At 44.9% G+C, this 72,089-nt stretch overlaps 3 pseudogenes; 1 reads left to right on the top strand and 2 right to left on the bottom strand.

Annotated features, from left to right (window-relative positions):
* Window positions 1-26,969: 26,969 nt before the first annotated feature.
* On the bottom strand, window positions 26,970-27,176 carry LOC142288342 (U2 spliceosomal RNA; annotated as a pseudogene).
* Window positions 27,177-47,188: 20,012 nt separating this feature from the next.
* Window positions 47,189-47,395, bottom strand: LOC142288344 (U2 spliceosomal RNA; annotated as a pseudogene).
* A 15,532-nt stretch (window positions 47,396-62,927) lies between these two features.
* LOC142288348 (U2 spliceosomal RNA) lies at window positions 62,928-63,134 on the top strand (annotated as a pseudogene).
* The last annotated feature ends 8,955 nt before the right edge of the window (window positions 63,135-72,089 follow it).

A 72,089-nucleotide genomic window follows, 5' to 3' on the forward strand; every position in this document is an offset into this window, starting at 1 on the left:
TAAGCAATTTTACTAGCAAACACTCAGTGTACCTAGTGGCATCCTATACGTGGCTATTGGACTTTGCTATAGTCCCACTAGTGCCAAGACATTTGCAGAGCGCATCTGCCTGCGTTGCACACTCCAACTAATTATAAGTAAGCCATTATACTAGCAAACACTCAGTGTACCTAGTGGCATCCTATACGTGGCTATTGGACCTTGCTATAGTCCCACTAGTGCCAAGACATTTGCAGAGCGCATCTGCCTGCGTTGCACACTCCAACTAATTATAAGTAAGCCATTATACTAGCAAACACTCAGTGTACCTAGTGGCATCCTATACGTGGCTATTGGACTTTGCTATAGTCCCACTAGTGCCAAGACATTTGCAGAGCGCATCTGCCTGCGTTGCACACTCCAACTAATTATAAGTAAGCCATTATACTAGCAAACACTCAGTGTACCTAGTGGCATCCTATACGTGGCTATTGGACCTTGCTATAGTCCCACTAGTGCCAAGACATTTGCAGAGAGCATCTGCCTGCGTTGCACACTCCAACTAATTATAAGTAAGCCATTATACTAGCAAACACTCAGTGTACCTAGTGGCATCCTATACGTGGCTATTGGACTTTGCTATAGTCCCACTAGTGCCAAGACATTTGCAGAGCGCATCTGCCTGCGTTGCACACTCCAACTAATTTTAACTTAGCCATTATACTAGCAAACACTCAGTGTACCTAGTGGCATCCTATACGTGGCTATTGGACCTTGCTATAGTCCCACTAGTGCCAAGACATTTGCAGAGCGCATCTGCCTGCGTTGCACACTCCAACTAATTATAAGTAAGCCATTATACTAGCAAACACTCAGTGTACCTAGTGGCATCCTATCTGTGGCTATTGGACTTTGCTATAGTCCCACTAGTGCAAAGACATTTGCAGAGCACGTCTGCCTGCATTGCACACTCCAACTTTTTTAAACTAAGCAATTTTACTAGCAAACACTCAGTGTACCTAGTGGCATCCTATACGTGGCTATTGGACTTTGCTATAGTCCCACTAGTGCCAAGACATTTGCAGAGCGCATCTGCCTGCGTTGCACACTCCAACTAATTATAAGTAAGCCATTATACTAGCAAACACTCAGTGTACCTAGTGGCATCCTATCTGTGGCTATTGGACTTTGCTATAGTCCCACTAGTGCAAAGACATTTGCAGAGCACGTCTGCCTGCATTGCACACTCCAACTTTTTTAAACTAAGCAATTTTACTAGCAAACACTCAGTGTACCTAGTGGCATCCTATACGTGGCTATTGGACTTTGCTATAGTCCCATTAGTGCCAAGACATTTGCAGAGCGCATCTGCCTGCGTTGCACACTCCAACTAATTATAAGTAAGCCGTTATACTAGCAAACACTCAGTGTACCTAGTGGCATCCTATCTGTGGCTATTGGACTTTGCTATAGTCCCACTAGTGCCAAGACATTTGCAGAGCGCATCTGCCTGCGTTGCACACTCCAACTAATTATAAGTAAGCCATTATACTAGCAAACACTTAGTGTACCTAGTGGCATCCTATACGTGGCTATTGGACCTTGCTATAGTCCCACTTTTGCCAAGACATTTGCAGAGCGCATCTGCCTGCGTTGCACACTCCAACTAATTATAAGTAAGCCATTATACTAGCAAACACTCAGTGTACCTAGTGGCATCCTATACGTGGCTATTGGACCTTGCTATAGTCCCACTAGTGCCAAGACATTTGCAGAGCGCATCTGCCTGCGTTGCACACTCCAACTAATTATAAGTAAGCCATTATACTAGCAAACACTCAGTGTACCTAGTGGCATCCTATACGTGGCTATTGGACCTTGCTATAGTCCCACTAGTGCCAAGACATTTGCAGAGCGCATCTGCCTGCGTTGCACACTCCAACTAATTATAAGTAAGCCATTATACTAGCAAACACTCAGTGTACCTAGTGGCATCCTATCTGTGGCTATTGGACTTTGCTATAGTCCCACTAGTGCCAAGACATTTGCAGAGCGCATCTGCCTGCGTTGCACACTCCAACTAATTATAAGTAAGCCATTATACTAGCAAACACTCAGTGTACCTAGTGGCATCCTATACGTGGCTATTGGACCTTGCTATAGTCCCACTAGTGCCAAGACATTTGCAGAGCGCATCTGCCTGCGTTGCACACTCCAACTAATTATAAGTAAGCCATTATACTAGCAAAAACTCAGTGTACCTAGTGGCATCCTATCTGTGGCTATTGGACTTTGCTATAGTCCCACTAGTGCAAAGACATTTGCAGAGCACGTCTGCCTGCATTGCACACTCCAACTTTTTTAAACTAAGCAATTTTACTAGCAAACACTCAGTGTACCTAGTGGCATCCTATACGTGGCTATTGGACTTTGCTATAGTCCCACTAGTGCCAAGACATTTGCAGAGCGCATCTGCCTGCGTTGCACACTCCAACTAATTATAAGTAAGCCATTATACTAGCAAACACTCAGTGTACCTAGTGGCATCCTATACGTGGCTATTGGACCTTGCTATAGTCCCACTAGTGCCAAGACATTTGCAGAGCGCATCTGCCTGCGTTGCACACTCCAACTAATTATAAGTAAGCCATTATACTAGCAAACACTCAGTGTACCTAGTGGCATCCTATACGTGGCTATTGGACTTTGCTATAGTCCCACTAGTGCCAAGACATTTGCAGAGCGCATCTGCCTGCGTTGCACACTCCAACTAATTATAAGTAAGCCATTATACTAGCAAACACTCAGTGTACCTAGTGGCATCCTATACGTGGCTATTGGACCTTGCTATAGTCCCACTAGTGCCAAGACATTTGCAGAGCGCATCTGCCTGCGTTGCACACTCCAACTAATTATAAGTAAGCCATTATACTAGCAAACACTCAGTGTACCTAGTGGCATCCTATACGTGGCTATTGGACTTTGCTATAGTCCCACTAGTGCCAAGACATTTGCAGAGCGCATCTGCCTGCGTTGCACGCTCCAACTAATTATAAGTAAGCCATTATACGAGCAAACACTCAGTGTACCTAGTGGCATCCTATACGTGGCTATTGGACCTTGCTATAGTCCCACTAGTGCCAAGACATTTGCAGAGCGCATCTGCCTGCGTTGCACACTCCAACTAATTTTAACTTAGCCATTATACTAGCAAACACTCAGTGTACCTAGTGGCATCCTATACGTGGCTATTGGACTTTGCTATAGTCCCACTAGTGCCAAGACATTTGCAGAGCGCATCTGCCTGCGTTGCACACTCCAACTAATTATAAGTAAGCCATTATACTAGCAAACACTCAGTGTACCTAGTGGCATCCTATACGTGGCTATTGGACTTTGCTATAGTCCCACTAGTGCCAAGACATTTGCAGAGCGCATCTGCCTGCGTTGCACACTCCAACTAATTTTAACTTAGCCATTATACTAGCAAACACTCAGTGTACCTAGTGGCATCCTATACGTGGCTATTGGACTTTGCTATAGTCCCACTAGTGCCAAGACATTTGCAGAGCGCATCTGCCTGCGTTGCACACTCCAACTCATTATAACTAAGTTGCATTGTCAGGGATATTTATTCTTTATTATTCTGCTGTTAATAAAGCTAGACCACCACTGCAATCTTCACCACCTCTCAATTTTTACTACAACATTTTCAGTCCACAATCTTGTCGCAATCAACATGAGTGGCAAAATGACAGATGCTGGTGGAAAGGGGAAGAGGCGTGGTGGAAAAGGCAAAAAAGGTTTTGTCTGTGGGGAAAGTGGCAAAGCTCCATTATCATCTGCTGAAGATAGACCATCTACCAGCAAAAGTAAGATGTCTACTGCTTACCGTGGACAATCCGATGTGCTCCCTTTTTTACGGACACGAACAACAGGAAGAAAGGTAGATGATGGGCAAAAAAGGAAAATGCTTGAATGGATCTCAAGTGGTCCAACAAGTGCCCTCTCAGCCACTTCAAGTACCGCATCCAAAAAACACCAGTCCTCTGAGTTGTCATCCCAATCACACTTGATTTCTCCCAGCTCTGAAGTCTCCATCAGCCCTGCACAGTATGGTGGAACTGAGATGGCTGAGTCTGCAGAGCTGTTCAGTCACACTATAGCCTGGGAATCAGAGGTCTGCTCCCAAGCTACAGTGAGTACAGAACAGGAAATGGTCTGCAGTGATGCCCAGAACCTTTGTAACTCTGATTCAGGCCATGAGGACCAAGTTTCTGAGCATAATGTTGACCCTTTGTCACAAACTGTAACACCTGTGGTTATAGACAATGAGGAACATACTGATAAAGATGAGACGCAGATACCCGATTGGGATGACAATTTAAATATTCGGTCAGGGCAAGAAGAGGCTCGGTCTGAGGGGGAGGGGAGTGCAAACACAACAATTGATGATGAAGTTCTAGATCCCACCTACTGTCAACCCCCAGTCAGGCACTCGAGGAGGTCAACAGAGGCGGTGGAGGAGGATGCAACCGACGACGAAGTTACCTTGCGCCTTCCTGGACAGAGTCGGAGCACTGGTAGCACGTCTACAACTGCATCCTCAGCCACCACTCTGCCTATGAGCATTATTCGGGGTGGATCAACAGGTCGCATGGCCTCTAAGCCTTGCCTAGCCTGGTCCTTTTTTGACATAGAAAAAGATCGCCCAAATCATGTGATATGTAAAATTTGTCATGATTCTCTTAGTAGAGGTCAAAACCTCAGCAGTTTGACAACTTCTTCCATGAATCGTCACATCAACAGTCCGGAACCGATGGAGCGAGAGGACGGGTCACCACAGGGATCAGAGATGGTACGGACTGACGGGATGGCAGATAGTCAGCGTTCGGGGTTCGGGAATCGGCAGGACCGGATGGCGAGGCAGGAGCGGCTCTAGAAGAGAGATAGGTAAGTATATCACAGAGACACAAGGAGACCTGACTCCTAGCTTAGGAAACACGAAGAACAGGCCCCGCCCACTTGTGCGTGATTCCTTCTGCGCAGTGAGAACGCTGGTGGCCTGACCAGGCAGCCTTGGGGCGGAGGTGGAGGACCCAGATGAGGTGGAGGATGCAGAAGCTGTGGCGGAACTTGGACAGACAGAGGATTGACACACAAGTCGTGGGGACGGCAAGACTTGTGCAGCAGACCCTTCACCATCTATCACCATAGTTACCCAGTGCCCAGTCAGCGACATGTAACGTCCCTGTCCATGCTTACTGGTCCAAGTATCGGTGGTGAAATGCACCCGTTCACACACAGAGTTTCTCAAGGAAGCGGTGATGTTGTGTGCGACATGCTGGTGTAGCGCGGGCACACCTTTCTTAGAGAAGTAGTGGCGACTAGGCATCTGGTACTGGGGCACAGCGACAGACATAAGGTCTCTAAAATCCTGTGTGTCCACTAGGCGGAAAGGCAGCATTTCGGTAGCCAACAGCTTACAGAGGGATAGAGTCAACCTCTTAGCTTTGTCATGGGTCGGAGGAAGTGGCCTTTTATTTGACCACATCTGAGGGACAGAGATCTGGCTGCTGTGTGTAGACGGTGTTGAGTAGGGTGTCCCTGGAAAAATGCAGGTTTGTGAGGAAAGTGCAGGCGGAGACATGATGTTGCCTTCATCCAACGTTGGTGCTATCGATGTCTGAGAGAGCTGTACACACTCACTTGTTTCCCCTTCCAAACCAACTGACGACCTTACAAGCAAACTGCCTGTTGCGGTTACAGTGGTGGAAGTTTGGCGTGGAAAAACAGGTGTGACAGCTGTCCCCACAGTCCTAGAAGATGAAGAGCGCGCGGATGCACTGGAAGGGGCGGGCGGTGGATGGTTCGCTCTTGCAGCATTGCAGCACAGTGAGCTTCCCACCGGGACCTATGATATTTATTCATGTGACGATTCATGGAAGAAGTTGTCAAACTGCTGAGGTTTTGACCTCTACTAAGAGAATCATGACAAATTTTACATATCACATGATTTGGGCGATCTTTTTCTATGTCAAAAAAGGACCAGGCTAGGCAAGGCTTAGAGGCCATGCGACCTGTTGATCCACCCCGAATAATGCTCATAGGCAGAGTGGTGGCTGAGGATGCAGTTGTAGACGTGCTACCAGTGCTCCGACTCTGTCCAGGAAGGCGCAAGGTAACTTCGTCGTCGGTTGCATCCTCCTCCACCGCCTCTGTTGACCTCCTCGAGTGCCTGACTGGGGGTTGACAGTAGGTGGGATCTAGAACTTCATCATCAATTGTTGTGTTTTCACTCCCCTTCCCCTCAGACCGAGCCTCTTCTTGCCCTGACCGAATATTTAAGTTGTCATCCCAATCGGGTATCTGCGTCTCATCTTCATCAGTATGTTCCTCATTGTCTATAACCACAGGTGTTACAGTTTGTGACAAAGGGTCAACATTATGCTCAGAAACTTGGTCCTCACGGCCTGAATCAGAGTCACAAAGGTTCTGGGCATCACTGCAGACCATTTCCTGTTCTGTACTCACTGTAGCTTGGGAGCAGACCTCTGATTCCCAGGCTATAGTGTGACTGAACAGCTCTGCAGACTCAGCCATCTCAGTTCCACCATACTGTGCAGGGCTGATGGAGACTTCAGAGCTGGGAGAAATCAAGTGTGATTGGGATGACAGCTCAGAGGACTGGTGTTTTTTGGATGCGGTACTTGAAGTGGCTGAGAGGGCACTTGTTGGACCACTTGAGATCCATTCAAGCATTTTCCTTTTTTGCCCATTATCTACCTTTCTTCCTGTTGTTCGTGTCCGTAAAAAAGGGAGCACATCGGATTGTCCACGGTAAGTAGTAGACATCTTACTTTTGCTGGTAGATGGTCTATCTTCAGCAGATGATAATGGAGCTTTGCCACTTTCCCCACAGACAAAACCTTTTTTGCCTTTTCCACCACGCCTCTTCCCCTTTCCACCAGCATCTGTCATTTTGCCACTCATGTTGATTGCGACAAGATTGTGGACTGAAAATGTGGTAGTAAAAATTGAGAGGTGGTGAAGATTGCAGTGGTGGTCTAGCTTTATTAACAGCAGAATAATAAAGAATAAATATCCCTGACAATGCAACTTAGTTATAATGACTTGGAGTGTGCAACGCAGGCAGATGCGCTCTGCAAATGTCTTGGCACTAGTGGGACTATAGCAAAGTCCAATAGCCACGTATAGGATGCCACTAGGTACACTGAGTGTTTGCTAGTATAATGGCTAAGTTAAAATTAGTTGGAGTGTGCAACGCAGGCAGATGCGCTCTGCAAATGTCTTGGCACTAGTAGGACTATAGCAAAGTCCAATAGCCACGTATAGGATGCCACTAGGTACACTGAGTGTTTGCTAGTATAATGGCTTACTTATAATTAGTTGGAGTGTGCAACGCAGGCAGATGCGCTCTGCAAATGTCTTGGCACTAGTGGGACTATAGCAAAGTCCAATAGCCACGTATAGGATGCCACTAGGTACACTGAGTGTTTGCTAGTATAATGGCTTACTTATAATTAGTTGGAGTGTGCAACGCAGGCAGATGCGCTCTGCAAATGTCTTGGCACTAGTGGGACTATAGCAAAGTCCAATAGCCACGTATAGGATGCCACTAGGTACACTGAGTGTTTGCTAGTATAATGGCTTACTTATAATTAGTTGGAGTGTGCAACGCAGGCAGATGCGCTCTGCAAATGTCTTGGCACTAGTGGGACTATAGCAAAGTCCAATAGCCACAGATAGGATGCCACTAGGTACACTGAGTGTTTGCTAGTATAATGGCTTACTTATAATAAGTTGGAGTGTGCAACGCAGGCAGATGCGCTCTGCAAATGTCTTGGCACTAGTGGGACTATAGCAAGGTCCAATAGCCACGTATAGGATGCCACTAGGTACACTGAGTGTTTGCTAGTATAATGGCTTACTTATAATTAGTTGGAGTGTGCAACGCAGGCAGATGCGCTCTGCAAATGTCTTGGCACTAGTGGGACTATAGCAAAGTCCAATAGCCACGTATAGGATGCCACTGGGTACACTGAGTGTTTGCTAGTATAATGGCTTACTTATAATTAGTTGGAGTGTGCAACGCAGGCAGATGCGCTCTGCAAATGTCTTGGCACTAGTGGGACTATAGCAAGGTCCAATAGCCACGTATAGGATGCCACTAGGTACACTGAGTGTTTGCCAGTATAATGGCTTACTTATAATTAGTTGGAAAGTGCAATGCAGGCAGATGCGCTCTGCAAATGTCTTGGCACTAGTGGGACTATAGCAAAGTCCAATAGCCACGTATAGGATGCCACTAGGTACACTGAGTGTTTGCTAGTATAATGGCTAAGTTAAAATTAGTTGGAGTGTGCAACGCAGGCAGATGCGCTCTGCAAATGTCTTGGCACTAGTGGGACTATAGCAAAGTCCAATAGCCACGTATAGGATGCCACTAGGTACACTGAGTGTTTGCTAGTAAAATTGCTTAGTTTAAAAAAGTTGGAGTGTGCAATGCAGGCAGACGTGCTCTGCAAATGTCTTTGCACTAGTGGGACTATAGCAAAGTCCAATAGCCACAGATAGGATGCCACTAGGTACACTGAATTTTTGCTAGTATAATGGCTTACTTATAATTAGTTGGAGTGTGCAACGCAGGCAGATGCGCTCTGCAAATGTCTTGGCACTAGTGGGACTATAGCAAGGTCCAATAGCCACGTATAGGATGCCACTAGGTACACAGTGTTTGCTAGTATAATGGCTTACTTATAATTAGTTGGAGTGTGCAACGCAGGCAGATGCGCTCTGCAAATGTCTTGGCACTAGTGGGACTATAGCAAGGTCCAATAGCCACGTATAGGATGCCACTAGGTACACTGAGTGTTTGCTAGTATAATGGCTTACTTATAATTAGTTGGAGTGTGCAACGCAGGCAGATGCGCTCTGCAAATGTCTTGGCACTAGTGGGACTATAGCAAAGTCCAATAGCCACAGATAGGATGCCACTAGGTACACTGAGTGTTTGCTAGTATAATGGCTTACTTATAATTAGTTGGAGTGTGCAACGCAGGCAGATGCGCTCTGCAAATGTCTTGGCACTAGTGGGACTATAGCAAGGTCCAATAGCCACGTATAGGATGCCACTAGGTACACTGAGTGTTTGCTAGTATAATGGCTTACTTATAATTAGTTGGAGTGTGCAACGCAGGCAGATGCGCTCTGCAAATGTCTTGGCACTAGTGGGACTATAGCAAGGTCCAATAGCCACGTATAGGATGCCACTAGGTACACTGAGTGTTTGCTAGTATAATGGCTTACTTATAATTAGTTGGAGTGTGCAACGCAGGCAGATGCGCTCTGCAAATGTCTTGGCACTAGTGGGACTATAGCAAAGTCCAATAGCCATAGATAGGATGCCACTAGGTACACTGAGTGTTTGCTAGTATAATGGCTTACTTATAATTAGTTGGAGTGTGCAACGCAGGCAGATGCGCTCTGCAAATGTCTTGGCACTAGTGGGACTATAGCAAAGTCCAATAGCCACGTATAGGATGCCACTAGGTACACTGAGTGTTTGCTAGTAAAATTGCTTAGTTTAAAAAAGTTGGAGTGTGCAATGCAGGCAGACGTGCTCTGCAAATGTCTTTGCACTAGTGGGACTATAGCAAAGTCCAATAGCCACAGATAGGATGCCACTAGGTACACTGAGTGTTTGCTAGTATAATGGCTTACTTATAATTAGTTGGAGTGTGCAACGCAGGCAGATGCGCTCTGCAAATGTCTTGGCACTAGTGGGACTATAGCAAAGTCCAATAGCCACGTATAGGATGCCACTAGGTACACTGAGTGTTTGCTAGTAAAATTGCTTAGTTTAAAAAAGTTGGAGTGTGCAATGCAGGCAGACGTGCTCTGCAAATGTCTTTGCACTAGTGGGACTATAGCAAAGTCCAATAGCCACAGATAGGATGCCACTAGGTACACTGAGTGTTTGCTAGTATAATGGCTTAGTTATAATGAGTTGGAGTGTGCAGAGGACAGGAGGGTACAGTGGCAGGATTGTGGTGCTCTGGGTAGAGGAATGGAAGCCTGCCTTTCTATTCCCTCCTAATGGTGAAATGCAGGGAGGAAATCCCTGACCTTGGCTACACAGATGCTGTTGCTGTTTGCAGGACCTGTCACCTATGGCTCTCTGACCCTGCCGGTTTGAGCCCTTAAAAGGACTGCTATAAAGTGCTCTCCCTATGCTGTCTAACGCTGTGTATGCAGCGCATACAGCTGTATCGGCTATAGGACTCAGGAGGACGGAGCTGCGACAGTGATGTCTGACACCAAAGACGCAGAAGGCAGATAATGGCGTCCGTGAAGAAAATGTCCGGTTTTATAATGCAGGGACATGTGACATGCAGATCCTATCACACATGCCGTTGCTTCTCTGGCTCAAAGTCAACTTAGCTGTGTGTGTGTCTGTGATTGGCTGACATGCTGGCCCGCCCCACAAGACGCGCGCACTTAGGGAAGGAAGACAAGAAAAAAAAAAAAAAATGGCGATCGCCATTATAGAAACAGCAGTGATCTGAAGGCGCTGTTCACGCACACTATACACTGAAATGTGATAATAGTTTGATTCACAGAGTGACTTACACTATTACAGCAGAAACCAAGCTATGATTTAGCTGTTTTTTGGCTGCTAGAACCGTTCTCGAACGTTTCTAGAACTATCGAGCTTTTGCAAAAAGCTCGAGTTCTAGTTCGATCTAGAACATGCCCCAAAATCACTCGAGCCTAGAACTGGAGAACCACGAACCACGAACCGCGCTCAACTCTACCCAGGAGCTTTGGTTCCCTGAGTTTCCAATAGCAAATGTCTAGAAAAACCTCTGTCCATTGGCACAACTCAGCAAGAAAACGAGAAGACCGAGAAGATATATTTCATTTATCTTAATGCCACCTTATTAACAGCACTAAACCCTTCTATTATGTCCCTTAGCCTTTTGAGCTTATCCTCTGGTAAGCGGAAGACCATGCCTCTGGTATCGATCTCAGTGCCTAAAAACTGTATTATAGTAGCCAATCAGAATACAAAAGGATGCATAGGAAGCGTGACTTTATTTCAATATTTTAAAACAATCCAATAAAATGAAGAAAAGTCACTCATACAAGATCCACAGAAGTTGTATAATACATACATAAATCAAAACACTATAAGGCCTGTTTCACACGTCAGTGATTCTGGTACGTTTGTGCTTTTTTTTAAACATAACAGAATCACTGCGATACGCAGATCCATTATAATGAATGGGTCTGCTCACACATCAGTGATTTTTCACTGCACGTGTCTCCGTGCGCCGTACCCGCGTGTCCGTGATTGCTGCACGGAGACATGTCCATTTTTTTCTGGCATCACTGATAGGATGTCCATAAGGTGGCAGCAGAGCATAACAGAAAAAGGTGCCTATTGTGCACTGAAAAGACCCAATGTGATGCACCAGACATATAGAGCCCTAATGGATTCACAAATATAAGATATATCATGAATGACTACTGCATAATGAACGCTAGCATGAAAAAAGAAAGGAATCCATAAAAATAAATAATAAATGGTGCACATATGTTAGAGCCCCACCGAAGGACAAAAAAAGTCTGATGGAAATAGAGAGCATATAGGAACAATAAGAATGTGCAACAGAGAGGAAGGTGAGAATGCAGGATCAATCACTGCCTGTCAGATATTAATAATCAGGGAAATAACTCTGGAGCAGACGCACAAATTAGGGTCTTACCTGGTAAGGTAACAAATAATTAATAGTAGTTGCACTCACCTATTAAGGTTGTGCCAGTCACAACCCCTAAATGCACGTTACAAATGGCGACAGCCGCAGCCCCTAGTAGAAGAGCAATAACGTATAGGAGGAAAATCGGGTGCGTGCCGCGCTGTCACCAAAGGAAACTGATGTTAATTATTTCATCTCTTTATTCTTTTTTCCGGTCAATGTGTTTCAGAGATCACTGTCTCCTTCATCAGGGCAAAAAAAGAACAGTATGCAATCAAAGGAGGAAGAACCTCTATATATACACATATGGAGCTACGTCAGAGGACTGACTGCTGTATTTCAAATACTGCCGGGATGGTCAACTGTTACAATACCGGCCATAAAAGTTCTCAAGTGATATATTGAGAAACATTTATAAAATCACTGGGGTATAGTGTTTCAAATTTCATCAGCTTTTTGAGACAAAAATCAGAAAAAGAAGAAGAAGAAGGACAAAATGAAAAAAAGAAAAAAAAGAAGAAAAAAAAAACAAAAAGGGAGCATTGAGCTCCAGACCCTGTATTGAGTCTTAGAAGTGTAGTGACAAGTGCATCTGTCCACAACCCTGTAAGGGTGAACGGGATGACGGACAAGAAAAATTATGTTCGTGGCAAAAAATGGTGGTGTTGCTATATAAAATTGCATTAAGAATAAAGAAAGGAAAAATTTCTTTATAAAAGTAGTGAAGAAAAAAGTGGAAAAAAGGGGAGTGTAAGCCATTTTACTAATAAATAGTGATGAGCGAGCATGCTTGTTACTACTCGGTACTCGCACGAGTATCACTGTACTCGGTCTACTCGACGGGGACCGAGTAATCTCGCGATACTCGTGCTGTACTCGTGGTCTTCATCCCTGCATGTTGGCGCTCTTTTGAGAGCCAGCCCTCATGCAGGGATTGGCTGGCAGACCACTGCAATGCCACAGCCCTGTTAGTTGTGGAATTGCAGTGATTGGCCAGCCTGCACAGCGTGACCGAGCCTTTATACCGGCGGGCGCGCTGTGCTCTGCTCACAGCTATCCAGACAGTCAGTGCAGGGAGAGGGTCGCTGCTTCAGGGAAAGGTTTGCGGCCCTTTATAGCTATTTCCGTAGCAGGGCTGCAAACAGTGTGACCAAAAGTCCTTCTCAGGACTATTCTAGTTGTATACAGGCAGGCAGGGTATAGCCAGGTCGGAGTACAGTAGCAGAGTCCTTCTCAGGACTATTGTTGCTGTATACAGGCAGGGTATAGCCAGGTTGGAATACAGGCTAGTGACCAAAAGAGTCCTTGTCAGGACTATTGTAGCAGTATACAGGCAGGATGGCAGGCAGGCAGGGTATATAGCCATTCCTAGCGGTGACCGTATACCAGCCTTCATCATATCTGGGGCTGGTGTACACAGTCTAAAACAGTCCTGATAGTGTCAGACTTCTCAGCAATTGTCGCTCCTAAAACCTGTTAGGTTCTTAGTGCGTCCGTGCTTGCATTTAAAAACCGCACGTGTGTGCCTGTCGGTGGCAGCGTACAGGTGCACTTGTGTGCGTTTTTACCAAACTATTATATAACGCACAAGTGTAGTGTATAATACACGTCAGTCAGCAGTGGCTGATAGTGTCAGAGTTCTCGTCATTAATTTTTGCTCCTAAAACCTGTGTTAGGTTCTTAGTGCGTCCGTGCTTGCATTTAAAAACCGCACGTGTGTGCCTGTCGGTGGCAGCGTACAGGTGCACTTGTGTGCGTTTTTACCAAACTATTATATAACGCACAAGTGTAGTGTATAATACACGTCAGTCAGCAGTGGCTGATAGTGTCAGAGTTCTCGTCATTAATTTTTGCTCCTAAAACCTGTGTTAGGTTCTTAGTGCGTCCGTGCTTGCATTTAAAAACCGCACGTGTGTGCCTGTCGGTGGCAGCGTACAGGTGCACTTGTGTGCGTTTTTACCAAACTATTATATAACGCACAAGTGTAGTGTATAATACACGTCAGTCAGCAGTGGCTGATAGTGTCAGAGTTCTCGTCATTAATTTTTGCTCCTAAAACCTGTGTTAGGTTCTTAGTGCGTCCGTGCTTGCATTTAAAAACCGCACGTGTGTGCCTGTCGGTGGCAGCGTACAGGTGCACTTGTGTGCGTTTTTACCAAACTATTATATAACGCACAAGTGTAGTGTATAATACACGTCAGTCAGCAGTGGCTGATAGTGTCAGAGTTCTCGTCATTAATTTTTGCTCCTAAAACCTGTTAGGTTCTTAGTGCGTCCATGCTTGCATTTAAAAACCGCACGTGTGTGCCTGTCGGTGGCAGCGTACAGGTGCACAATTTGCACAAACTTTGATATAACGCCCAAGTCTAGTGAATACACGTCAGCACAGCATTGCAAAATGCGCAAGGGCGTTGGCAAGGAACAAGGAAGTGGACGTGATGGTGGTGCAGGCAGAGGCCGAGGTCGTGGGCAAGCTCTAATTTTGCCACAACAAAGGGCCACATCTAGTCGCTCGCACGTCCTGTCCCAAATTCTTGGGGACCGCAGCAGTACACCGCTCTTGAACCAAGACCAGTGTCAACAGGGTGTTTTCGTTGGATAGCGGATAATGCTTCCAGTCAGATTGGCACCACCACAAACACTCTGTCTTCCACACGGTCAAGTGTCAGTAGCCGTGATACTGCACCGCACATTTCAGAACCTGATCCTCCTTCCTACCACAAGGCTGAGTACACGTCCTCGGACATTAATGATCCCACACTTGGACACTCGGAAGAGCTGTTCACGTTTCCATTCGCACATTCTGGCCTCTCGCCAGCTCATGTTGAAGTGGGTCATGAGGAGATCGTATGTACAGATGGCCAAATATTTGAGCAGCCACGTTCTCACGAAGTTGGCAACGTGTCTCAACAAGGGGTGGACGATGATGAGACACAATTGTCAGGAAGTCAGGAGGAGGAGCAGGGTGCGGAAGAGGAAGACGACGTGGTGGATGATCCAGTAACTGACCCAACCTGGCAGGAGGATATGCAGAGCGAGGACAACAGTGCACAGGGGGAGGGAGGCGTAGCATCCCAACAGGCAGTAAGAAGCAGGGTGGTGGCTCCAGGCAGAAGTCAGGCAACCGTTCCCCGGAACAACAACACGACACAAGGTGCCTGTACAAATGTTAGGTCTTCCCGAGTCTGGCAGTTTTTTAAGTTGGATCCAGATGATTCTAAAAAGGCCATTTGCAACACCTGCCGTGCCAGCATCAGCAGGGGTACCAAAACTAGCAGCCTGACCACCACCAGCATGATCAGGCACATGTCAGCCAAGCACCCGACTTTGTGGGAAGTACAACAGAGTCGAGGAGCAGTGCTTGCTAATGTCACTGCTACGTCTTCGCTGGTTGTGCATGCGAGCCAATCCCCTGTCCATGCTGCCTGCGAACAAGCCTCCTCCGGTCCTGCACCTGCAGTTGCCTACTCAGAAATAACACCATCATCAAGCACGTCCTTGTCCCAGCGCAGCGTTCAGTTATCCATTCAGCAAACCTTTGAACGCAGGCGCAAATACACTGCCAACACCCCACATGCCACAGTTCTAAATGCTAACATTTCGCGACTGCTTGCGCTGGAAATGTTGCCTTTTAGGCTGGTGGAGACAGAAGCATTCCGCGACCTGATGGCGGCAGCTGTCCCACGTTACTCGGTCCCCAGCCGCCACTATTTCTCCCGGTGTGCCGTCCCCGCGTTGCATAACCACGTGTCACAAAACATCACACGTGCCCTGAACAACGCTGTTTCACCCAAAGTCCACCTAACCACAGACACGTGGACAAGTGCTTGTGGGCAAGGCCGCTACATCTCGTTGACGGCACACTGGGTTAATATTGTGGAAGCTGGGACCCAGTCTGAGCGAGGGACGGAACACGTCCTTCCCACACCAAGGTTTGCAGGCCCTACCTCAGTCAGTGTTTCACCCACACTCTACAGCTCCGGAATGTCATGCTCTTCAGCCTCCTCCTCCTCCTGCGCATCCTCATCCACTGTACCCTCCACACCAGTCCCAAGCTGGAAGCACTGCAGCACTGCCTCGGCGAAGCGGCAACAGGCTGTGCTGAAGCTAATCCGCATAGGTGACAAACCCCACAATGCAGAAGAGCTGTGGACAGCTCTGAAACAGCAGGCAGATCACTGGCTCACACCTCTGAACCTAAAGCCAGGAAAGGTCGTGTGTGACAATGGCCGGAACCTGGTGGCGGCTTTGAGGCGAGGCCAGCTGACACATGTTCCATGCGTGGCCCATGTGCTCAACCTCGTGGTTCAGCGGTTTCTAAAGTCATACCCAGAGCTGTCTGATCTGCTGGTAAAAGTTCGTCGCCTGTCTGCACATTTTCGAAAGTCACCTACTGCTTCAGCCGGCCTTGCCGGCTTTCAGCGCAGTTTGCATCTTCCGGCTCACAGACTGGTGTGTGATGTCCCCACGCGTTGGAATTCAACTCTGCACATGTTGGTCAGGATATGTGAGCAGAAGAGGGCAGTTGTTGAGTACCTGCATCACCTAAGCCGTCGGGAAATGGGTCAAACTCCACACATAACACCTGAGGAGTGGAGATGGATGTCCGACCTATGTACCATCCTCCAAAACTTTGAGGACTCCACCAAGATGGTGAGTGGTGATGACGCCATTATTAGCGTCACCATACCGCTACTCTGCCTTCTAAAACGGTCTCTGCTCAAAACCAAACATGATGCATTGCAGGCGGAGCGCGATGAGTTGCAGCAAGAAACAGTAGTGGGTGTGGGTGATAACACACAGCCCAGCCTCGTCTCATCACAACGTGCAGTGGAGGACTATGACGAGGAGGAGGATGAAGACATGGAGCAAATCTCCGGCCAAATTGAGGATATGACATGCACACCAGTCATATCCTCGGTTCAGCGTGGCTGGCCAGAGGACAGGGTAGATGAGGAGGAGGAGGAGGAGGAGGAGGAGGACAGCATGTTCAGTCAACGTGTTGGTCAGGCTACTGAAGTCCTGGCTGTTAAGAGTCTGGCGCACATGGCTGACTTTATGGTAAGCTGCCTGTCTCGTGACCCTCGCGTTAAGAACATCTTGGCCGACAATCATTACTGGTTGGTAACACTGTTAGACCCACGCTACAAGGAGAACTTTATGTCTCTTATTCCCGAGGCGGAGAGGTCAACCAAAATGCAGCAGTTCCGGAAGGCCATAGTCACGGAAGTAGGCAAAGCATTCCCCTCACAAAACGCTAGCGGCATAGGTCAGGAATCAGTGGACAACCAAGGCGTACAGCCGAGAGAGGCACAAGTCCAATCCGCCAGAGGTAGGGGAACAGTCTTTAAGATGTGGGACAGTTTTCTCAGCCCCTCACGTACCACAGCCCCTGAGGTGCGGGGTAGTGCCACAAGAAATCCTAAGTTTGCCCAGATGCTCAAGGAGTACCTTGCAGATCGAACAACTGTACTCCGACATTCCTCTGTGCCTTACAATTATTGGGTATCCAAGGTGGACACGTGGCATGAATTGGCTCTCTACGCCTTGGAAGTCCTGGCCTGCCCTGCCGCTAGCGTTTTGTCAGAGCGTGTTTTTAGTGCCGCAGGTGGAATCATTACAGATAAACGCACCCGCCTGTCAACTGAAAATGCTGACAGGCTGACTCTGATCAAGATGAACAAGGGTTGGATTGGGCCAGACTTCACCACACCACCAGCAAATGAGAGCGGAATTTAAAGTTTGTAACGGGAATTTGCCATGTACCTCCAGTCACCCATGGGTACACACTTCTGGACTTTGGATAATCGCTGGACTGCTCCTCCTTCTCCTCATGCGCCACCATGATGACCGTTACAAGAGTTAGGCCTTTGTTTCAGGTATACCCCCAGTGGTAAATTTTTTCGCCCATTCTTTGCAGAATGGACATTACAACGACAGGAGACCCGCTCCTTTGCAATGGGAACAATGTTTTGAGGCCCTCATGCACGTCTCTATGCAGGGACAACGTGGAGCCTCCCAATTTTTGGCTGCCCTGCCAAAGGGCTATACTATAATACACCCACTTCCTGACAATGGACACTTAATGTTTTGAGGCCCTCATGCACGTCTCTATCCAGGGACAACGTGGAGCCTCCCAATTTTTGGCTGCCCTGCCAAAGGGCTATACTACAAAAGACCCACTTCCTGACAATGGACACTTAATGTTTTGAGGCCCTCATGCACGTCTCTATCCAGGGACAACGTGGAGCCTCCCAATTTTTGGCTGCCCTGCCAAAGGGCTATACTACAAAAGACCCACTTCCTGACAATGGACACTTAATGTTTTGAGGCCCTCATGCACGTCTCTATCCAGGGACAACGTGGAGCCTCCCAATTTTTGGCTGCCCTGCCTAAGGGCTATACTATAATACACCCACTTCCTGACAATGGACACTTAATGTTTTGAGGCCCTCATGCACGTCTCTATCTAGGGACAACGTGGAGCCTCCCAATTTTTGGCTGCCCTGCCAAAGGGCTATACTATAATACACCCACTTCCTGACAATGGACACTTAATGTTTTGAGGCCCTCATGCACGTCTCTATCCAGGGACAACGTGGAGCCTCCCAATTTTTGGCTGCCCTGCCAAAGGGCTATACTACAAAAGACCCACTTCCTTCCAATGGGCACTTCAGGTTTACAGGCCCTCATGCACGTCTCTATCCAGGGACAACGTGGAGCCTCCCAATTTTTGGCTGCCCTGCCTAAGGGCTATACTATAATACACCCACTTCCTGACAATGGACACTTAATGTTTTGAGGCCCTCATGCATGTCTCTATCCAGGGACAACGTGGAGCCTCCCAATTTTTGGCTGCCCTGCCAAAGGGCTATACTACAAAAGACCCACTTCCTTCCAATGGGCACTTCAGGTTTACAAGCCCTCATGCACGTCTCTATCCAGGGACAACGTGGAGCCTCCCAATTTTTGGCTGCCCTGCCAAAGGGCTATACTACAAAAGACCCACTTCCTTCCAATGGGCACTTCAGGTTTACAGGCCCTCATGCACGTCTCTATCCAGGGACAACGTGGAGCCTCCCAATTTTTGGCTGCCCTGCCTAAGGGCTATACTATAATACACCCACTTCCTGACACTGGACACTTAATGTTTTGAGGCCCTCATGCACGTCTCTATCCAGGGACAACGTGGAGCCTCCCAATTTTTGGCTGCCCTGCCTAAGGGCTATACTACAATAGACCCACTTCCTTACAATGGGCACTTCAGGTTTACAGGCCATCATGCACGTCTGCATGCAGGGGCATTGGTGAACCTCACAATTTTGGACTGCCCTGGCAAAGGAAAATACTACAAAGACTCAGTTCCTCAAAATGGGCACATTAGACTCAGAGGCCTTTATGTACGTCTCTTCTCAGGGACATCGGAGTGCCACACAATGTTTTACGTAAAATCTTTCATGTATTGATCTCAAAAAGTAACATACATTAGCTCTATCTCACTATTGGGTATGTGCCCTTAACATTTCCGCTATGAAAAATCATTTTGGTGTCATTTTGGAAGGTTTTCTGGTGAGTCCGTAAAAATGGCGTAAAACGCGGACAAAATTATTCACAGCTGTGACTTTTGAGTGATAAATGCTTCAAGGGGTCTTCCCCATGCTGTTGCCATGTCATTTGAGCACTCTTCGGAGACTTTTGTGCCATTTTTAGGGTTTCTACATGCTGCCGGTGGTCATTTCACAAAAATACTCGGGTCTCCCATAGGATAACATTGGGCTCGGTGCTCGGGCCGAGTACACGAGTATCTTGGGAGGCTCGGCCCGAGCTTCGAGCACCCGAGCTTTTTAGTACTCGCTCATCACTACTAATGAACCTAAAAAATAAAAATAAATTGAATAAAAATCATGAATGTTGTGTTATAACAGGAAATTCGGTGTAAGAATGAATATCCGGGATGAGAGTTCAGCGAATGAGTTATAGAAATTGTTACAAAAAGGAGTGTGTACGGTTTATGCGTAAATTTTCAGAATGCGTACATGAAAATTATATGTATGTGAGAATGTCCCCCATGCTTTGTAAAAAGTTATTTATGAAAATGTAAATAAAATATATAAAAATGCCTAATTATTTATAATTTATGAGAAAGATATATATGTATGGAAGAATGTTATAAGGTGTCCAAGAACCATAAAGAAAAAGGGTGCATATATAATGTTAGAGGTCTAGAGTTCCACCAGGCTATATCACCCCTAAAGAAATAGAAAGAAGACCTTACTACCTGTGTACCCCAAAAAAAGCTATATTTCTTAGCCAGGATTATGGTGGAGATATGCACAAGTGAAATAAGAATATAAAGTAATACAATAAGATTATAAAACCAATATGTGTGCATTCATGCACCACCCGGTACGCTACCCTTGCCAAATTGCTCACTCTAGATCCCCACACGATCCATGAAGCCGTTCCCCCGGTCACACCGCCTGCTGCCGGTTCCCACTCATCCCTGGGGGAGTTAGGCGAGTGGTATCGAGAGATACATGTCGGCACTGATGATACCCCCATACACCACAAGGAAGGGGTATACCGGGTGGTACAGGAGTATGAGCGGGTTTTTAGCAAGCACCCTCTAGATTTTGGGCAGATTAAAGGGGTTCAACACCACATCCCTACCGGTACACACTCCTCTATTAAAGAGAGATACAGGCCTATTCCCCCTGCGCACTACCAATGCGCCAAAGACATGTTGAGGAACATGAAGGAGGCAGGGGTTATTAGGGACAGCTGTAGTCCCTGGGCCGCTCCGTTGGTGCTGGTTAAGAAGAAGGATGGCACCATGCGGATGTGTGTGGATTACCGGAAGATTAACCAGATAACGCATAAGGATGCTTACCCTCTGCCCCACATCAAAGAGTCCCTGGCCTCGCTGAGAACCGCTAACTACTTCTCCACCCTTGACCTCACCAGCGGGTACTGGCAGGTGGCCGTGGCACCGGAAGACCGAGAGAAGACTGCCTATGGGACCGTTTTGCTGTACTTGGATGATGTGATTGTGTACTCACAGACGTATGAAGCCCACCTGGAGCACCTAGCCGAGGTGTTCGCGTCCCTTGCCAAGTATGGGATGACGTTGAAGCCCTCAAAGTGTCATCTGCTGAAACCCAGAGTGCAGTACCTAGGACATGTGGTTGGTGCGGAAGGTGTCGCCCCCAACCCCGAGAAGATTACCGCCATCCAAGACTACATAAGGTACATAAAAGGTACATAAAATGAGAATAATGGGGATAGGGGAAAATATGTGTAACTGGGTTAAAAACTGGCTCAGTGATAGGAAACAAAGGGTGGTTATTAATGGTACGTACTCGGACTGGGTCTCAGTTCATAGTGGGGTACCACAGGGGTCAGTATTGGGCCCGCTTCTTTTCAACATATTTATAAATGACCTTGTTGGGGGCATGCGGAGTAGAATTTCAATATTTGCAGATGATACTAAACTCTGCAGGGTAATCAATACAGAGGAGGATAATTTTATATTACAGGGAGATTTATGTAAATTGGAGGATTGGGCTGAGAAGTGGCAATTGAAGTTTAATGTAGATAAATGTAAGGTCATGCACTTGGGTAGAGGAAATAACATTTATGATTATGTACTTAATTGTAGAACACTGGGTAAAACAGACACAGAAAAAGACTTGGGTGTATGGGTGGATGGTAAACTTCACTTTAGTGGACAGTGTCAGGCAGCTGCTGCCAGGGCTAATAAAATAATGGGATGTATTAAAAGAGGTATAAGTGTTCATGAAAAAAATATAGTTCTACCTCTGTACAAGTCACTAGTGCGACCGCACGTAGAATACTGTGTACAATTCTGGTCACCGATATATAAGAAGGACATAGCTGAACTGGAGAGGGTGCAGAGAAGAGCGACCAAGATTATTAGAGGAATGGGGGGGATGCAATACGAAGACAGGTTATTAAACTTGGGGTTATTTAGTCTGGAAAAACGAAGGCTTAGGGGAGATCTAATCACAATGTATAAATATATGAGGGGACAGTACAGAGACCTTTCCAAAGATCTATTTACACCTAGGCCTGCGACTGGAACACGGGGGCATCCGCTACGTCTTGAGGAAAGAAGGTTTAATCATAATCACAGACGAGGATTCTTTACTGTACGAGCAGTGAGACTATGGAATTCTCTGCCGCATGATGTTGTAATGAGTGATTCACTACTAACATTTAAGCAGAGCCTGGATGCCTTTCTTGAAAAATTTAATATAACCAGTTATGTATATTAGATTTTATGACAGGGTATTGATCCAGGGAACTAGTCTGATTGCTGGATGTGGAGTCAGGAAGGAAATTTTTTCCCCATTGGAACTTGTTTGCCACATTGGGGTTTTTTGCCTTCCTCTGGATCAACATGTTAGGCTACGGGTTGAACTAGATGGACTTAGAGTCTCCCTTCAACCTTAAAACTATGATACTATGATGACTGGCCGAGACCGACCACAGTGAGGGAAGTGAGGCAGTTTCTGGGCCTGGTGGGATATTACCGTCGCTTCATTAAGGGGTACACAAAGATGGCTGCCCCCATGCAAGACCTCCTCGTAGGACAGACCAAGGGTGGTAGATCCCTAGTAGCCCCATTGGTGTGGGAAGAAAAGCATGAGGAATCCTTCCGCCAGCTGAGAACAGCCCTGACCGGAGAGGAAATCCTAGCGTACCCTGACTACAGCCGCCCATTCATCCTCTACACCGACGCCAGCAATGTGGGCTTGGGGGCTGTTCTATCCCAGGTCCAAGACAGAAGGGAAAAGGTAATAGCTTATGCTAGCCGAAAACTCCGACCGACTGAGAGGAACCCTGAGAACTACATCTCCTTCAAGCTTGAGCTCTTGGCACTGGTGTGGGCTATCACCGAGCGGTTCCGCCATTACCTGGCAGCAGCCAAGTTCACCGCGTACACAGACAATAACCTGCTGACCCATCTAGATACGGCCAAGCTGGGCGCGTTGGAGCAGCGGTGGGTGACCAGGTTAGCCAACTACGATTTCACCATCAAGTACCGGGCCGGCCGTACCAACGTCAATGCCAATGCACTCTCCCGGATGCCCCACCTGTCGGAAGAGGGGCCAGAGGATGATGACCTCGAAGAGATCGAGTTGCCTGCATTTCACCGGCCATTCACTGAGAAGGTGCACGTCTACCAACAACGGGTGAACCTGGATCCGCTGCCCCGACAGGACTGGCAGGAAGCTCAGGACCAGGCACCTGCTGTCCGCCTGGTCAAGACTCTAGTGGAACAGGGTTCTGCTGGGATAGACCCTGCTGCCCCTGCCGAAGCCCAACGTCTGTGGCAAGAACGGACCCGGCTATACCTACACCAGGGGAAGTTGTATCGCGAGCTGATTAATCCAAAGACTCACGAGAAGATCCACCAGCTGGTGATTCCCCAGGCTAACGTGCCCACCGTCCTGCAAGCATACCATGATGGTGCAGTGCACTTCGGGTGGAAGAAGCTAGAGATGTTGTTAAGAGAGCGGTTCTATTGGAGTGGAATGCGGGAATCTGTGGAGGCCTGGTGCCGAGAATGTGGCCCTTGCGCATTGAGAAGGAAGGACGAGGCCAGCCAGAAGGCACCCCTACACCCGATCATTACACACCAACCGCTGGAGCTGGTTGCCCTTGACCATGTAAAGCTCACCCCCAGCCGAAGTGGGTACACCTACGCTCTGACCATCGTAGACCACTACTCGAGGTTCCTGGTGGTTGTCCCAGTTAAGGACTTAACCGGCCGCACCGCTGCTAAGGCTTTCCAGGCTTATTTCTGTTGACCGCATTGGTACCCGGAGAGGGTGCTTACCGACCAGGGTCCGGCCTTTGAAGCAGAGGTATTCCAGGAATTCTGCCAGTTGTACGGCTGCAAGAAAATCCGGACCACGCCTTACCACGCCCAAACCAATGGCATTTGTGAAAAGATGAACCACTTGGTCCTGGGCCTCCTCAAGACGTTACCACTGGAAGAGCGGAACCTGTGGCTGGAGAAGCTACCTGACCTGGTCGATATGTACAACAACATCCCTTCCAGCTCTACGAAATGCACTCCAGCATACCTGATGAGAGCTCGTCCCGGCCGGCTACCAGTGGATCTGGAAATGGGCTTGGAAGCTTCAGAAGCACTCCTGTCGACAGCTGAATGGGACACTCGGCGGAGGACACAGTACCGACAGGTCCAGGAGTATGTTGAAAAGAACTTGTGCCGGAGTCGGGGACAACAGGAGCAGTGCTTCAACAAGAAGGCGCCTGCCGGTTCCTTCCAACCTTGGGATGTAGTGCTGAAGCGGAAAAGAAGGGCCCACAAGCTGGATGATCAATGGGAAAAAACCCCGTATGTAGTCCAGCCCACAGGATGGGAGAATGGGAAGGCCTACCAGATCAGCCGTGACCAGGGGGGGACTTTGGCCACGGTTTCCCGAGACCACCTGAAGAAGTGCCCACCAGCATTGAGAGTAGCGGATGAGGCTCCAGTTCCCAGTCCAGTGGAGAAGGAAAAAGAGGTAATCCACACCATGATGGGTGATTTTCCAGCAGACTGGCCTACACAGAACGGTGCGGTGATCCTTCCAGTGATACTGTTCCCACAACCCGTGGATGAAGAAATGATGGAAACGGTTAACCGCGAGCCAGTGCCCAGGGATGTACCTGTACCCAGCTCCCCTACGCCTCCGCCTGCCCCACATGATAGCAGGGAGGAGGAACTGACTGTTCCCTCTGCCCCACTGCCTGTCACCACTGACACCGGACCCCGAAGGTCCACTCGCCCCAACCTAGGTAGACCCCCACTTAGGTACAGGGAAACTACTCTTTAAAAGGGGGGGGCTTTATGTGTTGAGTGTACCAGTTTGAAAGTTTTAAATGATAAGTAAAGATGATCAACCAAAGAAGTTTACCTGATTGAACCGTGATTAAACCGGCCGTTGCCGGCAACTGTTGTCCCCGTAGGGACTGTGCAACCATTGCGTAAGGAACTGCTTACGGACAAGCCCGAGAACTTGCAGGGCAACCACAAACTTAGTGCAATGTAAATAAAAATGTTTGTTGGCTTGACACCGTTACCGCCTCCGGAGAGGCTGATTTGGGAGGATGGGCCTGGAGGAAAGGGATGGCCTAGGCCCGCCACTACCGTAACCGGTGGCGATCCTCCGGGGGTTCAGGGGTCCCCTTGGACGTGGGCCCCCTGAAAGAGACAGAACCCGCTCGGGCAACTTGGTGCTGGACTGGGGTCAAGGGGTGCTGCCCGCTTCTTAGGGGCAGCATCAGGGCCAGGTTGTTTGGGTGGGAGAAGAGCGGAAGCTGTACCGTTGTAAAATGTTTATGATGCTTTTACATGTTTTACCGTTTTATTCTTTTTCAGTTGTGAAAATAAAACCGGTGATGGACGGGCAGCCCGCGGACGGTCTGCATTTTACTATAGGGGAATGTGGCGCCCTGGACAAGCCAGGTCGTCACAGGTACTACACCAACACACTCTACACTCCGGCTAGGCACACCGAAGCTAAACACAAATCCTAGTTGCCTTCCTCCAGGGGCTGATGTCCACACCAGGGGGTGGGCCAGGCGGTTGATCCCACCCACCGAGGAGTTCACAGTCCTGGAGGCGGGAAAAGGAGTCAGATTAGAGATCAGTTTTGGAGTTAGAGAAGTGAAGAGGAGAGGAGACTGACCGTGTCCGGGTGTGTGGCCCGGGCACTCAGCAAGGTTGGCAGACGGTGGTGACCTTCTGCAGGAGAGGCTGATTGGAGTGAACCGTACGGACCGGGGATGGGCGGTGGCCCGCCGGTACCAGATCGGGGAGTGAAGAGAAGCCAGCACCATCCGGCAGGGCCTACGGACCCCGACCAGGCTAGGAGTCGCCGTAAAACCGGTCAAATCCGTTAGCGACAGGAACCTCCAGGGTTTCCCAGCAGTCAAGACCCGATTGAAGGCAACAGCTCACACCATAGAGGGAAGCACAGTCACCGCCAAGGCTACAGTTCCCAGGGCCAGAGCCTGCGGGCAAAAGGGGCTCCCTCAGCATCCATCCAAGCTGGGGAGCGGGTTACCGGTGGGAAGCCCGCTAGATTTTGGGGGAATAAAAGGGGTCCAACACCACATCCCCACAGGTGCACACCCACCCATCAAAGAGAGCTATAAGCCAATACCACCTTCACATTGCCAGTGTACCAAGGACATGTTGAGCAACATGAAGGCGGCTGGGGTTATCCGTGACAGTTGTAGCCTTTGGGCAGCTCTGTTGATCCTGTTAAAAAAGAAGGACGGCACCACTCCCCGTATTGAGGAATCGCTAGCTGCATTGAGAACTGCAAATTATTTTTCTACCCTTGATCTCACTAGTCACTATTGGCAAGTGTCCGTTGCTGAGGCAGACCGGGAGAAGACCGCCTTCGCCACCCCTATGGGTCTCTGCGAGTTCAAAAGCATGCCCTTCGAGCTGTGCAATGCGCCAGGAACCTTCCAGAGGCTGATGGAATGCTGCTTGGGACAAGATTTTAGGGTGTATAAAAAGGGAGATTAGATCCCGTGATCCCAACGTATTGTTACACCTCTATAAATCACTTGTAAGGCTACATCTGGAATATGGGAACCAGTTTTGGGCTCCACATTTTAAAAAGGACATTCAGAAGTTAGAGTCAGTTCAAAGGTGGGCAACTAGACTACTACAAGGAATGGAAGGCCTCCCATATGATGACAAGTTGAAAAAGTTATTAAGTGATTATTGGCTGCAATGGGGCTTTCTGGCTGGTGCCAGCCTCTCTTCTTAGCACACAGGAACCACAATCCCTACACCATGCTTCAATGGATTCTCTCATCCCAGCCCAGTAAAACTACATATTTTACACAGTCATAAGCAGCCAAAAGGGATCTATTCTATTCAATTGCAAATGATCTAGATAAGACTGAGAATAAGATACTGCACGGGACATAGCAGAGTTGGTCAAGTTGAGTGGAGATGAGTTTGCTATTTGGCACAGCTTTTTGCATCAATAAAGCAAGTAAGGTGGTGTGAAAGATAAAAAAAAGGGTGAAAGTGTGAAAAGTGAATTGGCCAAATTGAGGTGCATATAAAGTTTTTGCTTTCTTTCAATTCACTAATGGGGCTCATTTGAATCAGGTGAATTGAGTTCTGCCTTTGGAAACTGGGTTAAGAAGGGGTGCACCGGTCCTGGAGGTACTGCAATACCAGGTCAATGCGTGGAGTGGACAGAGCAAGATTTTTTCCATCTCCTTGTTCTAAAAATCCATTTAATATATGGTCCCCAGAGAGGGGACGTATCAGATATTAAACTGATAAGAACAGATTTAATTTTTTTTTTTTTCTGTTTATCAGTAGGACTTCAAAATAACAAAGGTGATCGCCTCCCGTTGCCTGGGAACCGTCCAGGCACAAGAGGGCTATGTGTCACCAGAAGGCGCACACACTTCCTCAAGGCCGGCAGACGTGCAATCCCAGGCATCTTCCAGTACCAACCAAGGTAGCGTCCTCCGAAACTACACTTGATCTTAGCCAAAAGGCCGAGAAGCTATAACCCGAATTGGTTACGGCCTTGAGTGGCACCCTGGCCTATACCGGACACATCTTAGGGAGAGGGAGACAAACCCACGCCTACAGAAGACATTTTGTCACCCAAGCCAACCCTTGAAAAGGCTGTTTTGCAGAGCAAAAACAAGAAGAATGGTGCTTTTTGCAGCCGCCGCCCACTGCAATGAATCTGAATAACTCCTCCTTTTGGACACAAGCACCTCCCCTCCCCCTTGCAGTCTTTCCAATTCATGATACAAAAAGACGGACGGACAGGACAGGACAGGACAGGCTGCCTGACTTTCCGTCACTGCCACCCTTTGCCATCCTTGCCCGTAGAAAGCCCTTTCATCATCCCCAAACCCTAATCTTTTCCCTTCCCTTCCCAGATGCGTCTCACTCCCTTTCATTAGGAAGTGAGCGCAGCCTTTTCTCCGTTCTGCACATGCGCGACGTTAAACACAAATGCGCAGGCGTGCGTTCCATTACCCTCACTGCATTCCACTCCCATACAGGAAGTGGGCGCAGCTATTACTACGGTCGCACATAAAAGAACCCACGGCCACCACTGCACATAGCTGACTCCACCACAGGACACCCACTTCTACACCAACGCAGGTAAGACAGGATCGGCACCTCTATGCTCCCGTTACAATCAGGCTCAGTCACCATGTGATAACGCTCTCAACTCTTTAGTTGCAGGCTCCCCTTGCTTCACCTCCACTGGCTGTGCTGCCATTTCCTCTCCCACCTGGAAGGTATACTTTATTCCACTATTTTCCTGTTTCTCTCTTCCCCCTTTTCCCATAACCTACTTTTATCTGCATTTGTGGGGTATCTATATGCTATTTACATCATAGTTTTATTCATTAATATGGAAGGGAAGAGTGCCCATGAGAGTGTTGAACTGCGGAGAGCAAGAGATTAAGCTGCTCCGATTTGCCACCATTGATAAGCTGTTCTCAGTAGATACACATGCTATCCAAACAGCAGCATCCACCATTGCTTCAGCCCACCCATTCAGTGACAGCTCACCAAGTCAGCCAGAGGAGTGGTGTAAGGAATTACACGTAGGCACTGACTCCACACCTTCACATCACAAGAAGGGGGTCTACAGGCTAGTGCAAGAATACGAGCAAGTCTTCAGCAAACATCCGCTAGACTTTTGAAGAATAAAAGGGGTCAAACACTACATCCCCACAAGTGCACACCCACCCATCAAAGAGAGATATAAGCCAAAACTACCTGCACATTACCAGTGTACCAAGGACATGTTGAGCAACATGAAGGAGGCTGGGGTTATCCGTGACAGTTGTAGCCTCTGGGCAGCTCCGTTGGTCCTGTTAAAGAAGAAGGACAGCACCACTCCCCTGTATTGAGGAATAGCTAGCTGCATTGAGAACTGCAAATTATTTTTCTACCCTTGATCTCACTAGTCGCTATTGGCAAGTGTCCGTTGCTGAGGCAGACCGGGAGAAGACCGCCTTTGCCACCCCGATGGGTCTCTGCGAGTTCAAAAGCATGCCCTTCGAGCTGTGCAATTTGCCAGGAACCTTCCAGAGGCTGATGGAATGCTGCTTGGGACACCGAAACTTTGAAACGGTACTGCTATACCTTTATGATGTTATTGTTTATTCTAAAGCAAACAAGATTTTAGGGTGTATAAAAAGGGAGATTAGATCCGGTGAGCCCAACGTATTGTTACCCCTCTATAAATCACTTGTAAGGCCACATCTGGAATATGGGGTAAAGTCCTGAGCAGGTTGATAACCATTGGTTTGAGCATGGTAGGGTGTAGTGCGCATCTTCCTGCATCGGTAAAAGCTGCAGAAGTCCTTGAAGATTTCCGCTTCAAAGGCTGTGCCTTGATCTGTGAGGACTCTCTCTGAGTAGCCATGAGGTCTGCATAAGTGTGCTTGGAAGACCTTCGCTGCAGTATGGGCCATTAGATCTTTGACTTGTACCACAACCATAAATCTCGAGTAGTTGTCTACCATCGTAAGTGCATACGTGAGCTCGCCTCGATATTCTGCAACAAAACTCCCTTTTTCGATTTCAGTTTCAGCAAACACTCCTCTTCCTGTAGAAAATATTTATCATTACCTAAGACAGTCATTCTAATGCATGACAATATTAAGGCAATTTAGTTAAAACTTGTTTTAACTCACCTTTAAGGGGATTGATGTATTTCATGGTCAATCCAGGTTTGTCAGTGATGGCACTGACATAATGTATGGCGTCTTTTTCGGGCGTTATCCTTTGCCTTTTCATTGTGAAAATCCAGTTGCCTATATCAAAGCAAATTCTACTACTTGTAAAGTATGCAGAAAATGAAATGTAGAACATATAACATCAACTGCTTAGGAACGCATCATAGGTTAGTACTTAAAAGGATATTGTCATGTTCTAGTCATAATGCAAGCTGGACATTTTTCATGTTACCCTGTAATCGCCGGCCTGTTCTAATGCTCACAAGCCAAGATATAGGCTCAGCTGCTAAGGCTTCCCTCTGCCTTCTGAATGAAACTTGAATATGTCTGGGTCACTGTGTATATAGCAGGTGCTCAGAAAAAATAAGAGTCAATTCAATAGAAATAGCTCTGGCACACTATAGTGATCAATAACGTAAGAAAAGAACTCTTGGAATGCTGAAAATTCTTTATTTGTGCAAAAGGATAATTCATCCAACGTTTCGACCTTGTTTTTAGGTCTTTATCAAGGATAAAGTTATCTAAGATCATAAAGGGTTACAAAACCATATAAACACGTAATTAGTACATAGCACAACATAACAGTACAATATATTGCTACTTGAGAGTACAATGGGTCAAATGACCATGATGCACATACAAAAAATTTTTCCAAAGCCATAGTGAAAACATTTGTACTGAGGAAAGAAAATTTCCACATGACCTATCTGGAGAAACATTCTGGATCAAACAACCAAAAATAGTCAAGCAGGTAAATACACACCTATATGGATAACAGGATGATATGTGTTCAATTGTATAGCGTCATTGCCATTAAGGTACAAATGGAAAACTTGCAATCCTATATAGTGAAGGAAATGAACACATATCATATCAAAGAACACAGGAACATGGGTGTGAGAAAAACCTCAATGTTTATACTTTGTTCTTTATAATGGTGTGAACATGTATATGTCTCAGTACCTTATGCACTTGAGAATTCTAGTGAGTAGATCATGAAAGCCTATTTCAGAACTGGAATCGGTAAATAATTGTAGGTGGAATCTAAATGAAAAGATGGTACAAGTGTTATCATGACACGTGGGCTATAACACAATGGACCGTGTGACAAAGAAGAAAGGAGAGAAAGAAGAGGAAGAAAATGCAACTACCTGTAACATTACGTGATAGTCACTGGTAAGTATCACTTGACAATTCAAATGAAAAAGGATTCCTTTATTAAAGGGTTCTCAGTCGCCTCAGGATCATGAAATACTAGGGTAAATGATATGAGAATGGGTAAGAAGCACCACTAAAGGAAATATGAGATGCAGGACATATATCTATAAACCCCTGAACTACATGATAGAAATAAAAAGAAGAAAAAAGAAAAAAAAGAAGAAAGAAGAAGAACACATAGAATGCGGAAAGAGAATGGGTACAACTACCTGAGTTACTGCAGGGAGGCCCCTGGTTGGTATTGTGAGGGTTAGTGGAATTCCTTCACTGAAGGGTTCTCAGTTGCCTCAGGTTCGTGAAAAATGCTATAGACAAATAATGCCCGGAGAAAAGGGGTTCATATACAGCGAATAATGGTAATACAAGGTACATGTGTCACATGTAATAGTATATATATATATATTGTACTAAGCTCTACACCAGAAATAGAAAGTAGTCCCTCTGCCTTCTGTCTAGGTGCCCTGAGTTATGTCCTGTAAACTGTCACAGGGACCCAGACACACATGTGTAGTAGGGGAATATCCCTGCTGAGATGCCAGTGCTAGAGCACTCGTTTGCTGTGGAGTTGAACGCTATGTGAGCAGTTCTTACCTTCAATGAGCAGAAGTCTCTTTTTTCAGATTTCAATATCTCTGTGGGTATCTGGCAGAAATATGGAATACTCTTTACTGCTAAGACCCTGTACACCACTCCCACTAAAGGGGGCTTTACACGCTGCGACATCGCTAATGCGGAGTCGTTGGGGTCACGGAATTTGTGACGCACATCCGGCCGCATTAGCGATGTTGCTGCGTGTGACACCGATGAGCGATTTTGCATCGCTGCAAAAACGTGCAAAATCGCTCATCGGTGACATGGGTCTCCATTCTCGATTATCGTTACTGCAGCAGTAACGATGTAGTTCGTCGCTCCTGCGGCAGCACACATCGCTCCGTGTGACACCGCAGAAACGAGGAACCTCTCCTTACCTGCCTCCCAGCCGCTATGAGGAAGGAAGGAGGTGGGCGGGATGTTCCGGCCACTCATCTCCGCCCCTCCGCTGCTATTGGGCGGTCGCTCAGTGACGTCGCTGTGACGCCGCACGGACCGCCCCCTTAGAAAGGAGGCGGTTCGCCGGTCACAGCGACGTCGCCGGGCAGGTAAGTATGTGTGACGGGTCTGGTCGGTGTTGTGCAGCATGGGCAGCGATTTGCCCGTGTCGCGCAACAGATGGGGGCGGGTATCCACACTAGCGATATCGGGACCGATATCGCAGTGTGTAAAGTAGCCTTTAATAAACTGTGTAAAGGATTTTAAGTAAAAATCCACAATAAACCAGCGCTAGATGGGTTTTTATAATTTTATTAATAGACCACAAATAAAAAATTTGTTGCTATCCTTGTTTCAAGACAGAGTATTTGATAATATACAATACACTGATTATTACTAAAACCAAGGACCACATAAAACAAGGACCACATAAAATAAAAAATGAAAGTAATGAGAATAAAATTCTTTTGTATAACCAATTAACTTCGAGGTGATACAATATTCACATTGATTTAGTTTTACCAGTCTAATGTAATGCCCCGGCCGGTGGCATATATTTTGTTTGGTTAATAATTTAGACTTATACAATGAAAGATGTACTATACCACCCCTGGCTAACTTACAAGTTTTAAGTTGTACAATATTTATGTACAAGTTTGCGACGTTATATTCATATATAGGAAGGCAAACAATATTGGCAATTTAGTGGCACCCACCATACGTAATCTTACAGCACCTAATAAGGGAGGATTATTTGGCCTGAAAGGTTTTTTTTCCATGCAAAAGCTGTATAGTATGTAAGAATACAAAAAATATTTCACGGAAATCCTTCTTACAGGGGCAGTCAGAAGTCATGATTAGAGAATTTATTACATGTCAATCAAAGGGAGTAGTATATTGAATTCAATGTCCCTGTCAGAAAAAATACATTGAGAGAACTATTAGACCCCTATGGAAAAGGGTGGGTGAGCACATTAGAAGTGTTAAAAATAAATGTACTAAGCACCCCCTATCCAGACATTATGTGTTAAAACATGGAGGGTCCTTTAAAGGATCCCAAGTATGGGGCGTACAAAAAATAACTAAGGATTGGAGAGGTGGCGATTTCATTAAAAAAATGTCACGAGCAGAAAGCCAATGGATTTTTGAATTGAACACCTTGAAACCATATGGACTCAATAATGATATAGAACTGTTTCCTTTTAATTAATTTATATTTTTATAGGTAGAGGAGTAATAGGTACTGATAATAATACGGAGAGAAGGAAAAAAAAAAAAAAAAAAAAAAGCGATTGTCATGGAGATATATGTGTATATATGCATAATATATATTAAAATTGGTGCTTCACTTGCCCAAGGTTGATGTAGATATAAGGGGCTTTTCATATTATAGCAAATTTATATTACACCTTTATGATGTCCTTTTGTTAAATTTATTGTTGAAAAAAAGCATATGCATATATACACATTGTCTTCCCAGTATATGATGATACAAACAAGGCTATATATAGGTCTTTTTAGAAAAACCTTTAGAAAAACCTTTGCACATAATTATATTATATGGCTATTATGAACGGTCTTTCACAAATTGATATATGTAGTGGTCATTGAATGTTGGTTGAATTTAAACATTGTTTAATTTTATGCAAATTATAACCAATTAAATATATGCATAAATAGTGCTCTAGGCAACAGCTGAGTTATCCTTGAGGAAGGGGGCCGTTACACGCCCCCGAAACGCGCGTCGGATCAGGACTCTGTTTTTGCCTACCTCACCTGTGCGGTGATAACCTGCCAAGTAATCTCTCCCTCGTGTGGAATCAACCGGCTTCCACTGGACACGGTACGGATTGCCTGCTGGAGAGGTTGAGAGGTTACCGCTGACATTTCCTTTGTCTGCAACCAGGATACATTGGTACCTCCAGCGGTTCTGCATTGCTCGTTTGGAAGCGGATCGGAGCCTTGTGTGGTGCTAACCTGCCAAGCAACTTCCTCCTGTGTGGAATCAGTCAGCTGACACTGGATACGGTCTGGACTGCCCGCTGGAGAGGCTGAGTAGTTACCGCTGATCTTATTGTTGTCCGCAGCCAACATCTTGGTGCTTTCAGTGGCTTCGTACTGCTTGATTTCGAAAGTACATTTGGGAGAATACGGGACCGGCTGGTTTGTGGCCTTGTGAAGTGTTATAAAGGCTCTGTAAAGAGGGATGTCGGTAACCATACATCTCCCCCAGAGCCAGCACTAGTCGCGGCCACTGGCCTCAAAACGTCCGCTCTGGAAGTCTAACAGGTCAATCCTGTACATAGCGGTTCCAGCCTAATCAACGGAGAAATCCGGGGTGTTTTTTGCGGTCAAGTTGTTGTGAGGTTTATTCCCCCAGGCCCTGGGGGCGAATATAACGTCGCAAACTTATATTGTACAACTTAAAACTTGTAAGTTAGCCAGGGGTGGTATAGTACATCTTTCATTGTATAAGTCTAAATTATTAACCAAACAAAATATATGCCACCGGCCGGGGCATTACATTAGACTGGTAAAACTAAATCAATGTGAATATTGTATCACCTCGAAGTTAATTGGTTATACAAAAGAATTTTATTCTCATTACTTTCATTTTTTACTTTATGTGGTCCTTGTTTTATGTGGTCCTTGGTTTTAGTAATAATCAGTGTATTGTATATTATCAAATACTCTGTCTTGAAACAAGGATAGCAAAAAATGTTTTATTTGTGGTCTATTAATAAAATTATAAAAACCCATCTAGCGCTCGTTTATTGTGGATTTTTACTTAAAATCCTTTACACAGTTTATTAAAGGCTACTTTACACACTGCGATATCGGTCCCGATATCGCTAGTGTGGATACCCGCCCCCATCTGTTGCGCGACACGGGCAAATCGCTGCCCATGCTGCACAACACCGACCAGACCCGTCACACATACTTACCTGCCCGGCGACGTCGCTGTGACCGGCGAACCGCCTCCTTTCTAAGGGGGCGGTCCGTGCGGCGTCACAGCGACGTCACTGAGCGACCGCCCAATAGCAGCGGAGGGGCGGAGATGAGTGGCCGGAACATCCCGCCCACCTCCTTCCTTCCTCATAGCGGCTGGGAGGCAGGTAAGGAGAGGTTCCTCGTTTCTGCGGTGTCACACGGAGCGATGTGTGCTGCCGCAGGAGCGACGAACTACATCGTTACTGCTGCAGTAACGATAATCGAGAATGGAGACCCATGTCACCGATGAGCGATTTTGCACGTTTTTGCAGCGATGCAAAATCGCTCATCGGTGTCACACGCAGCAACATCGCTAATGCGGCCGGATGTGCGTCACAAATTCCGTGACCCCAACGACTCCGCATTAGCGATGTCGCAGCGTGTAAAGCCCCCTTTAGTGGGAGTGGTGTACAGGGTCTTAGCAGTAAAGAGTATTCCATATTTCTGCCAGATACCCACAGAGATATTGAAATCTGAAAAAAGAGACTTCTGCTCATTGAAGGTAAGAACTGCTCACATAGCGTTCAACTCCACAGCAAACGAGTGCTCTAGCACTGGCATCTCAGCAGGGATATTCCCCTACTACACATGTGTGTCTGGGTCCCTGTGACAGTTTACAGGACATAACTCAGGGCACCTAGACAGAAGGCAGAGGGACTACTTTCTATTTCTGGTGTAGAGCTTAGTACAATATATATATATATACTATTACATGTGACACATGTACCTTGTATTACCATTATTCGCTGTATATGAACCCCTTTTCTCCGGGCATTATTTGTCTATAGCATTTTTCACGAACCTGAGGCAACTGAGAACCCTTCAGTGAAGGAATTCCACTAACCCTCACAATACCAACCAGGGGTCTCCCTGCAGTAACTCAGGTAGTTGTACCCATTCTCTTTCCGCATTCTATGTGTTCTTCTTCTTTCTTCTTTTTTTTCTTTTTTCTTCTTTTTATTTCTATCATGTAGTTCAGGGGTTTATAAATATATGTCCTGCATCTCATATTTCCTTTAGTGGTGCTTCTTACCCATTCTCATATCATTTACCCTAGTATTTCATGATCCTGAGGCGACTGAGAACCCTTTAATAAAGGAATCCTTTTTCACTTGAATTGTCAAGTGATACTTACCAGTGACTATCACGTTAAGTTACAGGTAGCTGCATTTTCTTCCTCTTCTTTCTCTCCTTTCTTCTTTGTCACACGGTCCATTGTGTTATAGCCCACGTGTCATGATAACACTTGTACCATCTTTTCATTTAGATTCCACCTACAATTATTTACCGATTCCAGTTCTGAAATAGGCTTTCATGATCTACTCACTAGAATTCTCAAGTGCATAAGGTACTGAGACATATACATGTTCACACCATTATAAAGAACAAAGTATAAACATTGAGGTTTTTCTCACACCCATGTTCCTGTGTTCTTTGATATGATATGTGTTCATTTCCTTCACTATATAGGATTGCAAGTTTTCCATTTGTACCTTAATGGCAATGACGCTATACAATTGAACACATATCATCCTGTTATCCATATAGGTGTGTATTTACCTGCTTGACTATTTTTGGTTGTTTGATCCAGAATGTTTCTCCAGATAGGTCATGTGGAAATTTTCTTTCCTCAGTACAAATGTTTTCACTATGGCTTTGGAAAAATTTTTTGTATGTGCATCATGGTCATTTGACCCATTGTACTCTCAAGTAGCAATATATTGTACTGTTATGTTGTACTATGTACTAATTACGTGTTTATATGGTTTTGTAACCCTTTATGATCTTAGATAACTTTATCCTTGATAAAGACCTAAAAACAAGGTCGAAACGTTGGATGAATTATCCTTTTGCACAAATAAAGAATTTTCAGCATTCCAAGAGTTCTTTTCTTACGTTATTGATCACTATAGTGTGCCAGAGCTATTTCTATTGAATTGACTCTTATTTTTTCTGAGCACCTGCTATATACACAGTGACCCAGACATATTCAAGTTTCATTCAGAAGGCAGAGGGAAGCCTTAGCAGCTGAGCCTATATCTTGGCTTGTGAGCATTAGAACAGGCCGGCGATTACAGGGTAACATGAAAAATGTCCAGCTTGCATTATGACTAGAACATGACAATATCCTTTTAAGTACTAACCTATGATGCGTTCCTAAGCAGTTGATGTTATATGTTCTACATTTCATTTTCTGCATACTTTACAAGTAGTAGAATTTGCTTTGATTTAGGCAACTGGATTTTCACAATGAAAAGGCAAAGGATAACGCCCGAAAAAGACGCCATACATTATGTCAGTGCCATCACTGACAAACCTGGATTGACCATGAAATACATCAATCCCCTTAAAGGTGAGTTAAAACAAGTTTTAACTAAATTGCCTTAATATTGTCATGCATTAGAATGACTGTCTTAGGTAATGATAAATATTTTCTACAGGAAGAGTAGTGTTTGCTGAAACTGAAATCGAAAAAGGGAGTTTTGTTGCAGAATATCGAGGCAAGCTCACGTATGCACTTACGATGGTAGACAACTACTCGAGATTTATGGTTGTGGTACAAGTCAAAGATCTAATGGCCCATACTGCAGCGAAGGTCTTCCAAGCACACTTATGCAGACCTCATGGCTACTCAGAGAGAGTCCTCACAGATCAAGGCACAGCCTTTGAAGCGGAAATCTTCAAGGACTTCTGCAGCTTTTACCGATGCAGGAAGATGCGCACTACACCCTACCATGCTCAAACCAATGGTTATCAACCTGCTCAGGACTTTACCCCATATTCCAGATGTGGCCTTACAAGTGATTTATAGAGGGGTAACAATACGTTGGGCTCACCGGATCTAATCTCCCTTTTTATACACCCTAAAATCTTGTTTGCTTTAGAATAAACAATAACATCATAAAGGTATAGCAGTACCGTTTCAAAGTTTCGGTGTCCCAAGCAGCATTCCATCAGCCTCTGGAAGGTTCCTGGCAAATTGCACAGCTCGAAGGGCATGCTTTTGAACTCGCAGAGACCCATCGGGGTGGCAAAGGCGGTCTTCTCCCGGTCTGCCTCAGCAACGGACACTTGCCAATAGCGACTAGTGAGATCAAGGGTAGAAAAATAATTTGCAGTTCTCAATGCAGCTAGCTATTCCTCAATACAGGGGAGTGGTGCTGTCCTTCTTCTTTAACAGGACCAACGGAGCTGCCCAGAGGCTACAACTGTCACGGATAACCCCAGCCTCCTTCATGTTGCTCAACATGTCCTTGGTACACTGGTAATGTGCAGGTAGTTTTGGCTTATATCTCTCTTTGATGGGTGGGTGTGCACTTGTGGGGATGTAGTGTTTGACCCCTTTTATTCTTCAAAAGTCTAGCGGATGTTTGCTGAAGACTTGCTCGTATTCTTGCACTAGCCTGTAGACCCCCTTCTTGTGATGTGAAGGTGTGGAGTCAGTGCCTACGTGTAATTCCTTACACCACTCCTCTGGCTGACTTGGTGAGCTGTCACTGAATGGGTGGGCTGAAGCAATGGTGGATGCTGCTGTTTGGATAGCATGTGTATCTACTGAGAACAGCTTATCAATGGTGGCAAATCGGAGCAGCTTAATCTCTTGCTCTCCGCAGTTCAACACTCTCATGGGCACTCTTCCCTTCCATATTAATGAATAAAACTATGATGTAAATAGCATATAGATACCCCACAAATGCAGATAAAAGTAGGTTATGGGAAAAGGGGGAAGAGAGAAACAGGAAAATAGTGGAATAAAGTATACCTTCCAGGTGGGAGAGGAAATGGCAGCACAGCCAGTGGAGGTGAAGCAAGGGGAGCCTGCAACTAAAGAGTTGAGAGCGTTATCACATGGTGACTGAGCCTGATTGTAACGGGAGCATAGAGGTGCCGATCCTGTCTTACCTGCGTTGGTGTAGAAGTGGGTGTCCTGTGGTGGAGTCAGCTATGTGCAGTGGTGGCCGTGGGTTCTTTTATGTGCGACCGTAGTAATAGCTGCGCCCACTTCCTGTATGGGAGTGGAATGCAGTGAGGGTAATGGAACGCACGCCTGTGTGACGCCCCTGGACTAATCCAGGGTGTCACAGGGAACTGCACTATTCTCTATCCTTGGTGCAGGGCCCACCCTCCTTGGTTCCGGGGTCCGCAACAGTGATTCTGTACTAACAGCACAATTCCTAGTCACCCAAACACTACACTTGTCAGGCACACCAGGGGCGTGGTTCCAGCTGGGAAAGCCAAAAATTGGGAGGCTCCACGTTACAACGACAGGAGACCCGCTCCTTTGCAATGGGAACAATGTTTTGAGGCCCTCATGCACGTCTCTATGCAGGGACAACGTGGAGCCTCCCAATTTTTGGCTGCCCTGCCAAAGGGCTATACTATAATACACCCACTTCCTGACAATGGACACTTAATGTTTTGAGGCCCTCATGCACGTCTCTATCCAGGGACAACGTGGAGCCTCCCAATTTTTGGCTGCCCTGCCAAAGGGCTATACTACAAAAGACCCACTTCCTGACAATGGACACTTAATGTTTTGAGGCCCTCATGCACGTCTCTATCCAGGGACAACGTGGAGCCTCCCAATTTTTGGCTGCCCTGCCTAAGGGCTATACTATAATACACCCACTTCCTGACAATGGACACTTAATGTTTTGAGGCCCTCATGCACGTCTCTATCCAGGGACAACGTGGAGCCTCCCAATTTTTGGCTGCCCTGCCTAAGGGCTATACTATAATACACCCACTTCCTGACAATGGACACTTAATGTTTTGAGGCCCTCATGCATGTCTCTATCCAGGGACAACGTGGAGCCTCCCAATTTTTGGCTGCACTGCCTAAGGGCTATACTATAATACACCCACTTCCTGACAATGGACACTTAATGTTTTGAGGCCCTCATGCACGTCTCTATCCAGGGACAACGTGGAGCCTCCCAATTTTTGGCTGCCCTGCCAAAGGGCTATACTATAATACACCCACTTCCTGACAATGGACACTTAATGTTTTGAGGCCCTCATGCACGTCTCTATCCAGGGACAACGTGGAGCCTCCCAATTTTTGGCTGCCCTGCCAAAGGGCTATACTACAAAAGACCCACTTCCTTCCAATGGGCACTTCAGGTTTACAGGCCCTCATGCACGTCTCTATCCAGGGACAACGTGGAGCCTCCCAATTTTTGGCTGCCCTGCCTAAGGGCTATACTATAATACACCCACTTCCTGACAATGGACACTTAATGTTTTGAGGCCCTCATGCATGTCTCTATCCAGGGACAACGTGGAGCCTCCCAATTTTTGGCTGCCCTGCCAAAGGGCTATACTACAAAAGACCCACTTCCTTCCAATGGGCACTTCAGGTTTACAGGCCCTCATGCACGTCTCTATCCAGGGACAACGTGGAGCCTCCCAATTTTTGGCTGCCCTGCCAAAGGGCTATACTACAAAAGACCCACTTCCTTCCAATGGGCACTTCAGGTTTACAGGCCCTCATGCACGTCTCTATCCAGGGACAACGTGGAGCCTCCCAATTTTTGGCTGCCCTGCCTAAGGGCTATACTATAATACACCCACTTCCTGACACTGGACACTTAATGTTTTGAGGCCCTCATGCACGTCTCTATCCAGGGACAACGTGGAGCCTCCCAATTTTTGGCTGCCCTGCCTAAGGGCTATACTACAATAGACCCACTTCCTTACAATGGGCACTTCAGGTTTACAGGCCTTCATGCACGTCTGTATGCAGGGGCATTGGTGAACCTCACAATTTTGGACTGCCCTGGCAAAGGAAAATACTACAAAGACTCAGTTCCTCAAAATGGGCACATTAGACTCAGAGGCCTTTATGTACGTCTCTTCTCAGGGACATCGGAGTGCCACACAATGTTTTACGTAAAATCTTTCATGTATTGATCTCAAAAAGTAACATACATTAGCTCTATCTCACTATTGGGTATGTGCCCTTAACATTTCCGCTATGAAAAATCATTTTGGTGTCATTTTGGAAGGTTTTCTGGTGAGTCCGTAAAAATGGCGTAAAACGCGGACAAAATTATTCACAGCTGTGACTTTTGAGTGATAAATGCTTCAAGGGGTCTTCCCCATGCTGTTGCCATGTCATTTGAGCACTCTTCGGAGACTTTTGTGCCATTTTTAGGGTTTCTACATGCTGCCGGTGGTCATTTCACAAAAATACTCGGGTCTCCCATAGGATAACATTGGGCTCGGTGCTCGGGCCGAGTACACGAGTATCTTGGGAGGCTCGGCCCGAGCTTCGAGCACCCGAGCTTTTTAGTACTCGCTCATCACTACTAATAAACCTAAAAAATAAAAATAAATTGAATAAAAATCATGAATGTTGTGTTATAACAGGAAATTCGGTGTAAGAATGAATATCCGGGATGAGAGTTCAGCGAATGAGTTATAGAAATTGTTACAAAAAGGAGTGTGTACGGTTTATGCGTAAATTTTCAGAATGCGTACATGAAAATTATATGTATGTGAGAATGTCCCCCATGCTTTGTAAAAAGTTATTTATGAAAATGTAAATAAAATATATAAAAATGCCTAATTATTTATAATTTATGAGAAAGATATATATGTATGGAAGAATGTTATAAGGTGTCCAAGAACCATAAAGAAAAAGGGTGCATATATAATGTTAGAGGTCTAGAGTTCCACCAGGCTATATCACCCCTAAAGAAATAGAAAGAAGACCTTACTACCTGTGTACCCCAAAAAAAGCTATATTTCTTAGCCAGGATTATGGTGGAGATATGCACAAGTGAAATAAGAATATAAAGTAATACAATAAGATTATAAAACCAATATGTGTGCATTCATGCACCACCCGGTACGCTACCCTTGCCAAATTGCTCACTCTAGATCCCCACACGATCCATGAAGCCGTTCCCCCGGTCACACCGCCTGCTGCCGGTTCCCACTCATCCCTGGGGGAGTTAGGCGAGTGGTATCGAGAGCTACATGTCGGCACTGATGATACCCCCATACACCACAAGGAAGGGGTATACCGGGTGGTACAGGAGTATGAGCGGGTTTTTAGCAAGCACCCTCTAGATTTTGGGCAGATTAAAGGGGTTCAACACCACATCCCTACCGGTACACACTCCCCTATTAAAGAGAGATACAGGCCTATTCCCCCTGCGCACTACCAATGCGCCAAAGACATGTTGAGGAACATGAAGGAGGCAGGGGTTATTAGGGACAGCTGTAGTCCCTGGGCCGCTCCGTTGGTGCTGGTTAAGAAGAAGGATGGCACCATGCGGATGTGTGTGGATTACCGGAAGATTAACCAGATAACGCATAAGGATGCTTACCCTCTGCCCCGCATCAAAGAGTCCCTGGCCTCGCTGAGAACCGCTAACTACTTCTCCACCCTTGACCTCACCAGCGGGTACTGGCAGGTGGCCGTGGCACCGGAAGACCGAGAGAAGACTGCCTATGGGACCGTTTTGCTGTACTTGGATGATGTGATTGTGTACTCACAGACGTATGAAGCCCACCTGGAGTACCTAGCCGAGGTGTTCGCGTCCCTTGCCAAGTATGGGATGAAGTTGAAGCCCTCAAAGTGTCATCTGCTGAAACCCAGAGTGCAGTACCTAGGACATGTGGTTGGTGCGGAAGGTGTCGCCCCCAACCCCGAGAAGATCACCGCCATCCAAGACTGGCCGAGACCGACCACAGTGAGGGAAGTGAGGCAGTTTCTGGGCCTGGTGGGATATTACCGTCGCTTCATTAAGGGGTACACAAAGATGGCTGCCCCCATGCAAGACCTCCTCGTAGGACAGACCAAGGGTGGTAGATCCCTAGTAGCCCCATTGGTGTGGGAAGAAAAGCATGAGGAATCCTTCCGCCAGCTGAGAACAGCCCTGACCGGAGAGGAAATCCTAGCGTACCCTGACTACAGCCGCCCATTCATCCTCTACACCGACGCCAGCAATGTGGGCTTGGGGGCTGTTCTATCCCAGGTCCAAGACAGAAGGGAAAAGGTAATAGCTTATGCTAGCCGAAAACTCCGACCGACTGAGAGGAACCCTGAGAACTACATCTCCTTCAAGCTTGAGCTCTTGGCACTGGTGTGGGCTATCACCGAGCGGTTCCGCCATTACCTGGCAGCAGCCAAGTTCACCGCGTACACAGACAATAACCTGCTGACCCATCTAGATACGGCCAAGCTGGGCGCGTTGGAGCAGCGGTGGGTGACCAGGTTAGCCAACTACGATTTCACCATCAAGTACCGGGCCGGCCGTACCAACGTCAATGCCAATGCACTCTCCCGGATGCCCCACCTGTCGGAAGAGGGGCCAGAGGATGATGACCTCGAAGAGATCGAGTTGCCTGCATTTCACCGGCCATTCACTGAGAAGGTGCACGTCTACCAACAACGGGTGAACCTGGATCCGCTGCCCCGACAGGACTGGCAGGAAGCTCAGGACCAGGCACCTGCTGTCCGCCTGGTCAAGACTCTAGTGGAACAGGGTTCTGCTGGGATAGACCCTGCTGCCCCTGCCGAAGCCCAACGTCTGTGGCAAGAACGGACCCGGCTATACCTACACCAGGGGAAGTTGTATCGCGAGCTGATTAATCCAAAGACTCACGAGAAGATCCGCCAGCTGGTGATTCCCCAGGCTAACGTGCCCACCGTCCTGCAAGCATACCATGATGGTGCAGTGCACTTCGGGTGGAAGAAGCTAGAGATGTTGTTAAGAGAGCGGTTCTATTGGAGTGGAATGCGGGAATCTGTGGAGGCCTGGTGCCGAGAATGTGGCCCTTGCGCATTGAGAAGGAAGGACGAGGCCAGCCAGAAGGCACCCCTACACCCGATCATTACACACCAACCGCTGGAGCTGGTTGCCCTTGACCATGTAAAGCTCACCCCCAGCCGAAGTGGGTACACCTACGCTCTGACCATCGTAGACCACTACTCGAGATTCCTGGTGGTTGTCCCAGTTAAGGACTTAACCGGCCGCACCGCTGCTAAGGCTTTCCAGGCTTATTTCTGTTGACCGCATTGGTACCCGGAGAGGGTGCTTACCGACCAGGATCCGGCCTTTGAAGCAGAGGTATTCCAGGAATTCTGCCAGTTGTACGGCTGCAAGAAAATCCGGACCACGCCTTACCACGCCCAAACCAATGGCATTTGTGAAAAGATGAACCACTTGGTCCTGGGCCTCCTCAAGACGTTACCACTGGAAGAGCGGAACCTGTGGCTGGAGAAGCTACCTGACCTGGTCGATATGTACGACAACATCCCTTCCAGCTCTACGAAATGCACTCCAGCATACCTGATGAGAGCTCGTCCCGGCCGGCTACCAGTGGATCTGGAAATGGGCTTGGAAGCTTCAGAAGCACTCCTGTCGACAGCTGAATGGGACACTCGGCGGAGGACACAGTACCGACAGGTCCAGGAGTATGTTGAAAAGAACTTGTGCCGGAGTCGGGGACAACAGGAGCAGTGCTTCAACAAGAAGGCGCCTGCCGGTTCCTTCCAACCTGGGGATGTAGTGCTGAAGCGGAAAAGAAGGGCCCACAAGCTGGATGATCAATGGGAAAAAACCCCGTATGTAGTCCAGCCCACAGGATGGGAGAATGGGAAGGCCTACCAGATCAGCCGTGACCAGGGGGGGACTTTGGCCACGGTTTCCCGAGACCACCTGAAGAAGTGCCCACCAGCATTGAGAGTAGCGGATGAGGCTCCAGTTCCCAGTCCAGTGGAGAAGGAAAAAGAGGTAATCCACACCATGATGGGTGATTTTCCAGCAGACTGGCCTACACAGAACGGTGCGGTGATCCTTCCAGTGATACTGTTCCCACAACCCGTGGATGAAGAAATGATGGAAACGGTTAACCGCGAGCCAGTGCCCAGGGATGTACCTGTACCCAGCTCCCCTACGCCTCCGCCTGCCCCACATGATAGCAGGGAGGAGGAACTGACTGTTCCCTCTGCCCCACTGCCTGTCACCACTGACACCGGACCCCGAAGGTCCACTCGCCCCAACCTAGGTAGACCCCCACTTAGGTACAGGGAAACTACTCTTTAAAAGGGGGGGGCTTTATGTGTTGAGTGTACCAGTTTGAAAGTTTTAAATGATAAGTAAAGATGATCAACCAAAGAAGTTTACCTGATTGAACCGTGATTAAACCGGCCGTTGCCGGCAACTGTTGTCCCCGTAGGGACTGTGCAACCATTGCGTAAGGAACTGCTTACGGACAAGCCCGAGAACTTGCAGGGCAACCACAAACTTAGTGCAATGTAAATAAAAATGTTTGTTGGCTTGACACCGTTACCGCCTCCGGAGAGGCTGATTTGGGAGGATGGGCCTGGAGGAAAGGGATGGCCTAGGCCCGCCACTACCGTAACCGGTGGCGATCCTCCGGGGGTTCAGGGGTCCCCTTGGACGTGGGCCCCCTGAAAGAGACAGAACCCGCTCGGGCAACTTGGTGCTGGACTGGGGTCAAGGGGTGCTGCCCGCTTCTTAGGGGCAGCATCAGGGCCAGGTTGTTTGGGTGGGAGAAGAGCGGAAGCTGTACCGTTGTAAAATGTTTATGATGCTTTTACATGTTTTACCGTTTTATTCTTTTTCAGTTGTGAAAATAAAACCGGTGATGGACGGGCAGCCCGCGGACGGTCTGCATTTTACTATAGGGGAATGTGGCGCCCTGGACAAGCCAGGTCGTCACAGGTACTACACCAACACACTCTACACTCCGGCTAGGCACACCGAAGCTAAACACAAATCCTAGTTGCCTTCCTCCAGGGGCTGATGTCCACACCAGGGGGTGGGCCAGGCGGTTGATCCCACCCACCGAGGAGTTCACAGTCCTGGAGGCGGGAAAAGGAGTCAGATTAGAGATCAGTTTTGGAGTTAGAGAAGTGAAGAGGAGAGGAGACTGACCGTGTCCGGGTGTGTGGCCCGGGCACTCAGCAAGGTTGGCAGACGGTGGTGACCTTCTGCAGGAGAGGCTGATTGGAGTGAACCGTACGGACCGGGGATGGGCGGTGGCCCGCCGGTACCAGATCGGGGAGTGAAGAGAAGCCAGCACCATCCGGCAGGGCCTACGGACCCCGACCAGGCTAGGAGTCGCCGTAAAACCGGTCAAATCCGTTAGCGACAGGAACCTCCAGGGTTTCCCAGCAGTCAAGACCCGATTGAAGGCAACAGCTCACACCGTAGAGGGAAGCACAGTCACCGCCAAGGCTACAGTTCCCAGGGCCAGAGCCTGCGGGCAAAAGGGGCTCCCTCAGCATCCATCCAAGCTGGGGAGCGGGTTACCGGTGGGAAGCCCGCTAGATTTTGGGGGAATAAAAGGGGTCCAACACCACATCCCCACAGGTGCACACCCACCCATCAAAGAGAGCTATAAGCCAATACCACCTTCACATTGCCAGTGTACCAAGGACATGTTGAGCAACATGAAGGCGGCTGGGGTTATCCGTGACAGTTGTAGCCTTTGGGCAGCTCTGTTGATCCTGTTAAAAAAGAAGGACGGCACCACTCCCCGTATTGAGGAATCGCTAGCTGCATTGAGAACTGCAAATTATTTTTCTACCCTTGATCTCACTAGTCACTATTGGCAAGTGTCCGTTGCTGAGGCAGACCGGGAGAAGACCGCCTTCGCCACCCCTATGGGTCTCTGCGAGTTCAAAAGCATGCCCTTCGAGCTGTGCAATGCGCCAGGAACCTTCCAGAGGCTGATGGAATGCTGCTTGGGACAAGATTTTAGGGTGTATAAAAAGGGAGATTAGATCCCGTGATCCCAACGTATTGTTACACCTCTATAAATCACTTGTAAGGCTACATCTGGAATATGGGAACCAGTTTTGGGCTCCACATTTTAATAAGGACATTCAGAAGTTAGAGTCAGTTCAAAGGTGGGCAACTAGACTACTACAAGGAATGGAAGGCCTCCCATATGATGACAAGTTGAAAAAGTTATTAAGTGATTATTGGCTGCAATGGGGCTTTCTGGCTGGTGCCAGCCTCTCTTCTTAGCACACAGGAACCACAATCCCTACACCATGCTTCAATGGATTCTCTCATCCCAGCCCAGTAAAACTACATATTTTACACAGTCATAAGCAGCCAAAAGGGATCTATTCTATTCAATTGCAAATGATCTAGATAAGACTGAGAATAAGATACTGCACGGGACATAGCAGAGTTGGTCAAGTTGAGTGGAGATGAGTTTGCTATTTGGCACAGCTTTTTGCATCAATAAAGCAAGTAAAAGGTGTGAAAGATAAAAAAAAGGGTGAAAGTGTGAAAAGTGAATTGGCCAAATTGAGGTGCATATAAAGTTTTTGCTTTCTTTCAATTCACTAATGGGGCTCATTTGAATCAGGTGAATTGAGTTCTGCTTTTGGAAACTGGGTTAAGAAGGGGTGCACCGGTCCTGGAGGTACTGCAATACCAGGTCAATGCGTGCAGTGGACAGAGCAAGATTTTTTCCATCTCCTTGTTCTAAAAATCCATTTAATATATGGTCCCCAGAGAGGGGACGTATCAGATATTAAACTGATAAGAACAGATTTAATTTTTTTTTTTTTCTGTTTATCAGTAGGACTTCAAAATAACAAAGGTGATCGCCTCCCGTTGCCTGGGAACCGTCCAGGCACAAGAGGGCTATGTGTCACCAGAAGGCGCACACACTTCCTCAAGGCCGGCAGACGTGCAATCCCAGGCACCTTCCAGTACCGACCAAGGTAGCGTCCTCCGAAACTACACTTGATCTTAGCCAAAAGGCCGAGAAGCTATAACCCGAATTGGTTACGGCCTTGAGTGGCACCCTGGCCTATACCGGACACATCTTAGGGAGAGGGAGACAAACCCACGCCTACAGAAGACATTTTGTCACCCAAGCCAACCCTTGAAAAGGCTGTTTTGCAGAGCAAAAACAAGAAGAATGGTGCTTTTTGCACCCACTGCAATGAATCTGAATAACTCCTCCTTTTGGACACAAGCACCTCCCCTCCCCCTTGCAGTCTTTCCAATTCATGATACAAAAAGACGGACGGACAGGACAGGACAGGACAGGCTGCCTGACTTTCCGTCACTGCCACCCTTTGCCATCCTTGCCCGTAGAAAGCCCTTTCATCATCCCCAAACCCTAATCTTTTCCCTTCCCTTCCCAGATGCGTCTCACTCCCTTTCATTAGGAAGTGAGCGCAGCCTTTTCTCCGTTCTGCACATGCGCGACGTTAAACACAAATGCGCAGGCGTGCGTTCCATTACCCTCACTGCATTCCACTCCCATACAGGAAGTGGGCGCAGCTATTACTACGGTCGCACATAAAAGAACCCACGGCCACCACTGCACATAGCTGACTCCACCACAGGACACCCACTTCTACACCAACGCAGGTAAGACAGGATCGGCACCTCTATGCTCCCGTTACAATCAGGCTCAGTCACCATGTGATAACGCTCTCAACTCTTTAGTTGCAGGCTCCCCTTGCTTCACCTCCACTGGCTGTGCTGCCATTTCCTCTCCCACCTGGAAGGTATACTTTATTCCACTATTTTCCTGTTTCTCTCTTCCCCCGTTTCCCATAACCTACTTTTATCTGCATTTGTGGGGTATCTATATGCTATTTACATCATAGTTTAATTCATTAATATGGAAGGGAAGAGTGCCCATGAGAGTGTTGAACTGCGGAGAGCAAGAGATTAAGCTGCTCCGATTTGCCACCATTGATAAGCTGTTCTCAGTAGATACACATGCTATCCAAACAGCAGCATCCACCATTGCTTCAGCCCACCCATTCAGTGACAGCTCACCAAGTCAGCCAGAGGAGTGGTGTAAGGAATTACACGTAGGCACTTACTCCACACCTTCACATCACAAGAAGGGGGTCTACAGGCTAGTGCAAGAATACGAGCAAATCTTCAGCAAACATCCGCTAGACTTTTGAAGAATAAAAGGGGTCAAACACTACATCCCCACAAGTGCACACCCACCCATCTAAGAGAGATATAAGCCAAAACTACCTGCACATTACCAGTGTACCAAGGACATGTTGAGCAACATGAAGGAGGCTGGGGTTATCCGTGACAGTTGTAGCCTCTGGGCAGCTCCGTTGGTCCTGTTAAAGAAGAAGGACAGCACCACTCCCCTGTATTGAGGAATAGCTAGCTGCATTGAGAACTGCAAATTATTTTTCTACCCTTGATCTCACTAGTCGCTATTGGCAAGTGTCCGTTGCTGAGGCAGACCGAAAGAAGACCGCCTTTGCCACCCCGATGGGTCTCTGCGAGTTCAAAAGCATGCCCTTCGAGCTGTGCAATTTGCCAGGAACCTTCCAGAGGCTGATGGAATGCTGCTTGGGACACCGAAACTTTGAAACGGTACTGCTATACCTTTATGATGTTATTGTTTATTCTAAAGCAAACAAGATTTTAGGGTGTATAAAAAGGGAGATTAGATCCGGTGATCCCAACGTATTGTTACCCCTCTATAAATCACTTGTAAGGCCACATCTGGAATATGGGGTAAAGTCCTGAGCAGGTTGATAACCATTGGTTTGAGCATGGTAGGGTGTAGTGCGCATCTTCCTGCATCGGTAAAAGCTGCAGAAGTCCTTGAAGATTTCCGCTTCAAAGGCTGTGCCTTGATCTGTGAGAACTCTCTCTGAGTAGCCATGAGGTCTGCATAAGTGTGCTTGGAAGACCTTCGCTGCAGTATGGGCCATTAGATCTTTGACTTGTACCACAACCATAAATCTCGAGTAGTTGTCTACCATCGTAAGTGCATACGTGAGCTCGCCTCGATATTCTGCAACAAAACTCCCTTTTTCGATTTCAGTTTCAGCAAACACTCCTCTTCCTGTAGAAAATATTTATCATTACCTAAGACAGTCATTCTAATGCATGACAATATTAAGGCAATTTAGTTAAAACTTGTTTTAACTCACCTTTAAGGGGATTGATGTATTTCATGGTCAATCCAGGTTTGTCAGTGATGGCACTGACATAATGTATGGCGTCTTTTTCGGGCGTTATCCTTTGCCTTTTCATTGTGAAAATCCAGTTGCCTATATCAAAGCAAATTCTACTACTTGTAAAGTATGCAGAAAATGAAATGTAGAACATATAACATCAACTGCTTAGGAACGCATCATAGGTTAGTACTTAAAAGGATATTGTCATGTTCTAGTCATAATGCAAGCTGGACATTTTTCATGTTACCCTGTAATCGCCGGCCTGTTCTAATGCTCACAAGCCAAGATATAGGCTCAGCTGCTAAGGCTTCCCTCTGCCTTCTGAATGAAACTTGAATATGTCTGGGTCACTGTGTATATAGCAGGTGCTCAGAAAAAATAAGAGTCAATTCAATAGAAATAGCTCTGGCACACTATAGTGATCAATAACGTAAGAAAAGAACTCTTGGAATGCTGAAAATTCTTTATTTGTGCAAAAGGATAATTCATCCAACGTTTCGACCTTGTTTTTAGGTCTTTATCAAGGATAAAGTTATCTAAGATCATAAAGGGTTACAAAACCATATAAACACGTAATTAGTACATAGTACAACATAACAGTACAATATATTGCTACTTGAGAGTACAATGGGTCAAATGACCATGATGCACATACAAAAAATTTTTCCAAAGCCATAGTGAAAACATTTGTACTGAGGAAAGAAAATTTCCACATGACCTATCTGGAGAAACATTCTGGATCAAACAACCAAAAATAGTCAAGCAGGTAAATACACACCTATATGGATAACAGGATGATATGTGTTCAATTGTATAGCGTCATTGCCATTAAGGTACAAATGGAAAACTTGCAATCCTATATAGTGAAGGAAATGAACACATATCATATCATAGAACACAGGAACATGGGTGTGAGAAAAACCTCAATGTTTATACTTTGTTCTTTATAATGGTGTGAACATGTATATGTCTCAGTACCTTATGCACTTGAGAATTCTAGTGAGTAGATCATGAAAGCCTATTTCAGAACTGGAATCGGTAAATAATTGTAGGTGGAATCTAAATGAAAAGATGGTACAAGTGTTATCATGACACGTGGGCTATAACACAATGGACCGTGTGACAAAGAAGAAAGGAGAGAAAGAAGAGGAAGAAAATGCAACTACCTGTAACATTACGTGATAGTCACTGGTAAGTATCACTTGACAATTCAAGTGAAAAAGGATTCCTTTATTAAAGGGTTCTCAGTCGCCTCAGGATCATGAAATACTAGGGTAAATGATATGAGAATGGGTAAGAAGCACCACTAAAGGAAATATGAGATGCAGGACATATATCTATAAACCCCTGAACTACATGATAGAAATAAAAAGAAGAAAAAAGAAAAAAAAGAAGAAAGAAGAAGAACACATAGAATGCGGAAAGAGAATGGGTACAACTACCTGAGTTACTGCGGGGAGGCCCCTGGTTGGTATTGTGAGGGTTAGTGGAATTCCTTCACTGAAGGGTTCTCAGTTGCCTCAGGTTCGTGAAAAATGCTATAGACAAATAATGCCCGGAGAAAAGGGGTTCATATACAGCGAATAATGGTAATACAAGGTACATGTGTCACATGTAATAGTATATATATATATATTGTACTAAGCTCTACACCAGAAATAGAAAGTAGTCCCTCTGCCTTCTGTCTAGGTGCCCTGAGTTATGTCCTGTAAACTGTCACAGGGACCCAGACACACATGTGTAGTAGGGGAATATCCCTGCTGAGATGCCAGTGCTAGAGCACTCGTTTGCTGTGGAGTTGAACGCTATGTGAGCAGTTCTTACCTTCAATGAGCAGAAGTCTCTTTTTTCAGATTTCAATATCTCTGTGGGTATCTGGCAGAAATATGGAATACTCTTTACTGCTAAGACCCTGTACACCACTCCCACTAAAGGGGGCTTTACACGCTGCGACATCGCTAATGCGGAGTCGTTGGGGTCACGGAATTTGTGACGCACATCCGGCCGCATTAGCGATGTTGCTGCATGTGACACCGATGAGCGATTTTGCATCGCTGCAAAAACGTGCAAAATCGCTCATCGGTGACATGGGTCTCCATTCTCGATTATCGTTACTGCAGCAGTAACGATGTAGTTCGTCGCTCCTGCGGCAGCACACATCGCTCCGTGTGACACCGCAGAAACGAGGAACCTCTCCTTACCTGCCTCCCAGCCGCTATGAGGAAGGAAGGAGGTGGGCGGGATGTTCCGGCCACTCATCTCCGCCCCTCCGCTGCTATTGGGCGGTCGCTCAGTGACGTCGCTGTGACGCCGCACGGACCGCCCCCTTAGAAAGGAGGCGGTTCGCCGGTCACAGCGACGTCGCCGGGCAGGTAAGTATGTGTGACGGGTCTGGTCGGTGTTGTGCAGCATGGGCAGCGATTTGCCCGTGTCGCGCAACAGATGGGGGCGGGTATCCACACTAGCGATATCGGGACCGATATCGCAGTGTGTAAAGTAGCCTTTAATAAACTGTGTAAAGGATTTTAAGTAAAAATCCACAATAAACCAGCGCTAGATGGGTTTTTATAATTTTATTAATAGACCACAAATAAAAATTTTTTTGCTATCCTTGTTTCAAGACAGAGTATTTGATAATATACAATACACTGATCATAGTATCATAGTATCATAGTTTTTAAGGTTGAAGGGAGACTCTAAGTCCGTCTAGTTCAACCCGTAGCCTAACATGTTGATCCAGAGGAAGGCAAAAAACCCCAATGTGGCAAACAAGTTCCAATGGGGAAAAAAATGTCCTTCCTGACTCCACATCCGGCAATCAGACTAGTTCCCTGGATCAATACCCTGTCATAAAATCTAATATACATAACTGGTTATATTAAATTTTTCAAGAAAGGCATCCAGGCTCTGCTTAAATGTTAGTAGTGAATCACTCATTACAACATCATGCGGCAGAGAGTTCCATAGTCTCACTGCTCGTACAGTAAAGAATCCTCGTCTGTGATTATGATTAAACCTTCTTTCCTCAAGACGTAGCGGATGCCCCCGTGTTCCAGTCGCAGGCCTAGGTGTAAATAGATCTTTGGAAAGGTCTCTGTACTGTCCCCTCATATATTTATACATTGTGATTAGATCCCCCCTAAGCCTTCGTTTTTCCAGACTAAATAACCCCAAGTTTAATAACCTGTCTTCGTATTGCAGCCCCCCCATTCCTCTAATAATCTTGGTCGCTCTTCTCTGCACCCTCTCCAGTTCAGCTATGTCCTTCTTATATATCGGTGACCAGAATTGTACACAGTATTCTAAGTGCGGTCGCACTAGTGACTTGTACAGAGGTAGAACTATATTTTTTTCATGAACACTTATACCTCTTTTAATACATCCCATTATTTTATTAGCCCTGGCAGCAGCTGCCTGACACTGTCCACTAAAGTGAAGTTTACCATCCACCCATACACCCAAGTCTTTTTCTGTGTCTGTTTTACCCAGTGTTCTACAATTAAGTACATAATCATAAATGTTATTTCCTCTACCCAAGTGCATGACCTTACATTTATCTACATTAAACTTCAATTGCCACTTCTCAGCCCAATCCTCCAATTTACATAAATCTCCCTGTAATATAAAATTATCCTCCTCTGTATTGATTACCCTGCAGAGTTTAGTATCATCTGCAAATATTGAAATTCTACTCCGCATGCCCCCAACAAGGTCATTTATAAATATGTTGAAAAGAAGCGGGCCCAATACTGACCCCTGTGGTACCCCACTATGAACTGAGACCCAGTCCGAGTACGTACCATTAATAACCACCCTTTGTTTCCTATCACTGAGCCAGTTTTTAACCCAGTTACACATATTTTCCCCTATCCCCATTATTCTCATTTTATGTACCAACCTTTTGTGTGGCACCGTATCAAAAGCTTTTGAAAAGTCCATATACACAACATCCACTGCATTTCCCCGGTCCAGGCTTGAACTTACCTCTTCATAGAAGCTGATCAAATTAGTTTGACAGGATCGATCCCTCATAAACCCATGTTGATACTCTGTCATAAGGTTATTTTTCTTGAGATACTCCAGTATAGCATCTCTCAAGAAACCCTCAAGGATTTTACCAACCGTAGAGGTTAAACTTACCGGCCTATAATTTCCCGGCTCAGTTTTTGTCCCCTTTTTGAATATTGGCACCACATTTGCTATGCGCCAGTCCTGCGGTACCGACCCTGTTATTAAGGAATCTGAGAAGATTTAAAATAATGGTCTATCTATCACAGAATTCAATTCCTGTAGTACTCTGGGGTGTATGCCATCCGGGCCCGGAGATTTGTCAACCTTAGTGATTTCGAGGCGTCGGCGTACTTCCTGCTGGGTTAAGCAGGTAATATTCAAGGGTGAATTTATGGCATCACTGGTCATGTCATCTGCCATGGCATTTTCTTGTATAAAAACCGTAGAAAAAAAGTCATTCAGCAGGTTGGCTTTACCCTCATCCCCTTCCACCATTTCACCAAGACTATTTTTAAGGGGGCCAACACTATCGCTTTTCAGTTTTTTACTGTTTATGTAGTTAAAGAATATTTTAGGATTATTTTTACTTTCTCTCGCAATGAGTCTCTCTGTCTCAAACTTAGCTAACTTAATTTGCTTTTTACATATTTTATTTAATTTTCTATAATTATATAATGCCTCATCACTACCTACCCTCTTTAATTCTTTTAAGGCTTTCTGTTTTTCTTTTATTGCTTCCCTTACAGCTCTATTTAGCCATAGGGGTTTCCTCCTATTTCTAGCATGTTTGTTCCCATAGGGTATATTTTCTGCACAAGCCCTATTCAGGATGCTCATAAAAGTCTCCCATTTGCTTTGTGTACTTTTATTACTTAGTACATCATCCCAGTTTATTGCACTAAGATCATCTCTCAGCCGTTTAAAATTTGCTTTCCTGAAGTTTAGTGTCCTTGTAGCCCCTCTACTATACATCTTACTAAAGAATACGTGAAAACTTATTATTTTGTGATCACTATTCCCCAAGTAACCCACAACTTGTATATTTGATATGCGGTCTGGCCTATTGGTTAGTACAAGGTCTAGTAGTGCTCCCCCTCTTGTGGGGTCCTGTACCATTTGTGAAAGGTAATTATCTTTCATTGTTATCAAAAATCTATTTCCTTTGCTGGAACTGCAAGTTTCTGTTCCGCAATTTATATCAGGATAGTTAAAGTCCCCCATAATAATTACCTCTCCGAGACTCGCTGCTTTATCAATTTGCTTTATGAGGAGATTCTCTACCTCTTCCATAATATTCGGCGTCTTATAACACACCCCTATCAGTATTTTATTATTCACTCTCCCCCCCCTTATCTCCACCCATAGGGACTCTACATTCTCAGTACCCTCACATATGTTGTCACGCAGGATGGGTTTTAAGGATGATTTTACATATAGACACACACCTCCCCCTCGCTTATTTGTACGGTCATTCCTGAATAGGCTATAACCCTGTAAATTAACAGCCCAGTCATAGCTCTCATCCAGCCATGTCTCTGATATCCCCACTATATCATAATTTTCTTCCAACAATATTAATTCTAATTCCTCCACCTTATTTGTGAGGCTTCGGGCATTAGTGTACATGCACGTTACGTATGACTCTGTACCTATATTCCTGCTTACTGTATTGACTGTCCTAACCCTTCCCCCCGTACCACCCCCAATTTCATTACTTGTGCCCTGGTCACTATCTGCACTACATTCCCCTTCTATAAAGTGAATACCCTCACCCCCCATTCCTAGTTTAAACACTCCTCCAACCTTCTAGCCATTTTCTGCCCCAGCAGAGCTGCACCCTCCCCATTAAGATGCAGCCCATCCCTAGCATAGAATCTGTAGCCAACTGATTATTACTAAAACCAAGGACCACATAAAACAAGGACCACATAAAATAAAAAATGAAAGTAATGAGAATAAAATTCTTTTGTATAACCAATTAACTTCGAGGTGATACAATATTCACATTGATTTAGTTTTACCAGTCTAATGTAATGCCCCGGCCGGTGGCATATATTTTGTTTGGTTAATAATTTAGACTTATACAATGAAAGATGTACTATACCACCCCTGGCTAACTTACAAGTTTTAAGTTGTACAATATAAGTTTGCGACGTTATATTCACCCCCAGGGCCTGGGGGAATAAACCTCACAACAACTTGACCGCAAAAAACACCCCGGATTTCTCCGTTGATTAGGCTGGAACCGCTATGTACAGGATTGACCTGTTAGACTTCCAGAGCGGACGTTTTGAGGCCAGTGGCCGCGACTAGTGCTGGCTCTGGGGGAGATGTATGGTTACCGACATCCCTCTTTACAGAGCCTTTATAACACTTCACAAGGCCACAAACCAGCCGGTCCCGTATTCTCCCAAATGTACTTTCGAAATCAAGCAGTACGAAGCCACTGAAAGCACCAAGATGTTGGCTGCGGACAACAATAAGATCAGCGGTAACTACTCAGCCTCTCCAGCGGGCAGTCCAGACCGTATCCAGTGTCAGCTGACTGATTCCACACAGGAGGAAGTTGCTTGGCAGGTTAGCACCACACAAGGCTCCGATCCGCTTCCAAACGAGCAATGCAGAACCGCTGGAGGTACCAATGTATCCTGGTTGCAGACAAAGGAAATGTCAGCGGTAACCTCTCAACCTCTCCAGCAGGCAATCCGTACCGTGTCCAGTGGAAGCCGGTTGATTCCACACGAGGGAGAGATTACTTGGCAGGTTATCACCGCACAGGTGAGGTAGGCAAAAACAGAGTCCTGATCCGACGCGCGTTTCGGGGGCGTGTAACGGCCCCCTTCCTCAAGGATAACTCAGCTGTTGCCTAGAGCACTATTTATGCATATATTTAATTGGTTATAATTTGCATAAAATTAAACAATGTTTAAATTCAACCAACATTCAATGACCACTACATATATCAATTTGTGAAAGACCGTTCATAATAGCCATATAATATAATTATGTGCAAAGGTTTTTCTAAAGGTTTTTCTAAAAAGACCTATATATAGCCTTGCTTGTATCATCATATACTGGGAAGACAATGTGTATATATGCATATGCTTTTTTTCAACAATAAATTTAACAAAAGGACATCATAAAGGTGTAATATAAATTTGCTATAATATGAAAAGCCACTTATATCTACATCAACCTTGGGCAAGTGAAGCACCAATTTTAATATATATTATGCATATATACACATATATCTCCATGACAATCGCTTTTTTTTTTTTTTCCTTCTCTCCGTATTATTATCAGTACCTATTACTCCTCTACCTATAAAAATATAAATTAATTAAAAGCAAACAGTTTTATATCATTATTGAGTCCATATGGTTTCAAGGTGTTCAATTCAAAAATCCATTGGCTTTCTGCTCGTGACATTTTTTTAATGAAATCGCCACCTCTCCAATCCTTAGTTATTTTTTGTACGCCCCATACTTGGGATCCTTTAAAGGACCCTCCATGTTTTAACACATAATGTCTGGATAGGGGGTGCTTAGTACATTTATTTTTAACACTTCTAATGTGCTCACCCACCCTTTTCCATAGGGGTCTAATAGTTCTCCCAATGTATTTTTTCTGACAGGGACATTGAATGCAATATACTACTCCCTTTGATTGACATGTAATAAATTCTCTAATCATGACTTCTGACTGCCCCTGTAAGAAGGATTTCCGTGAAATATTTTTTGTATTCTTACATACTATACAGCTTTTGCATGGAAAAAAACCTTTCAGGCCAAATAATCCTCCCTTATTAGGTGCTGTAAGATTACGTATGGTGGGTGCCACTAAATTGCCAATATTGTTTGCCTTCCTATATATGAATATAACGTCGCAAACTTATATTGTACAACTTAAAACTTGTAAGTTAGCCAGGGGTGGTATAGTACATCTTTCATTGTATAAGTCTAAATTATTAACCAAACAAAATATATGCCACCGGCCGGGGCATTACATTAGACTGGTAAAACTAAATCAATGTGAATATTGTATCACCTCGAAGTTAATTGGTTATACAAAAGAATTTTATTCTCATTACTTTCATTTTTTATTTTATGTGGTCCTTGTTTTATGTGGTCCTTGGTTTTAGTAATAATCAGTGTATTGTATATTATCAAATACTCTGTCTTGAAACAAGGATAGCAAAACATTTTTTATTTGTGGTCTATTAATAAAATTATAAAAACCCATCTAGCGCTGGTTTATTGTGGATTTTTACTTAAAATCCTTTACACAGTTTATTAAAGGCTACTTTACACACTGCGATATCGGTCCCGATATCGCTAGTGTGGATACCCGCCCCCATCTGTTGCGCGACACGGGCAAATCGCTGCCCATGCTGCACAACACCGACCAGACCCGTCACACATACTTACCTGCCCGGCGACGTCGCTGTGACCGGCGAACCGCCTCCTTTCTAAGGGGGCGGTCCGTGCGGCGTCACAGCGACGTCACTGAGCGACCGCCCAATAGCAGCGGAGGGGCGGAGATGAGTGGCCGGAACATCCCGCCCACCTCCTTCCTTCCTCATAGCGGCTGGGAGGCAGGTAAGGAGAGGTTCCTCGTTTCTGCGGTGTCACACGGAGCGATGTGTGCTGCCGCAGGAGCGACGAACTACATCGTTACTGCTGCAGTAACGATAATCGAGAATGGAGACCCATGTCACCGATGAGCGATTTTGCACGTTTTTGCAGCGATGCAAAATCGCTCATCGGTATCACACGCAGCAACATCGCTAATGCGGCCGGATGTGCGTCACAAATTCCGTGACCCCAACGACTCCGCATTAGCGATGTCGCAGCGTGTAAAGCCCCCTTTAGTGGGAGTGGTGTACAGGGTCTTAGCAGTAAAGAGTATTCCATATTTCTGCCAGATACCCACAGAGATATTGAAATCTGAAAAAAGAGACTTCTGCTCATTGAAGGTAAGAACTGCTCACATAGCGTTCAACTCCACAGCAAACGAGTGCTCTAGCACTGGCATCTCAGCAGGGATATTCCCCTACTACACATGTGTGTCTGGGTCCCTGTGACAGTTTACAGGACATAACTCAGGGCACCTAGACAGAAGGCAGAGGGACTACTTTCTATTTCTGGTGTAGAGCTTAGTACAATATATATATATATACTATTACATGTGACACATGTACCTTGTATTACCATTATTCGCTGTATATGAACCCCTTTTCTCCGGGCATTATTTGTCTATAGCATTTTTCACGAACCTGAGGCAACTGAGAACCCTTCAGTGAAGGAATTCCACTAACCCTCACAATACCAACCAGGGGCCTCCCTGCAGTAACTCAGGTAGTTGTACCCATTCTCTTTCCGCATTCTATGTGTTCTTCTTCTTTCTTCTTTTTTTTCTTTTTTCTTCTTTTTATTTCTATCATGTAGTTCAGGGGTTTATAGATATATGTCCTGCATCTCATATTTCCTTTAGTGGTGCTTCTTACCCATTCTCATATCATTTACCCTAGTATTTCATGATCCTGAGGCGACTGAGAACCCTTTAATAAAGGAATCCTTTTTCACTTGAATTGTCAAGTGATACTTACCAGTGACTATCACGTAATGTTACAGGTAGTTGCATTTTCTTCCTCTTCTTTCTCTCCTTTCTTCTTTGTCACACGGTCCATTGTGTTATAGCCCACGTGTCATGATAACACTTGTACCATCTTTTCATTTAGATTCCACCTACAATTATTTACCGATTCCAGTTCTGAAATAGGCTTTCATGATCTACTCACTAGAATTCTCAAGTGCATAAGGTACTGAGACATATACATGTTCACACCATTATAAAGAACAAAGTATAAACATTGAGGTTTTTCTCACACCCATGTTCCTGTGTTCTTTGATATGATATGTGTTCATTTCCTTCACTATATAGGATTGCAAGTTTTCCATTTGTACCTTAATGGCAATGACGCTATACAATTGAACACATATCATCCTGTTATCCATATAGGTGTGTATTTACCTGCTTGACTATTTTTGGTTGTTTGATCCAGAATGTTTCTCCAGATAGGTCATGTGGAAATTTTCTTTCCTCAGTACAAATGTTTTCACTATGGCTTTGGAAAAATTTTTTGTATGTGCATCATGGTCATTTGACCCATTGTACTCTCAAGTAGCAATATATTGTACTGTTATGTTGTACTATGCACTAATTACGTGTTTATATGGTTTTGTAACCCTTTATGATCTTAGATAACAGATAACTTTATCCTTGATAAAGACCTAAAAACAAGGTCGAAACGTTGGATGAATTATCCTTTTGCACAAATAAAGAATTTTCAGCATTCCAAGAGTTCTTTTCTTACGTTATTGATCACTATAGTGTGCCAGAGCTATTTCTATTGAATTGACTCTTATTTTTTCTGAGCACCTGCTATATACACAGTGACCCAGACATATTCAAGTTTCATTCAGAAGGCAGAGGGAAGCCTTAGCAGCTGAGCCTATATCTTGGCTTGTGAGCATTAGAACAGGCCGGCGATTACAGGGTAACATGAAAAATGTCCAGCTTGCATTATGACTAGAACATGACAATATCCTTTTAAGTACTAACCTATGATGCGTTCCTAAGCAGTTGATGTTATATGTTCTACATTTCATTTTCTGCATACTTTACAAGTAGTAGAATTTGCTTTGATATAGGCAACTGGATTTTCACAATGAAAAGGCAAAGGATAACGCCCGAAAAAGACGCCATACATTATGTCAGTGCCATCACTGACAAACCTGGATTGACCATGAAATACATCAATCCCCTTAAAGGTGAGTTAAAACAAGTTTTAACTAAATTGCCTTAATATTGTCATGCATTAGAATGACTGTCTTAGGTAATGATAAATATTTTCTACAGGAAGAGGAGTGTTTGCTGAAACTGAAATCGAAAAAGGGAGTTTTGTTGCAGAATATCGAGGCGAGCTCACGTATGCACTTACGATGGTAGACAACTACTCGAGATTTATGGTTGTGGTACAAGTCAAAGATCTAATGGCCCATACTGCAGCGAAGGTCTTCCAAGCACACTTATGCAGACCTCATGGCTACTCAGAGAGAGTCCTCACAGATCAAGGCACAGCCTTTGAAGCGGAAATCTTCAAGGACTTCTGCAGCTTTTACCGATGCAGGAAGATGCGCACTACACCCTACCATGCTCAAACCAATGGTTATCAACCTGCTCAGGACTTTACCCCATATTCCAGATGTGGCCTTACAAGTGATTTATAGAGGGGTAACAATACGTTGGGATCACCGGATCTAATCTCCCTTTTTATACACCCTAAAATCTTGTTTGCTTTAGAATAAACAATAACATCATAAAGGTATAGCAGTACCGTTTCAAAGTTTCGGTGTCCCAAGCAGCATTCCATCAGCCTCTGGAAGGTTCCTGGCAAATTGCACAGCTCGAAGGGCATGCTTTTGAACTCGCAGAGACCCATCGGGGTGGCAAAGGCGGTCTTCTCCCGGTCTGCCTCAGCAACGGACACTTGCCAATAGCGACTAGTGAGATCAAGGGTAGAAAAATAATTTGCAGTTCTCAATGCAGCTAGCTATTCCTCAATACAGGGGAGTGGTGCTGTCCTTCTTCTTTAACAGGACCAACGGAGCTGCCCAGAGGCTACAACTGTCACGGATAACCCCAGCCTCCTTCATGTTGCTCAACATGTCCTTGGTACACTGGTAATGTGCAGGTAGTTTTGGCTTATATCTCTCTTTGATGGGTGGGTGTGCACTTGTGGGGATGTAGTGTTTGACCCCTTTTATTCTTCAAAAGTCTAGCGGATGTTTGCTGAAGACTTGCTCGTATTCTTGCACTAGCCTGTAGACCCCCTTCTTGTGATGTGAAGGTGTGGAGTCAGTGCCTACGTGTAATTCCTTACACCACTCCTCTGGCTGACTTGGTGAGCTGTCACTGAATGGGTGGGCTGAAGCAATGGTGGATGCTGCTGTTTGGATAGCATGTGTATCTACTGAGAACAGCTTATCAATGGTGGCAAATCGGAGCAGCTTAATCTCTTGCTCTCCGCAGTTCAACACTCTCATGGGCACTCTTCCCTTCCATATTAATGAATAAAACTATGATGTAAATAGCATATAGATACCCCACAAATGCAGATAAAAGTAGGTTATGGGAAAAGGGGGAATAGAGAAACAGGAAAATAGTGGAATAAAGTATACCTTCCAGGTGGGAGAGGAAATGGCAGCACAGCCAGTGGAGGTGAAGCAAGGGGAGCCTGCAACTAAAGAGTTGAGAGCGTTATCACATGGTGACTGAGCCTGATTGTAACGGGAGCATAGAGGTGCCGATCCTGTCTTACCTGCGTTGGTGTAGAAGTGGGTGTCCTGTGGTGGAGTCAGCTATGTGCAGTGGTGGCCGTGGGTTCTTTTATGTGCGACCGTAGTAATAGCTGCGCCCACTTCCTGTATGGGAGTGGAATGCAGTGAGGGTAATGGAACGCACGCCTGCGCATTTGTGTTTAACGTCGCGCATGTGCAGAACGGAGAAAAGGCTGCGCTCACTTCCTAATAAAAGGGAGTGAGACGCATCTGGGAAGGGAAGGGAAAAGATTAGGGTTTGGGGATGATGAAAGGGCTTTCTACGGGCAAGGATGGCAAAGGGTGGCAGTGACGGAAAGTCAGGCAGCCTGTCCTGTCCTGTCCTGTCCGTCCGTCTTTTTGTATCATGAATTGGAAAGACTGCAAGGGGGAGGGGAGGTGCTTGTGTCCAAAAGGAGGAGTTATTCAGATTCATTGCAGTGGGCGGCGGCTGCAAAAAGCACCATTCTTCTTGTTTTTGCTCTGCAAAACAGCCTTTTCAAGGGTTGGCTTGGGTGACAAAATGTCTTCTGTAGGCGTGGGTTTGTCTCCCTCTCCCTAAGATGTGTCCGGTATAGGCCAGGGTGCCACTCAAGGCCGTAACCAATTCGGGTTATAGCTTCTCGGCCTTTTGGCTAAGATCAAGTGTAGTTTCGGAGAACGCTACCTTGGTCGGTACTGGAAGGTGCCTGGGATTGCACGTCTGCCGGCCTTGAGGAAGTGTGTGCGCCTTCTGGTGACACATAGCCCTCTCGTGCCTGGACGGTTCCCAGGCAACGGGAGGCGATCACCTTTGTTATTTTGAAGTCCTATTGATAAACAGAAAAAAAAAAAAATTAAATCTGTTCTTATCAGTTTAATATCTGATACGTCCCCTCTCTGGGGACCATATATTAAATGGATTTTTAGAACAAGGAGATGGAAAAAATCTTGCTCTGTCCACTCCACGCATTGACCTGGTATTGCAGTACCTCCAGGACCGGTGCACCCCTTCTTAACCCAGTTTCCAAAAGCAGAGCTCAATTCACCTGATTCAAATGAGCCCCATTAGTGAATAGAAAGAAAGCAAAAACTTTATATGCACCTCAATTTGGCCAATTCACTTTTCACACTTTCACCCTTTTTTTTATCTTTCACACCTTTTACTTGCTTTATTGATGCAAAAAGCTGTGCCAAATAGCAAACTCATCTCCACTCAACTTGACCAACTCTGCTATGTCCCGTGCAGTATCTTATTCTCAGTCTTATCTAGATCATTTGCAATTGAATAGAATAGATCCCTTTTGGCTGCTTATGACTGTGTAAAATATGTAGTTTTACTGGGCTGGGATGAGAGAATCCATTGAAGCATGGTGTAGGGATTGTGGTTCCTGTGTGCTAAGAAGAGAGGCTGGCACCAGCCAGAAAGCCCCATTGCAGCCAATAATCACTTAATAACTTTTTCAACTTGTCATCATATGGGAGGCCTTCCATTCCTTGTAGTAGTCTAGTTGCCCACCTTTGAACTGACTCTAACTTCTGAATGTCCTTTTTAAAATGTGGAGCCCAAAACTGGTTCCCATATTCCAGATGTAGCCTTACAAGTGATTTATAGAGGTGTAACAATACGTTGGGATCACGGGATCTAATCTCCCTTTTTATACACCCTAAAATCTTGTCCCAAGCAGCATTCCATCAGCCTCTGGAAGGTTCCTGGCGCATTGCACAGCTCGAAGGGCATGCTTTTGAACTCGCAGAGACCCATAGGGGTGGCGAAGGCGGTCTTCTCCCGGTCTGCCTCAGCAACGGACACTTGCCAATAGTGACTAGTGAGATCAAGGGTAGAAAAATAATTTGCAGTTCTCAATGCAGCTAGCGATTCCTCAATACGGGGAGTGGTGCCGTCCTTCTTTTTTAATAGGATCAACAGAGCTGCCCAAAGGCTACAACTGTCACGGATAACCCCAGCCGCCTTCATGTTGCTCAACATGTCCTTGGTACACTGGCAATGTGAAGGTGGTATTGGCTTATAGCTCTCTTTGATGGGTGGGTGTGCACCTGTGGGGATGTGGTGTTGGACCCCTTTTATTCCCCCAAAATCTAGCGGGCTTCCCACCGGTAACCCGCTCCCCAGCTTGGATGGATTCTGAGGGAGCCCCTTTTGCCCGCAGGCTCTGGCCCTGGGAACTGTAGCCTTGGCGGTGACTGTGCTTCCCTCTACGGTGTGAGCTGTTGCCTTCAATCGGGTCTTGACTGCTGGGAAACCCTGGAGGTTCCTGTCGCTAACGGATTTGACCGGTTTTACGGCGACTCCTAGCCTGGTCGGGGTCCGTAGGCCCTGCCGGATGGTGCTGGCTTCTCTTCACTCCCCGATCTGGTACCGGCGGGCCACCGCCCATCCCCGGTCCGTACGGTTCACTCCAATCAGCCTCTCCTGCAGAAGGTCACCACCGTCTGCCAACCTTGCTGAGTGCCCGGGCCACACACCCGGACACGGTCAGTCTCCTCTCCTCTTCACTTCTCTAACTCCAAAACTGATCTCTAATCTGACTCCTTTTCCCGCCTCCAGGACTGTGAACTCCTCGGTGGGTGGGATCAACCGCCTGGCCCACCCCCTGGTGTGGACATCAGCCCCTGGAGGAAGGCAACTAGGATTTGTGTTTAGCTTCGGTGTGCCTAGCCGGAGTGTAGAGTGTGTTGGTGTAGTACCTGTGACGACCTGGCTTGTCCAGGGCGCCACATTCCCCTATAGTAAAATGCAGACCGTCCGCGGGCTGCCCGTCCATCACCGGTTTTATTTTCACAACTGAAAAAGAATAAAACGGTAAAACATGTAAAAGCATCATAAACATTTTACAACGGTACAGCTTCCGCTCTTCTCCCACCCAAACAGCCTTTATGTACGTCTCTTCTCAGGGACATCGGAGTGCCACACAATGTTTTACGTAAAATCTTTCATGTATTGATCTCAAAAAGTAACATACATTAGCTCTATCTCACTATTGGGTATGTGCCCTTAACATTTCCGCTATGAAAAATCATTTTGGTGTCATTTTGGAAGGTTTTCTGGTGAGTCCGTAAAAATGGCGTAAAACGCGGACAAAATTATTCACAGCTGTGACTTTTGAGTGATAAATGCTTCAAGGGGTCTTCCCCATGCTGTTGCCATGTCATTTGAGCACTCTTCGGAGACTGCATCTGTTATAGTTTTGGAGAAAAATGTGTTCATTTCATGTATGCGCGAAATGCCTTAAAAATGGCTTTAAAATGGATTTGGAGCATGGAGACGATTATCTCGGGATTGCAAGATAACCAAACAAAACTTTTAGTGGATTTCTACTTATTTTATTAAATATCATCTCCACCAAACAGGACAAGCTTGCATCTGTTATAGTTTTGGAGAAAAATGTGTTCATTTCATGTATGCGCGAAATGCCTTAAAAATGGCTTTAAAATGGATTTGGAGCATGGAGACGATTATCTCGGGATTGCAAGATAACCAAACGAAACTTTTAGTGGATTTCTACTTATTTTATTAAATATCATCTCCACCAAATAGGACAAGCTTGCATGTGTTATAGTTTTGGAGAAAAATGTGTTCATTTCATGTATGCGCAAAATGCCTTTGAAATGGCTTTAAAATGGATTTGGAGCATGGAGACGATTATCTCAGGATGGCAATATAAAAAAACAAAACTTTTAGTGGATTTCTACTTATTTTATTAAATATCATCTCCACCAAACAGGACAAGCTTGCATCTGTTATAGTTTTGGAGAAAAATGTGTTCATTTCATGTATGCGCGAAATGCCTTAAAAATGGCTTTAAAATGGATTTGGAGCATGGAGACGATTATCTCGGGATTGCAAGATAACCAAACAAAACTTTTAGTGGATTTCTACTTATTTTATTAAATATCATCTCCACCAAACAGGACAAGCTTGCATCTGTTATAGTTTTGGAGAAAAATGTGTTCATTTCATGTATGCGCGAAATGCCTTAAAAATGGCTTTAAAATGGATTTGGAGCATGGAGACGATTATCTCGGGATTGCAAGATAACCAAACAAAACTTTTAGTGGATTTCTACTTATTTTATTAAATATCATCTCCACCAAACAGGACAAGCTTGCATCTGTTATAGTTTTGGAGAAAAATGTGTTCATTTCATGTATGCGCGAAATGCCTTAAAAATGGCTTTAAAATGGATTTGGAGCATGGAGACGATTATCTCGGGATTGCAAGATAACCAAACAAAACTTTTAGTGGATTTCTACTTATTTTATTAAATATCATCTCCACCAAACAGGACAAGCTTGCATCTGTTATAGTTTTGGAGAAAAATGTGTTCATTTCATGTATGCGCGAAATGCCTTAAAAATGGCTTTAAAATGGATTTGGAGCATGGAGACGATTATCTCCGGATTGCAAGATAACCAAACAAAACTTTTAGTGGATTTCTACTTATTTTATTAAATATCATCTCCACCAAACAGGACAAGCTTGCATCTGTTATAGTTTTGGAGAAAAATGTGTTCATTTCATGTATGCGCGAAATGCCTTAAAAATGGCTTTAAAATGGATTTGGAGCATGGAGACGATTATCTCGGGATTGCAATATAACCAAACAAAACTTTTAGTGGATTTCTACTTATTTTATTAAATATCATCTCCACCAAACAGGACAAGCTTGCATCTGTTATAGTTTTGGAGAAAAATGTGTTCATTTCATGTATGCGCGAAATGCCTTAAAAATGGCTTTAAAATGGATTTGGAGCATGGAGACGATTATCTCGGGATTGCAAGATAACCAAACAAAACGTTTAGTGGATTTCTACTTATTTTATTAAATATCATCTCCACCAAACAGGACAAGCTTGCATCTGTTATAGTTTTGGAGAAAAATGTGTTCATTTCATGTATGCGCGAAATGCCTTAAAAATGGCTTTAAATGGATTTGGAGCATGGAGACGATTATCTCGGGATTGCAAGATAACCAAACAAAACTTTTAGTGGATTTCTACTTATTTTATTAAATATCATCTCCACCAAACAGGACAAGCTTGCATCTGTTATAGTTTTGGAGAAAAATGTGTTCATTTCATGTATGCGCGAAATGCCTTAAAAATGGCTTTAAAATGGATTTGGAGCATGGAGACGATTATCTCGGGATTGCAAGATAACCAAACAAAACTTTTAGTGGATTTCTACTTATTTTATTAAATATCATCTCCACCAAACAGGACAAGCTTGCATGTGTTATAGTTTTGGAGAAAAATGTGTTCATTTCATGTATGCGCAAAATGCCTTTGAAATGGCTTTAAAATGGATTTGGAGCATGGAGACGATTATCTCGGGATTGCAAGATAACCAAACAAAACTTTTAGTGGATTTCTACTTATTTTATTAAATATCATCTCCACCAAACAGGACAAGCTTGCATCTGTTATACTTTTGGAGAAAAATGTGTTCATTTCATGTATGCGCGAAATGCCTTAAAAATGGCTTTAAAATGGATTTGGAGCATGGAGACGATTATCTCGGGATTGCAAGATAACCAAACAAAACTTTTAGTGGATTTCTACTTATTTTATTAAATATCATCTCCACCAAACAGGACAAGCTTGCATCTGTTATAGTTTTGGAGAAAAATGTGTTCATTTCATGTATGCGCGAAATGCCTTAAAAATGGCTTTAAAATGGATTTGGAGCATGGAGACGATTATCTCGGGATTGCAAGATAACCAAACAAAACTTTTAGTGGATTTCTACTTATTTTATTAAATATCATCTCCACCAAACAGGACAAGCTTGCATCTGTTATAGTTTTGGAGAAAAATGTGTTCATTTCATGTATGCGCGAAATGCCTTAAAAATGGCTTTAAAATGGATTTGGAGCATGGAGACGATTATCTCGGGATTGCAAGATAACCAAACAAAACTTTTAGTGGATTTCTACTTATTTTATTAAATATCATCTCCACCAAACAGGACAAGCTTGCATGTGTTATAGTTTTGGAGAAAAATGTGTTCATTTCATGTATGCGCAAAATGCCTTTGAAATGGCTTTAAAATGGATTTGGAGCATGGAGACGATTATCTCAGGATGGCAATATAAACAAACGAAACTTTTAGTAGATTTCTACTTATTTTATTAAATATTATCTCCACCAAACAGGACAAGCTTGCATCTGTTATAGTTTTGGAGAAAAATGTGTTCATTTCATGTATGCGCGAAATGCCTTAAAAATGGCTTTAAAATGGATTTGGAGCATGGAGACGATTATCTCGGGATTGCAAGATAACCAAACAAAACTTTTAGTGGATTTCTACTTATTTTATTAAATATCATCTCCACCAAACAGGACAAGCTTGCATCTGTTATAGTTTTGGAGAAAAATGTGTTCATTTCATGTATGCGCGAAATGCCTTAAAAATGGCTTTAAAATGGATTTGGAGCATGGAGACGATTATCTCGGGATTGCAAGATAACCAAACAAAACTTTTAGTGGATTTCTACTTATTTTATTAAATATCATCTCCACCAAACAGGACAAGCTTGCATGTGTTATAGTTTTGGAGAAAAATATGTTCATTTCATGTATGCGCAAAATGCCTTTGAAATGGCTTTAAAATGGATTTGGAGCATGGAGACGATTATCTCAGGATGGCAATATAAACAAACGAAACTTTTAGTAGATTTCTACTTATTTTATTAAATATTATCTCCACCAAACAGGACAAGCTTGCATCTGTTATAGTTTTGGAGAAAAATGTGTTCATTTCATGTATGCGCGAAATGCCTTAAAAATGGCTTTAAAATGGATTTGGAGCATGGAGACGATTATCTCGGGATTGCAAGATAACCAAACAAAACTTTTAGTGGATTTCTACTTATTTTATTAAATATCATCTCCACCAAACAGGACAAGCTTGCATCTGTTATAGTTTTGGAGAAAAATGTGTTCATTTCATGTATGCGCGAAATGCCTTAAAAATGGCTTTAAAATGGATTTGGAGCATGGAGACGATTATCTCGGGATTGCAAGATAACCAAACAAAACTTTTAGTGGATTTCTACTTATTTTATTAAATATCATCTCCACCAAACAGGACAAGCTTGCATGTGTTATAGTTTTGGAGAAAAATGTGTTCATTTCATGTATGCGCAAAATGCCTTTGAAATGGCTTTAAAATGGATTTGGAGCATGGAGACGATTATCTCAGGATGGCAATATAAAAAAACGAAACTTTTAGTAGATTTCTACTTATTTTATTAAATATTATCTCCACCAAACAGGACAAGCTTGCATCTGTTATAGTTTTGGAGAAAAATGTGTTCATTTCATGTATGCGCGAAATGCCTTAAAAATGGCTTTAAAATGGATTTGGAGCATGGAGACGATTATCTCGGGATTGCAAGATAACCAAACAAAACTTTTAGTGGATTTCTACTTATTTTATTAAATATCATCTCCACCAAACAGGACAAGCTTGCATCTGTTATAGTTTTGGAGAAAAATGTGTTCATTTCATGTATGCGCGAAATGCCTTAAAAATGGCTTTAAAATGGATTTGGAGCATGGAGACGATTATCTCGGGATTGCAAGATAACCAAACAAAACTTTTAGTGGATTTCTACTTATTTTATTAAATATCATCTCCACCAAACAGGACAAGCTTGCATGTGTTATAGTTTTGGAGAAAAATGTGTTCATTTCATGTATGCGCAAAATGCCTTTGAAATGGCTTTAAAATGGATTTGGAGCATGGAGACGATTATCTCAGGATGGCAATATAAACAAACGAAACTTTTAGTAGATTTCTACTTATTTTATTAAATATTATCTCCACCAAACAGGACAAGCTTGCATCTGTTATAGTTTTGGAGAAAAATGTGTTCATTTCATGTATGCGCGAAATGCCTTAAAAATGGCTTTAAAATTGATTTGGAGCATGGAGACGATTATCTCGGGATTGCAAGATAACCAAAAAAAACTTTTAGTGGATTTCTACTTATTTTATTAAATATCATCTCCACCAAACAGGACAAGCTTGCATCTGTTATAGTTTTGGAGAAAAATGTGTTCATTTCATGTATGCGCGAAATGCCTTAAAAATGGCTTTAAAATGGATTTGGAGCATGGAGACGATTATCTCGGGATTGCAAGATAACCAAACAAAACTTTTAGTGGATTTCTACTTATTTTATTAAATATCATCTCCACCAAACAGGACAAGCTTGCATGTGTTATAGTTTTGGAGAAAAATGTGTTCATTTCATGTATGCGCAAAATGCCTTTAAAATGGCTTTAAAATGGATTTGGAGCATGGAGACGATTATCTCAGGATGGCAATATAAACAAACGAAACTTTTAGTAGATTTCTACTTATTTTATTAAATATTATCTCCACCAAACAGGACAAGCTTGCATCTGTTATAGTTTTGGAGAAAAATGTGTTCATTTCATGTATGCGCGAAATGCCTTAAAAATGGCTTTAAAATGGATTTGGAGCATGGAGACGATTATCTCGGGATTGCAAGATAACCAAACAAAACTTTTAGTGGATTTCTACTTATTTTATTAAATATCATCTCCACCAAACAGGACAAGCTTGCATCTGTTATAGTTTTGGAGAAAAATGTGTTCATTTCATGTATGCGCGAAATGCCTTAAAAATGGCTTTAAAATGGATTTGGAGCATGGAGACGATTATCTCGGGATTGCAAGATAACCAAACAAAACTTTTAGTGGATTTCTACTTATTTTATTAAATATCATCTCCACCAAACAGGACAAGCTTGCATGTGTTATAGTTTTGGAGAAAAATGTGTTCATTTCATGTATGCGCAAAATGCCTTTGAAATGGCTTTAAAATGGATTTGGAGCATGGAGACGATTATCTCAGGATGGCAATATAAACAAACGAAACTTTTAGTAGATTTCTACTTATTTTATTAAATATTATCTCCACCAAACAGGACAAGCTTGCATCTGTTATAGTTTTGGAGAAAAATGTGTTCATTTCATGTATGCGCGAAATGCCTTAAAAATGGCTTTAAAATGGATTTGGAGCATGGAGACGATTATCTCGGGATTGCAAGATAACCAAACAAAACTTTTAGTGGATTTCTACTTATTTTATTAAATATCATCTCCACCAAACAGGACAAGCTTGCATCTGTTATAGTTTTGGAGAAAAATGTGTTCATTTCATGTATGCGCGAAATGCCTTAAAAATGGCTTTAAAATGGATTTGGAGCATGGAGACGATTATCTCGGGATTGCAAGATAACCAAACAAAACTTTTAGTGGATTTCTACTTATTTTATTAAATATCATCTCCACCAAACAGGACAAGCTTGCATCTGTTATAGTTTTGGAGAAAAATGTGTTCATTTCATGTATGCGCGAAATGCCTTAAAAATGGCTTTAAAATGGATTTGGAGCATGGAGACGATTATCTCGGGATTGCAAGATAACCAAACAAAACTTTTAGTGGATTTCTACTTATTTTATTAAATATCATCTCCACCAAACAGGACAAGCTTGCATCTGTTATAGTTTTGGAGAAAAATGTGTTCATTTCATGTATGCGCAAAATGCCTTTGAAATGGCTTTAAAATGGATTTGGAGCATGGAGACGATTATCTCAGGATGGCAATATAAACAAACGAAACTTTTAGTAGATTTCTACTTATTTTATTAAATATTATCTCCACCAAACAGGACAAGCTTGCATCTGTTATAGTTTTGGAGAAAAATGTGTTCATTTCATGTATGCGCGAAATGCCTTAAAAATGGCTTTAAAATGGATTTGGTGCATGGAGACGATTATCTCGGGATAGCAAGATAACCAAACAAAACTTTTAGTGGATTTCTACTTATTTTATTAAATATCATCTCCACCAAACAGGACAAGCTTGCATCTGTTATAGTTTTGGAGAAAAATGTGTTCATTTCATGTAT

Source organism: Anomaloglossus baeobatrachus, unplaced genomic scaffold, assembly GCF_048569485.1.
Source record: "Anomaloglossus baeobatrachus isolate aAnoBae1 unplaced genomic scaffold, aAnoBae1.hap1 Scaffold_82, whole genome shotgun sequence".
Lineage (NCBI taxonomy): Eukaryota > Metazoa > Chordata > Amphibia > Anura > Aromobatidae > Anomaloglossus > Anomaloglossus baeobatrachus.